This window comes from Bos grunniens, chromosome 6 (genome assembly GCF_055505025.1).
Source record: "Bos grunniens cultivar Pamir isolate PY7600 chromosome 6, Bosgru_T2T1.0, whole genome shotgun sequence".
Classification (NCBI taxonomy): Eukaryota; Metazoa; Chordata; class Mammalia; order Artiodactyla; family Bovidae; genus Bos; species Bos grunniens.
In genome coordinates this window covers 48,485,292-48,557,380 of record NC_141170.1, presented here as the reverse complement: position 1 = coordinate 48,557,380, position 72,089 = coordinate 48,485,292, and the positions used below count along the sequence as shown (strand labels likewise).

At 41.2% G+C, this 72,089-nt stretch overlaps 1 non-coding gene and 1 pseudogene across 1 annotated transcript; both read left to right on the top strand.

Moving 5' to 3' along the window:
- The first annotated feature begins 9,004 nt into the window (after positions 1–9,004).
- On the top strand, positions 9,005–9,399 carry LOC147370669 (mitochondrial pyruvate carrier 2 pseudogene; annotated as a pseudogene).
- Positions 9,400–50,989: 41,590 nt separating this feature from the next.
- LOC147370668 (U6 spliceosomal RNA) lies at positions 50,990–51,096 on the top strand. Its single transcript, XR_015166310.1, has one exon. It is a non-coding gene; the product is annotated as a U6 spliceosomal RNA (small nuclear RNA).
- Positions 51,097–72,089: the final 20,993 nt, after the last annotated feature.

Sequence of the window (72,089 nt, the reverse complement as noted above, 5' to 3'; positions counted from 1 at the left end):
ACTTGTATTTTAATAATCTTTGCACTATGAAATAACACTGTTTCTAAAATATGCCTGATAAAATAAAAAGCATGAATTTGTTTCTACAGCTTTGATGTGAAAGCTTTCAGGGGAAAAAAAAAGAAATGGAATATACATACTGTTTTCTATGATTTTTATTTTATCATTTTAGAGTACTCAGATGAAGATTTGGGAAATCTTCATGTCACTCTCTTAATAAAGCCACAGTGAACACTTAATGCTGCTTCCACTTCCCACACACAAACTTTGTAATTATAAAAGGACCTTTTCAGACTTATTCAGGGCATATAATCTTATTTGCAGCTCCTAATTGGAGGACTGTGTTTGTTGAAAAGAACAGAAGTCTTCAGTCATTTAGAATAAAGCTGGCTCATCAACCCCTGTGGGAAGAAAAGAACTATTTATTTTATCCGTTAATCCCAAATACAAACACAATAAAGCTGTCTTTTCTAATAGTGACCTATTTCATGTTAAATTGGGATAAAGCTAGCTTTGCTCAATAAGACTATTGTGGTCAACAAAAAAAGTCAATCTTATTAGGATTCCCATTGAATACCTTCCAATAACTTATCTTTTAAAATGCTGAACCCCAATCCCAATTGAATTCTTTATGTTGTCTGACACAAAATGCAAATCTGGAAAGAAAATAACCTCGACTAGTGAGCCCCATCTAGTGACAGGGAAGTAAATTGCTGTTCAAAAATCTGATCTGTAATTATCCCCTCTTTAATCTGATTTTAAAATTCTTCTATCTGTGCTCAAGCCATTATGTTTTAGTTTCTCTGTTTTTTATTTCATTTATACTTTTATTCCTGAGAATATATAGCTCTTTATAACAAGCAATTTTTTTCTCTTCTTTTTTTTATATTGAAGTATATTTGACTTACTTGTCTTTTCTTGATACCTTAAATTTAGTCTTTAAAAATTTAACATTGCTTAAAATTAGCCAGATTTCCCCATTTATATTTGAATTTTAAAATATGGGCAACTATATTCCTTGAATAGCGCTACATAGCCTTTATAGACTAAACTGTTTGATATAAATAGTATTATTCATTTATCAAAAGTATTTAATCAAAAGACTCTAAAGAGTACTCTTTTGTACACATAAGAACTTCAGAGGAAGAAGATTGGATCACAGAAAAAAATGCAATGAGACATCTAAGGACATTAAATCTTTCAAAGTTTACTTTCTTGGGTAATATCTACATCTGACGATTATAGTGGCTCAGAGGTCAGTTTCTTTCAGCTGACTATATTAGAAGTTAATTTTGGCCTGTCTGCATTCAAGGCTTCTGCATTTCTTGACTTTTACTATCACAATAATAAACATGTCAAAAGCAGAATAAAGCTACAACAGGGATCAACTCCAGTCATACATGGGAAATACCTCTGTTAATGATTTTGCCTTGTAAATGAAAACCTTCTAGTTCCCAGAAATGAAACAAGTTGATAATAGCCATGTCACTTTAAAATGAAGTGGAACATGTTGCTCAATTTATCTACACTTGTGTTACTTTCAAAATATCTTTCCACTAGCCTATGTGCCCAAACACCAGAAGCAGACCTAGGTATAGGAGGTTTCCGGGTCATGGAGGAAAGAACTAAGGGCTCAAGTTCAAGTCCTAACATCACCCCTGCATGGCCTTGGGCTAGTCATAACCTCCCATCAAGTTCCCATGAGCTCAGGCTATGAAGCAGACAATGCCAGCTCCTCTACCTCCCAGCTGCTGAACTTCAGATAAAATACTTCTTGAAGCCTTGATTTCCTTAATGTGTATCTTGATATTTACTTCATAGAGCTGTTATGAGGAACTGATTGAGTAAAGTGTGTGAAGTGCTGAGCTTAAGTCTGGCACATAATGGAGTGCCCAGTAGGTATTATCATTATTTACAAAATGGAAAGACAGGCAGCCACCTGTTAAGACTGTTGGGAAGACACAACTGGATGACATCTGGGAATGTGTTGGTCAACTCTGCAGCACTCTATAAATGTTATAGATTAGAACAAATCTAGTAGGACACTCAGAGAAGTCCTAAGAAAGAAGGAAGGAGGTTGTAGCTGGAGAACATGGGGCTTTTATAGATCATAGAAACGTATGGCCTGAACAGCATTTTTGTAGGTCTATTGATTTGTACTGTTGGCTTCCATTCTATCAGGGGATGTAAATTCCTGCAAAGAAAGCAACAATCGAGTCTGAAGGGAGATTATACAATTTGGTTTTCTCATTCTATTGAGGAAATTAATACCCCTTTCTTCCACAGAGCTCTTTGCACACTTGAAATTTTTTAGAAATTTTAAATGCTTTGCTTAATGCCTCCCTTTGCTTCTGGATGGTAAGGGTCATAAGAATAGTGGTTGTGGCTTTTTGATTCCCACTATACTCTCAGCTGGGCTTCCCTGGTGGCTCAGATGGTAAAACATCTGCCTGCAATGCAGGAGACCTAGGTTCAATCCCTAGATCGGGAAAATTTGCTGAAGAAGGGAATGGCTACCCATTCCAGTATTGGAATGGAGAATTCCAATACTCCAAGAGAATTCTTGAAGTTCTCTCATTCCAGTATTGGAATGGAGAATTCCAATACTCCAAGAGAATTCTCTCGCCTGGAGTATTCCATGGATAGAGATTCCATGGGATCACAAAGACATGACTGAGCACAGCACAGTGAATGACTGAAACCAAAGACCGTAAATGTGTAATGTGCAAAACCCATGAAGTCCTTTGATGTTCAGCCATGGCTCAGGGTCCAGCACAGCGTCTGGTTCATTGTCTACACTTGGTAATTGCTAACAAGCTCAGAGATGTAAAATAGCAAGGAAGTTGAGAGCATGGACTCTATGGGGAGGAAAAGCTGGGTCCTAATTTGATCTCTGTGGTTTACATACTCTGTGACCTTGGTCAAATTAATTAGAGATCTCTCTGATCCCCAGTTTCCTTACCTGTAAAATAGGGCTAATAATGGTAGAACCTATTTCATAGGGCTGTTGCAGAGATGAATGAGCTAATTCACGTAAAGTGCCTGAAACAATGTAACTATTAATTTTTCTAAATGACCAAGATGAAGTCCATCAGAGGGAGTTCTGGAACTACAGTCCTGCCTAGGTCTTGCTCTTTATTCTTACTCCTCCAATATTCCTCAACCGCTCTGCCCAGACCCCTTTCTAAAACCATTCAATCTAATCAGACAAAAATAGCAACACAAAATATTCCACGATTTACTTAGAGGTGCTGCCATCTCTCAAAGCACTAGTAGCAAGTTTCAGGAACTCATCTCAATGATGATAAAGGGCTTATTATTGCTAATAACCTCCCAGAGTCTAAGGCACAGAGCTGAAGAGAGCATTTCATATTTTGCTCCAACAGTTGGACCTTAAGGGTTTGACGATCAGATGCAGGCATGGCTGGATTATGAAAATGGCATGTTTAAAAATATCTCTGTAACTTACTCCTAGATGACTTTTAGCAAGTGAACTAACTGTTAGCCTCCTGGAAGATTAGATGTCAAGATAATTAGCTCTCTGCCACATGGACTCTCTATTATTTTTCAAATCTCATTTTCCTTTCTTCCTTATGTCTCTTAGTTGACACAACTCATTATTACTTTATGGCTGAGTTCTTCAGTGTTTTGTCAGCACACCCATAAGTCGTCTCCTTTTCATGACTTATCACACCTAACACTCAATTCACATTCTTAATTTTAATGTTATATTTTATAAGTCACTGTGTATCTAAATATCACAGAAAACAAAGATCTAGTTTGACAAGTAAACCAGATATAGAAGCATTACCTATGATAACCCATCCTCCTAGCTCTCCTTGCTCTTTAAAAGCCCATGTGCCATGGAGGAAGTGAAATGCATTTTCTAATTTCATTTCATGACCAGAGGACTGTGAATTTCTTCTTTCATTGTCTAATGTTGGAGTCTGTGAGATTTTCCATTTCATTGTTCTATACAACCTGGACTTGGCCTTATGAAATTGGGGAATAACTTTCTCTTTTGTATCATAAATGAAGTCAATGAAAAGCTAGGCTAAAAAAGAAAAAGATGGAATGGGGAATTATCCAAAGGAATCATACAGCTACAGAAATTTTTGGCTGGAAAAACTTTGGAAACTGCCTGTCCACCCACCTGCACCTTATTCTGCTCCACACCAATCCAGCAGGTAAATTTTGACTCCTGTTTCAAAAGAATCTATAGAATAACATGCCTCTGCCCACCATTTAAGAAAATTCATCATATATGCAGTTTAATACCTTTTGCCCTTCTAGTTCAGGCTCTTTCCTTTCTATTGTTAGGAAGAAGAGTTGGTTAGACTCATGTCACTTAGAAACATAGATCTTCCTTGACTTATGATGGGGTTACATCTCAGTAAACCCATCATAAGTTGAAAATATTGTAAGTCAAAATGCATTTAATACACCTAACCTATAGAACATTGTAGCTGAGCCTAGTCCACCTTAAATGTGCCTGTGGTTGAGCAAAATCATCTAACACAAAGCCTATTTTGTAATTATAATTGTGTTGAATATTTCATGTAATTTATTGATTAGTGTGCTGAAAGTGAAAAACTGAAGGAGCATCCATGTTGAGAACAGTTGAAATAATACCAGTTCTTTGCTCTCATGATTGCAGAGCTGACTGGGAGCTGCAGTGGCTGCCACTGCCCAGCATCACAAGGGAGTGTCCTACCATATATCACTTGCTAGGGAGAAAGAGGAAAAATCAAAATTCTGATGTACAATTTCTACTGAATGGGTCTCACTTTCAAACCACTGTAAAGTTGAAAAATTGTGGAGTTGAACCATCCAAAGTTGGGACGTTCTGTGTAGATATCCCTCAGGCAGAAAGGCGAGATTGCTTTACTGCCCAGACCCTTCCCTGCCCATGACCTTCTGAGTTTGCTTTCCAGCTTCCCTACTGTTGCCACGAGTTGATTAATTGTGGAAATTCCAGAATTTCCTGAAAATAGTCTTGAACTGAATCAGTGTTTGAGGTAGAAGAAAAGAGGATGGGAAGTGTTTTCCTTCTTTCCTTTGCCAGAATCACAGCACCATTCCTTAGATGCTGACAACTTCTTCACTCACACCCACCTTCACAGCTCAGAAAAGGGACAAAATCAAAGGCTTATCCAACAGCCTTTAGTTTCATGCTTGGCTCCATCCCAAATCCAGCTCTTCTCAAACATCTAAGAAAAGGCCTGGTTCCTAAGAGTTTTCTAAGATTTATTCAGACCTAGGAATTGTTCCCTAGAGACCTAAAACGTGCAGGGAATTTCCTCTACCCCCACTCCTACCTGCAATCTTACGCATAGGTCCTTAATTTTAATTTCTAATGCTAAGCACAACTTGTTAGACAGTGACTTGCTGAGCTATTTCCAGTGCATCTGTCTTAGTTTTTGTACCCCAGTGATCAACCTGTTGAACTCTAGGTGATCTGGCATCACATGTAATGAAAGGAGTGTGAGTTTTGGGGTCAGATAGATCTTGGTCTAATGCTCCACTCTTTCATTTCTGTAGCAGGGCTTTGGTCAAGTAGATCAACTTTTGAGCTTCAGGTTTTTTGTGTGTAAAATGGAGCTAATATCAACTTCAGAGTTTGATATGAAGATTAAAAAAAGAGTTAATACAGGTTGGAAGTTTAGGGTTGGAAGATGCAAACTATTATATATTGTGTGTGCTAGTCACTTAGTCATGTCCGACTCTTTGCAACCCCATGGACTATAGCCCGTCAGGCTCCTCTATCCGTGGAATTCTCCAGGCAAGAATACTGGAGTGGTTTGCCATTTCCTTCTCCAGGGGGCCTTCCTGACCCAGGGATCAAACCCTGGTCTTCTGCATTGTAGGCAGATTCTCTACCATCTGAGCTAGCAGGGAAACCCTAGTTGGTTCAGGTTTTTCATAAGATCATACAGAAAAACCAGAATGAACATTCTGGTCAACTCAATATACAGAATAGATAAATAACAAAGTCCTACTGTATAGCATTTCTATACTGGGCTTCCCTGATAGCTCAGATGGTAAAGAATCTGTCTGCAATGCAGAAGACCAGGGTTCAACCCTGAGGTCAGGAAGATCCCCTGGAAAAGGGAATGGCAACCTACTCCAGTATTCTTGCCTGGAGAATTCCATGGACAGAGGAGCCTGGCAGGCTACTGTCTATGGGGTCACAAAGAGTTGGAGATGACTGAGCAACTAACACACACACCCACACTATATAGCACAGGGAATTATACAATGTCTTGTGATAAATCATAACAGAAAAGAATATAAAAAGAATGTATAACTAAGTCACTTTACTGTACAGCAGAAATTAACACAACAGTGTCAATCAGCTATACTTCAATTTTTAAAAAATTTTTAAAAAGAACGAAAGAAAGCAACCAGCACAGTGCCCAGCATAAGCTAACTTTTTCAAGCCTGTTTCTCTCCTCCACCAGTTGTAGGGAGAGAGCTGTGTCCAAGTGAGCATTCATCAGCTTCGTCACTGAAACTGAGCTGCCTTAATAGCACCCCTTGGTGGAACTGTTAATATTAGAGACAGTGAGTATAATTATAAGGGTCTTCATTGTGCACTTACATTATGCCCAGTATCATGCTGTGATCTGAGAACAGAAAGGCAGGACTCACGGTCCCATCTCATGGCTCCTACAACGTAGAAGTGGTGGTAGCACATGTGAGGCCCTTTCATGAACATCTCAGCCTGGAGTTCTATCCTTACTCAATCCCTATCAGGATTGAGTAAGACTTTAGAAGGCCTAAGAGCTAAGAAGACTATGGTGCCACCACCCCTGTATATAATTAAAATATAATTAAAAATAAAAATAATACTAAACCATAATTAAGTGTAAAGAAGTAGAACAGCATTCCAATATTTTTCCTACCGTGATGACAGTCCTAGTACTTCTTTTGAAATATCAATTTTCACTTTTTTTTTTTATAGAAAAGATGGTTTGGGGATGCCCTCATTTTGTAGGTAACTAGTATGCTGGTAGCACAGCTCCACAGGGCCCCAAGGCTCTCCCAGTGTTCAGTGACTGCATCAGAAGGCAGGCCAAGAGCAGAGAAGCCAGGGGTCTCAATAATTCGCAAACTACTTGACAGATCCCACAAAGAATGGAAAAGTGACTGTATATTTTGAGACAAGAGCAAATTAACGTTTTAAAGAGTCGCCAGTCCAGGTTCAATGCACGATAATGGATGCTTGGGGCTGGTGCACTGGGACGACCCAGAGGGATGGTATGGGGAGGAAGGAGGGAGGAGGGTTCAGGATGGGGAACGCATGTATACCTGTGGCGGATTCATTTCGATATTTGGCAAAACTAATACAATATTGTAAAGTTTAAAAATAAAATAAAACTAAACAAACAAAAAAAAAAAGTAAATTGAAACCCTTTCCAAACATATGGGTGAACTGGGATGGACTTTTCACAAATGGGACTATAGAAAGGTCATATTTAGATAAGCAAGTTGTAGAGTCAATTACATATTATGTTTTAAGAGATGACCTCACCACTGAACTGCACCATCTGGGTCTATTACAATAGAGACAAATTGCTGGGAACAATGGTGACATGAGGCATTCAGGATGCAAAGGCACTGTTTCTTCTTAGTTTTTTCCTGTCTTTAATGGAAGACGCTCTCTCTGAAGGACACAGTCCCTCTCTAAGGCAAGGTTTGCAGTAACCTAGTGAGGCTTATCTGGAGATCTCGCTGACAACTCTCACATTTGGAGCCACTCATCTTTACACCACAAATCAGAGAAGCACCAAGGAAGGCTCAGAAACCCTAACAGGGAACTCTCTCAAGCAGAGATGAAAACAATTTACATAGCCACTGTAAATAGTTAATAAAATCCATTTTACAGTCCATCTACTTAGATTTCCATTACATCCTGTTCTGTTTCAAACACGCATTTTTCTTTTGGATTGTTAGGCAATAAAGAGGCAAGCCATTTATCAAGCAGTGTCTTAGGACTCCTTTCAAATGTTTTACCATTTTCAGGAAATACCGTGGCTTCTATAATTAATCTCCTGGTAGAAAGCTGTTTCAGAAAGACTCTAGTCCAACGGAGAGAAAAGTAGTTTCTTCTTGGGAGTTTTTTTGGTTCTTATGAGTAGAAATGTTCAGAAACAGATGCTGGTGGTATTATCATGTATTGCAAACTGTCCATTTGAGACAGAAGGCAAAAAAAACAAAACAGTAGAGTATGGTCTCCTCCCAAAACTGTCCTGTGACAGAGCTGATGTTCCTCAGGCTCCACAGGCAACTCAGTGTGAGGCTAAGATGAGAGTCACCCTTTAGAGTAAGGCTGGGTTTCCACAGTTCTCACACCTGATGGAAACATAAGTCGTGTGAGGGGTCCCCCTCACCTCACACCTGCTTGCCTTTAGTACTACCAGCTACCGCTTGGCATTTTCCATGTCTCAGGACTTGTTCTTATTGTATACATGTGCGCTCACTTCATCCTCACAACAACTCTGAGAAAGGTACCATATGATACCCAATTTTCAGATTAGAACGTTGATGCCAGGGCCAACTCATGAGGCCAAGAGCCAAACCCAGGCAGCCTGCCTGAGTCCAGCCCCTGCAACAGTGGGTGCCCATTTTCAATTCTCACCACCTCCTTTGTGCTGGCACACAGTACGACCGTTCAGCCATCTCATTCTACAGATGGAAACAGAGGCATACAGATGCCAAGTGGCTTGCCAAAAGTCAAGTAGGAGACAGAAGCTCAGGGTCCTTGACTGTCAGGCCAACTTTTGCTACTTTATAGCCTTCTTCCTCTTCATGGAAAAAAATAAACAATCTCTGGGACGGGCCACTAGGTTCACAGGGAAGCAGGCTGAGCTACAGAAAGAGCTCCCTGGAGGAGAGGAGGGTGCAAGGCAGTGGGAAATGACAAGCTGCTCTCCATGGCCAGCCAGGGACGAGCACGCGGCCACTCTCCCACCTGGTGGCCCACAGTCACTCATCTGCAGAGATGTCAGTGCCCGGCACCTGGGGACTGCAGGCCACCTACCATCAGGTCCTTGATAAGCTGGAGCTCCTGGTTCCTGAGAAATCGAGGCTGATGTGCAACTCCCGGCAGGTTCTGGAAGAGTATTTTTCTGGGCTTCAGTTAGTGAAAACACATAGGTGTGTGCTGGACTGGCTGACATGGCCAGACCTGCAGAAAATTTCAGCACAGTCCAATCTTCTGTTTTGATGACTACAGGGTTTATTTGGGTTTGACTGCAGGGTTTACTGACTTATAATTGTTTCCCCAAACTGGAGTCTGTTTGCTGCTGAATTCTTTGTCATGACAGCAAGAACCTCTCACCTCTTTCGAATTTGGAGATATAACCAAGAAAGCTAAAAGCTAAAGCAAACAAATGAGTTCCTGACCATATAAATCCCTAACAATCTAGATGTGGACATAACCACTGAGACCTAGTAACAGTTTGATTTATTATTTCAGTTATTGATGAGGTGATGCTAACTGTGCTGATATTTGTAAAGCATGATAATCTAACTGTAATTGGGAGATGGCACTTGATTCAATAGGAAAAAAAAAGCAAGTTTTAATAATAAACAGATAAGTAAGTAAAACCAACAAAACCAAAGCTGTGGCTTTACTTCTTTCTATGACATTCCCTCTTGGGGTCTCAGGAAAGGGCAGAAGAGCTTGTTGGTCTCCAACACTGAGCAGAGCAAACCCCACTCTGGGCCCAGGTTCTGTCCAAAGCAGCTGTGGCTCTCCTCCTCAAAGGCAGAGACCTGGTTTGATTGGCCTCCCAACCTGAAGTGAAGGTTTTGAAAGGACTTAATCTCATCCTCGGGCATATTAACAATACATATTAGGACGTGTTCTCAACTGTAGGGTACACAAGGGATCTAGAAAACAACTTGGAAAACCGGAGTCTGGATGATCTCCAGGAGAAAGTTCTGGTTTCCTCTAAGAAACTTGATGAGATGATCATCTTTACTTCTTCATGCCAAGTCTCCATTTTTGTGTGTTTCATTTTGGCCTTTTTTTAAATTTAATTTTTATTTTGTGTTGGGGTATAGTTGATTTATAATATTGTTAGTTGCTGTTGTACAGCAAAGTGGTTCAGTTATGCGTATACATATATCCATTCCTTTTCAGATTCTTTTCCATATAGGTTATTACAGAATATTGGGTCGATTCCCTGTGTTATACAGTAAGTCCTTGTTGATTATCTACTTTACATATAGTAGGGCATACATATGTGTGTGCTAAGTTGCTTCAGTGGTGTCCGACTCTTTGTGATCCTATGGACTGTAGCCCGCCAGACTCCTCTGTCCATGGGATTCTCCAGACAAGAATACTTGAGTGGGTTGCCATGCCCTCCTCCAGGGGATCTTCCTGACCCAGGGATCGAATCCCCATCTTGTGCTACTCCTGCATTGCAGGCAGATTCTTTACCTCTGAGCCACCGGGAAAGCCCACATATAGTAGGGTGTATATGTTAGTCCCAAACCTCTATTTTATCCCTCCCCTCCTCATTTTGGCTTACTGAGGACTCAGGTGGACTTTGTGGGCCAGTCTGATCCCTAGACTAACCTCTGTCAGAAGACATTTAGGCGTCATTTCATCTGCATGACACCCTGATGATACACTTACCATAGTGTTTCCTTCCCACACAAGGGAAAGCTTGGTTGTAGTGAAATCACAGCCATGCAGCGCACAGGTAGATTCAGCCTCTAATGACGTCACTTGATGAAACAGGCAGTCATCACACATGGAAAATCTCAAGTCACATGAATGCCATCTGTATTTATCAGAGTGCGGGAGACAGGAAGAGAGTGTTCATGCCAAATGGGTATTTGGGGGAGTTTAATAAAGGGAGCATTTTACAAAAGTGGGGGCAGGGTAAGCTAGGGTCGGGGTTAAGAGGTACAAACTACTATGTACAAAATAAGCTAGGAGGATATATTGGACAGCACAGGGAATACAGCCAATATTTTATAGTAACTGCAAGTGGAGCATAATCTATAAAAATTTTGAATCACCATGTGCTACACCTGAAAATAATATAATGTCGTAAATCAACAATACTGCAATTTAGAAAGTCATAAACTTTCAAAATATATGGGAAAATGTGAATAATGGCAGGTTAAGTGAAGAAGCAGGATATGAAATTATTCATATGTCATGTTTATGACTGTTAAAAATGTTGACTATTAACAGGGAGTTAACAAAAATTATGAGTTGCATTTAGGTTATGAGTATTTTTCTTTCTTTGCTAAACTTGTAATGGTGTTATCAAATTTTTAATGCAAATATAAATAAAAGACTTTTTAAAGACAAAAAAAAAAGAGAGATGAGGACAGAGTTTAGGGAGACAACACAAGAGATGGTGCAGGAGCCCAAGGCTAGCACACACAGGGAGCCGTCACCCCTGGATATAAAGAGGACGGTTGATGGAAATCAGAGAGAGAGATGTTTGGGGAGGGTCACATGACAGGAGCTGTGGCTTCTTTGAGGGACACAGAAAACCACAGTGAACCCACACACAGAGGGAGACGGGACACGAGTTACTCCAGCTGCGGCTCTCCTGCCCAGTGTCCAAACTGTACCCGAGGACAAGGCAGCCTACAGATGAGGTCTGTGGGGCAGGACCTGCCAGGCCCGTGCAGGGAGGAGGGCAGAGGGAAGACCCCCGGCTCCCCATCTCATTAAGTTTCTGAGGTACAGTAACATCAGCGTGCCCTCTTGCTGTGACATGAGTAGTTTAATAAAGAAGTAATTAGGAAAAAAATCCTCTGCATACATGGAATTAGGTGGCTAATTTTATGCCAATGGCAAAAATCAGTGTTGCAAATTCCTCATTGTGTTTTATGAGTCAGAACTGGGTGGTACACTGAAGAATCTTAGGAATATGAACCTTGAAATAGGACCTCTGATACCTGGCAAAGGAGAGCCAGTGGAAATCCGCTCCCACCATGATGATGGTCACAATTAAACAGGAACATGGGTTCAAGAAAGGGGGTCACTGGGAGTTGAAATTATTGGCATAAAATCTTTTGGAGTTACGCAATGCACTGAGAGGCACATGTTTTAATGTAGTTAATAGAGCCTGGCTTTGGTCTGTCCTACATTGTTTTGTCTGGTTTCCTTTAGCAGTTTAGGCAGAAGACCAACTAGAAGGAGGGGAGATGGGGAAATCTGGAGAGGCATTCGGAGCACTTTGCTGTTGTTTTAGTTGCTCAGTCGTGTCGGACACCTTGCAACCCCATGGACTGTAGTCCACCAGGTTCCTCTGTCCATGGAATTTCCCAGGCAAGAATACTGGAGTGGGTTGCCATTTCCTTCTCCAGGGGAGCTTCCCGACCCAGGCATTGAACCCACGTCTTCTACATTGGCAGGCGGATTCTTTATCGTTGAGCCACCAGGGAAGCCCCAGGGCACTTTAGTGATTTTCTAAAGTCACAAAAGTCAATTTGTGATTTTCTTTTTTTTTTTCTGTCATGCTGCATGGCATGTGGAAAACTTAGTTCCCCTGTCAGGGATGGAACCCACACCCCCTGCATTGGAAGCAGAGAGTCTTCACCGCTGGATGTGCAGGGAAGTCCCCCAAAGTCAATTAGGACATCCAGGGTGGTCCTAATGAACCTAGTGAACCTAGCTCCCAATCACTTGGTTGGAGCCTCTTTTCTCAAAGAGGGAGGCCATTGGTGGTTGGATAAACAGCATGCTGTGGTACAAGCAAAGACTTCAGAGTGCAGTTATTAGCTGGGTCATTTTGAGCAAGTTACATAACCTATAGAAGCCTGGGTTTTTGCTCAATAAATGGGGAAAATACCTCTTTCTTCTATGGCTGTTTCATGAATTAAATGAGATCATGTATTAAAAATGCTTGAAAGAGTATCTAGCACATAATTGGTGTTCAATAAATATTTTAATGGCATATATATGTCTAGAGACATATTCATACATATAAACACATATTTGCCCATCTATTTATGACTAGAACCATTTGGCCTTCATAAGAGGTGGGAGTGGTCATGCTGGTCACTGGGGACCTTTAGCCATGAGAATACAGTGTGACAAGAGGCTCTTCATTTTTCTTCCTCTTTCTAGCAACCCCTCTCCAAAAACATGCATACTTAAGTTAGCTCTCTCCTTTTAGCTATGTCCCCAAATTCTTCCTGAACCAAATCCTGACGCACAGATATCCATGTATGAACCTTAGAGATTTTTCTCTTTTAAAAATTCTGATTGATAATTACCATACACTTGTTAATTTAATTAAAATTTTATCAATGTTTAGGATATCATAACAAAGTCTTAGATGCTCCCTCTCTTCCACTCTTTTCTCTCATCTCACAAATTGCTTTATGGTGAAAGAGATGGTTTTTCCAAAGGTCCGGTATGACTTGGGAGCAGAGGTCAGAAAATTGTTTGCTACACTTTAATTTGACCAGAATGGAACTAAAGATTTCAATTTAGTGGATATATTTGTTTGTTTCACTTACTACTGACTCCAGAATGTACCTGATGGTTTTAAAATGTTATGTGTTTTTAATATTTTAAGGGATTTAAAAAATGTATTGCCTTAGGTGGTTAAAGCCAATGCAAAAGTTTCCACAATTCTAACAGCTCCTTAGAAATTTCATTCTTGGGCCCATATCCTTGAAAGGTATTGACCCCTACAAACAGCTAATACTGTAAAAGTTGACAGGCCATTTTAACCTCCTAATTGTATTCTACACATCATGCACTTGACCTTACAGAGACAACTTGATGGGTTTCTGCCATATTAATTATTCCTCGCTGTTTTGCAGTGATCCTGTAACAGTCCAAACCTAGTGGATGAATGCAGGAATGTTTCTAGGCTCCAGGGAAGAAGCTGGAATGGTGATTTAAAAACATCCAATGAATTTTCCACTACCAGCCTTATTTTCTTTCCTGAAACTGTGAAAAAAGACCTCCAAGGTGATTTTGCATTTGTTGTCTTCTGTAAGTTCTTGCAAATTTTTAACACTTTCTAAAACATCTTTGAAATTGAGACATCTTATTTTGAATACCCTCCTTCAATTATTATGCATCTTAAAATCAAAACATTTATTACTAGGCAATATGATTTTGTTTTCATTTTCATTTTATTTTTCACTATAGATGCTTTCATCAGCCGTGGTATTTTTTAGTATATAATTTTTAATGGTTACACTCCATTTACAGTGATTGCAAAACATTGGCTGTATTTCCTGTGTTGTACAGTATATCCTTGTAGCCTACTGTACACACAATAGTTTGTACCTCGCAATGTCCTGACCCTGGATTGCACCCATCTCCCCAATGGTAATCATTAGTGTGTTCTATGTTTCTGCGAATCTGCTTCTTTTTTGTTATATTCACTAGTGTGTTGTATTTTCTGGATTCTGAGTCTTTGTCTCAAGTGTTTAATGTGACACTTAAGAGACCTAATGTGCAAAGTTTCATTTAATGTTCCGCCCCTAATATTCCTTTTCTGAGGCTGAGTTTGTCTTCCTAATGAACTAGACAATATTCGGGGTTGCCTAATAGTCTTCTTCCCTCCTTGTTTGTTACACCATGTGCAGCTGACATGTTCCCTCTTCTCCTTTGTTTGGAGCAGGACTTCACCTGTGTGGGTCCTTTTCCTCTCCCTGCACTCAGCCATCTCAGAATAAGACCTGAACATTGCCAATGGCTGCATTTGGAAGGCTGATTCTCAGCCTGTTCTCCCAGGCCCTGTGAGTGTATTAAATGGAAGTCCCCTGTGAAAACTGGATTCTAGAATCCAATTTTTTCCTGCTCCCTGTCTCCCTTTATTACTTAGGTCTTTTGATTCAACAACTCTCTCTAGCCATATTTTCTTTAATGGCAAAATGTGATTGAATAGAAACTGAATAATTTGAATGGAGTCTCAAGCCTCCCATCTACATCCCTGTGTCTATTTATGCACGTGCATCTCCAGTAGGTGCTTTGTGCCAGGCACTGTGTAAAGCAATTTACACTTAATCTACATAGCAATCTTACGAGACACACGCTAGGACGGAGATGATGTCGATGAGAGAGCGCTTAGAGGGCTTAAATGATTCGGTGAATTAGGCTTAAATAATTTACCCAGGTTAGTACTAACGGACATGAAATTAAAACACAGCTTTACCTGACTCTAGAGTGTGTGCTTTTAACCACTATACCATACTGAGAATGTAAAAACTTAAGGACTTGGATTTTTGGTGTCTGTCCTGAGTTCCTTGAGAAGCAATGATTGGGAGTCTGGAGTCTGGAGCCTAGTTTGAGGTCTGTCTCCTTTACTTATTAGTTCTGTGACATTGGAGAAGTTACTTGACATGAGTCCCCTACGTATGAACCTACGCGTTGAGAACCTTCAAAGATGTGAGCGTGCCCTTGTATGCCAGCTGTTGTACTGTACTACTGTGCTTTTCAAGGTACTGTACTGTAGGATCAAAAATATTTTCATTTTTTGTGTTTTTTTAAACATATGATTTGTGTAAAAAGTTATTGTTGTTCAGTCACTAAGTCATGTCTGACTCTTTGTGACCCCATGGACTGCAGCTGCTGGGCTTCCCTGTCCTTCACTATCTCCCAGAGTTTGCTCAAACTCATGTCCATTAAGTCCATGATGAGATCCAACCATCTCGTCCTCTGTTGCCCCCTTCTCCTCCTGTCCTCGGTCTTTCCCAGCATCGGGGTCTTTTAATGAGTCAGCTCTTTGCATCAGGTGGCCAAATTATAGGAACTTCAGCTTCAACATCAGTCCTTCCAATAAATATTCAGGGTTGAAAAATATTATAAACCTTTTACAGCACCATATTATATAGCCAAATGTGTTAGTTGAGTACCTAGGTTAACTCTGTTGGACTTTACAAACAAATTGGACTTATGAATGCACTCGTATATATGACGGGAACTTACTGCACTGTGCTTTGGTTTCCTCATCTATGAAATGGGGAGAAAAATATCGCCAATAAATTTCCTCAGGCCACATGAAGGATCGGTGATGGTGCTTTAGTTGCTAAATTGTGTCCAACTCTTTGCAACTCAGGGGACTGTAGCCTGCCAGGCTCCTTTGTTTATGGGATTCCCTAGGCAAGAATACCAGAGTGGGTTGCCATTTCCTTCTCTAGGGGATTTTCCTGACCCAGGGATCAACTTAGTTTTATGTATTAATAAAATATTTAGTTCAGGCCTGAAATATAGTAGGTGCTCTTTAGAAGAAAAAATTATTCCTTATTTGCCCCAAATAGAGCTGATGTAGTGTCTAAGTGATTGCTGTAAGGATTCTTGTTGAGCCCTTGAAAGTCTGAAGTTCTCTAGTTGTATATTATTGATAAAATCCACTTCTTATTTCTCAGCCTAGAACACAATGGTAGAAGGCTTGGGGAATCCTGCTTGGTATTGAAATGACAATGATAAGTCTTGTCCTTCATCCCCTGCAAAAAGTGTGTTGTTAAGTGGATAAAGCCAGGACAGAGAACTAAGAAATTTGGTTTTCTGTCAACCTGCACTGCAGGCTTGTTATCAACACTTGGGAAATTAACATATCTAAAGTTCAAGCTCGTTATCCTGTCTACAAAGAGTAGGGTACCACATCTATGCAACCTAATTTCAGAGAAAGATTAGGAAGCAGAAAAAGAAGTTAAAAAATGAAAGGAGAATAATAGCTTTTTATCACCAATGGACTCTCCTCTGCGGAGCAGTAAATAGATAGGGCCAAGCCAGACAGATAGTTAATAGGGAATGATTAAACTGGATATCTGGCAATCAGCAGGATACTCACTATTGGCAAGGAGTTGCCCTTGACATCATGCAAAGATAAAGAACAAAGTCCTACCTTAAAGGAGATGTGATTTACTTAGTGAGCAAGATATAAAACAATAACTAATAATAGAGAAGTTTACATACTGGGTGAGTGGTGCAATCCAAAAGCCTAGAGGGCAAACTTCCCCATTTATAAACACCTGTTGCACCATTTAATTATACGCATTATATTACAGGACTTGGTTGGACTAATTTTCTCTCAATTTTCAACAGTGTGTAAACATTTAAGTAGAATTCATAAGATTTAACCTAAACTCATTTTTTTAAATGTATTTATTTTTTATTGAAAGATAATTGCTTTACAGAATTTTGTTGTTTTTCGTCAAACCTCAACATGGTTCAGCCATAGGTATACATTTATCCCCTCCTTTTTGAACTTCCCTCCCATCTCCCTCCCCACCCCACCCCTCTAGGTTGATACAGAGCCCCTGTTTGAGTTTCCTGAGCCATATAGCAAATTCCCATTGGCTATCTATTTTATATCTGGCAATGTAAGTTTCCATGTTACCCTTTCCATACATCTCACCCTCTCCTCCTCTCTCCCCATGTCCATAAGTTTATTCTCTATGTCTGTTTCTCCATTGCTGTCCTGTAAATAAATTCTTCAGTACCATTTTTCCAGATTCCGTATATATGCATTAGAGTACAATATTTATCTTTCTCTTTCTGACTTACTTCACTCTGTATAATAGGTTCTATGTTCATCCAACTCATTAGAACTGACTCAAAGGCATTCCTTTTTATGGTTGAGTAATAATCCATTGTGTGTATGTACCACGACTTCTTTATCCATTCATCTGTTGATGGACATCTACGTTGCTTCCATGTTCTAGCTATTGTAAATAGTGCTGCCATGAACAATGGGATATATGTGTTTTTTCAATTTTGGTTTCCTCAGGGTATATGCCTAGGAGCAGGATTGCTGGGTCATATGGTGGTTTTATTCCTAGTTTTTTAAGGAATCTCCATACCACCTTCCATAGTGGCTGTATCAATTTACATTCCCACTAACAGCGCAAGAGCGTTCCCTTTTCTCCACACCTTCTCCAGCATTTGTTGTTTGTAGACTTTTTGTTGATGGCCATTCTGACTGGCGTGAGGTGATATACCATTGTAGCTTTGATTTGCATTTCTTTAATAATGAGTGTTGTTGAGCATCTTTTCATGTGTTTGTTAGCCATCTATATGTCTTCTTTGAAGATTAACCTAAATTCATTTTTAAACGTTAATTTTAACTTCTCTGGGAAGTGGGATCATAAACACCTCTGAAAACCTATCAGAAGCTCTGAAGCGTCTCCCAGGACTCTGCACAAATGCCTCCAAATCTGCATATAATTGTAGAAGGTTAACAGATCCCCTAAAATTCATCCATGAAGGCCCAGCATGAACCACGGTATCATAGACACTCAGTTATTCATAGTTTCCCAAATCTTACCAGATCTCAGTGACCTTTTTGTTAGCTTTGGCTGTTTTAAACAATGCTACAGTCATGATTCTTGGAATTAAAATATCTTTCTTTAAAAAACAAACAAACAAAAAAACACCCAAAAACCTTCAAATTGATTTTATACACAGTAAAGCAGGAATTGCTATTTGTCCTCCAGTGTCTATCATAGGCTTCCTCCATAAAAATTGAATTTTTAACTGGATGAAACAAAATGAAGACCACCTTGTCTATCCTCTCCGGGTGTTACCATGTCCCTAAGGTCTAGCCAGTGGCTGTAGATGGGAGTGTTGTAAAGTCTGCTCTGAACCGTCTTCACCAAATAATATAATCCTTTTCTTCCTTTTTATCCTTTCATCCATCCAGCTTCTTGGAACATGGATCTGATGATTGAAATATATTCTTGGGCTTTGAGACAAGGGACAACTCTGGGTGATGAAAGATCTGAAAGTTGGAAGGAGCCTGGATCTTCAAGGAGGAGAGAGGAAAACCATCATAATGGTCTTGAATATTCTCTTCTGAACTTTGAGGTAAGTAGTAATTAAACTGAACTGAACTGAGGAATTAAACTACCCCATTTAAGTTGATGCTGTTTTTTAATTTTTTCTATTCAGTTCAGTTCAGTCACTCAGTTGTGTCCGAATCTTTGCAACCCCATGAACTGCAGCATGCCAGCCTTCTCTGTCCATCACCAACTCCCAGAGCTTGCTCAATTTCATATCCATCAAGTCGGTGATGCCATCCAACCATCTCATTCTCGGTAGTTCCATTCTTGTTTTGCCTTCAGTCTTTCTCATCATCAGGGTCTTTTCCAATGAGTCAGTTCTTTGAATCAGGTAGCCAAAGTATTGGAGTTTCAGCTTCAGCTTCCATCCTTCCAATGAATATTCAGGACTGATTTTCTTTAGGATTGGCTGGTTGGAGCTCCTTGCAGTCCAAGGGACTGTCAAGAGTCTTATCCAACACCACAGTTTAAAAGCATCAGTCCTTTAGCACTCAGCTTTCTTTATAGTCCAACTCTCACATCCATACATGACTACTGGAAAAACCATAGCTTTGACTAGATAGACATTTGTTGGCAAAGTAATGTCTCTGCTTTTTAATATGCTGTCTAAGTTGGTCATAACTTTTCTTCAAAGGAGCAACCGTCTTTTAATTTCATGGCTGCAGTCATCATCTGCAGTGATTTTGGAGCTCCCCTCCAAAAATAGTCTGTCACTGTTTCCATTGTTTCCCCATCTATTTCCCATGAAGTGATGGGACCAGATGCCATGATCTTTGTTTTCTGAATGTTGAGCTTTAAGTCAACATTTTCACTCTCCTCTTTCGCTTTCATCAAGAGGCTCTTTAGTTCTTCTTTGTTTTCTGCCATAAGGGTGGTGTCATCTGCATATCTGAGGTTATTGATATTTCTCCTGGTAATCTTTTTCTATTACTTGTTCAGTTCAGTTCAGTTCAGTTGCTCAGTCGTTTCTGACTCTTTGCAACCCCACGAATTGCAGCACAATGGACAGGCCTCCCTGTCCATCACCATCTCCTGGAGTCTACCCAAACATATGTCCATCGAGTTGGTGATGCTATCCAGCCATCTCATCCTCTGTCGTCCCCTTCTCCTCCTGCCCCCAATCCCTCCCAGCATCAGAGTCTTTTCCAATGAGTCAACTCTTCACATGAGGTGGCCAAAGTATTGGAGTTTCAGCTTCAGCATCAGTATTCCAATGAACACCCAGGACTGATCTCCTTTAGGATGGACTGGTTGGATCTCCTTGCAGTCCAAGGGACTCTCAAGAGTCTTCTCCAACACCACAGTTCAAAACCATCAATTCTTCGGCGCTCAGCTTTCTTCACAGTCCAACTCTCACATCCATACATGACCACTGGAAAAACCATAGCCTTGACTAGATGGACCTTTGTTGGCAAAGTAATGTCTCTGCTTTTTAATATGCTATCTAGGTTGATCATAACTTTCCTTCCAAGAAGTAAGCGTCTTTTAATTTCATGGCTGCAATCACCATCTGCGGTGATTTTGGAGCCCACAAAAATAAAGTCTGACACTGTTTCCACTGTTTCCCCATCTATTTCCCATGAAGTGATGGGACCAGATGCCATGATCTTAGTTTTCTGAATGTTGAGCTTCAAGCCAACTTTTTCAGTCTCCTCTTTCACTTTCAAGAGGCTTTTTAGTTCCTCTTCACTTTCTGCCATAAGGGTGGTGTCATCTGCACATCTGAGGTTATTGATATTTCTCCCAGCAATCTTGATTCCAGCTTGTGCTTCTTCCAGCCCAGCGTTTCTCATAATGTACTCTGCATAAAAGTTAAATGAACAGGATGACAATATACAGCCTTGACATACTCCTTTTCCAATTTGGAACCAGTCTGTTGTTCCATGTCCAGTTTTAACTGTTGCTTCCTGACCTGCATACAGATTTCTCAAGAGACAGGTCAGATGGTCTGGTATTCCCATATCTTTAAGAATTATCCACAGTTTATTGTGATCCACAGAGTGCAAGTCTTTGGCGTAGTCAATAAAGCAGAAATAGATGTTTTTCTGGAACTCTCGCTTTTTCTATGACCCAGCAGAGGTTGGTAATTTGATATCTGTTTCCTCTGCCTTTTCTAAAACCAGCTTGAACATCAGGAAGTTCACGGTTCACATATTGCTGAAGCCTGGCTTGGAGAATTTTGAATATTACTTTACTAGCGTGTGAGACTGCAATTGTGTGGTAGTTCGAGCATTCTTTGGCATTGCCTTTCTTTGGGATTGGGATGAAAACTGACCTTTTCCAGTCCTGTGGCCACTGCTGAGTTTTCCAAATTTGCTGGCATATTGAATGCAGCACTTTCACAGCACCATCTTTCAGGATTTGAAATAGCTCAACTGGAATTCCATCACCTCCACTAGCTTTGTTTGTAGTGATGGTTTCTAAGGCCCACTAGACTTCACATTCCAGGATGTCTGGCTCTAGGTGAGTGATCACACCATCATGATTATCTTGGTCATGAAGATCTTTTTTGTACAGTTCTTCTGTGTATTCTTGCCCTCTTCTTAATATCTTCTGCTTCTGTTAGGTCCATACCATTTCTGTCCTTTATCAAGCCCATCTTTGCATGAAATGTTCCCTTGGTATCTCTGATTTTCTTGAAGAGATCTCTAGTCTTTCCTATTCTATTGTTTTCCTCTATCTTTGCTTTGATCGCTGAGAAAGGCTTTTTTATCTCTCCTTGCTATTCTTTGGAACTCTGCATTCAGATGCTTATATCTTTCCTTTTTTCCTTTACTTTTCGCTTCTCTTCTCTTCACAGCTATTTGTAAGGCCTCCCAAAACAGCCATTTTGCTTTTTTGCTTTTCTTTTCCATGGGGATGGTCTAATCCTTGTCTCCTGTACAATGTCACAAACCTCTGTCCATAGTTCATCAGGCAGTCTGTCTATCAGATCTAGTCTCTTAAATCTATTTCTCACTTCCACTGTATAATCATAAGGGATTTGATTTAGGTCATACCTGAGTGGTCTAGCAGTTTTCCCTACTTTCTTCAATTTAAGTCTGAATTTGGCAATGAGGAGTTCATGATCTGAGCCACAGTCAGCTCCCAGTCTTGTTTTTGCTGACTGTATAGAGCTTCTTCGTCTTTGGCTGCAAAGAGTATAATCAACCTGATTTCAGTGTTGAACATCTTGTGATGTCCATGTGTAGAGTCTTCTCTTGTGTTGTTGGAAGAGGGTGTTTGCTATGAGCAGTGCGTTCTCTTGGCAAAACTCTATTAGCCTTTGCCCTGCTTCATTCTGTACTCCAAGGCCAAATTTGCCTGTTACTCCAGGTATCTCTTCACTACCTACTTTTGCATTCCAGTCCCCTATAATGAAAAGGACATCTTTTTTGGGTGTTAGTTCTAAAAAGTCCAAGGAGTGGTGGCTGCACGGATGCAGGAGGGCCAAGAGGAGCTACTCTATGTTCAAGGTCAGGAGGGGCGGCCATGAGGAGATACCCCTGGCCCAAGGTAAGGAGCAGCGGGTATGCTTTGCTGGAGCAGCCGTGAAGAGATACCCCACCTCCAAGGTAAGAGAAACGCAAGTAAGATGGTAGGTGTTGTGTGAGGGCATCAGAGAGCAGACACACTGAAACCATAATCATAGAAAATTAGCCAATCTGATCACACAGACCACAGCCTTGTCTAAGTCAATGAAACTAAGCCATGCTGTGTGGGGCCACCCGAGACAGACAGGTCATGGTGGAGAGGTCTGACAGAATGTGGTCCACTGGAGAAGGGAATGGAAAACCACTTCAGTATTCTTGCCTTGAGAACCCCATGAAAAGTATGAAAAGGCAAAAAGATAGAACTGAAAGATGAACTGCCCAGGTCGGTAGGTGCCCAATATGCTGCTGGAGATCAGTGGAGAAATAACTCCAGAAAGAATAAAGGGATGGAGTCAAAGCAAAAACAATACCCAGTTGTGGATGTGACTGGTGATAGAAGTAAGGTCCGATGCTGTAAAGAGCAATATTGCCTAGGAACCTGGAATGTTAGGTCCATGAATCAAGGCAAATTGGAAGTGGTCAAACAGGAGATGGCAAGAGTGAACATTGACATTCTAGGAATCAGCGAACTAAGATGGACTGGAATGGGTGAATTTAACTCTGATGACCATTATATCTACTACTGTGGGCAGGAATCCCTTAGAAGAAATGGAGTAGCCATCATGGTCAACAAAAGAGTCTGAAATGCAGTACTTGGATGCAATCTCAAAAACGACAGAATGATCTCTGTTCATTTCCAAGACAAACCATTCAATATCACAGTAATCCAAGTCTATGCCCCAACCAGTAATGCTGAAGAAGCTGAAGTTGAACGGTTCTATGAAGACCTACAAGACCTTTTAGAACTAACACCCAAAAAAGTTGTCTATTACTTGTAGGTAAACCTAATTCTAACTTACAGATACAATCCTCAGAACTTTAAAGCTGTTGTCATCTTGCCTCCTGACATCTTCTGATGCTAATGAGAAGAATTATCTGTCTTCTCTGTTAGCTTTTAAGACCACCTTTGTATGTTGCGCAGTTTGTCTTCAGTGTATACAGGTGCAGATTTGTTTTCATCTATCTTGTTATGCCCTTGGTGTTTCTGATCACCCGTATCCTTTTATTCAGTCCTGAGAAATTCTCAGTCTACACCTCTTTAAATACCATGCCTCCATGTTTCCTCTAGCTCCTATTCAAAATTCGCTGGCACCTCCCAATCAAGATTTCTTGCTTTACAACTACACTTTTAATCTTTTAAACATCTCTTCATTGGATGCCATTCTTTATCCTCTAAATATCTTTTTTGATGGCGAACAAACATGTTTATTCCATCCTTTAAATTTTTCATTGCATTTCCCCCCCTGGAATTTCTTATAGACAACATATAGTCAAATTCTGTTGTTTTTTTAATCCATTCTGATAATCTCTATAATTAGTGTATTTAGACCATTCACATTTAAAGTGATTATTGATATAGTTGGATTAATACCAACCATGTTTGTAACTTTTAAATTTATTGCATTGTCCTTTGTTCTTTTCCTCCTCTTTTTTCTGCCTTCTTTGGTTTTAAATAAGTTCATATGATTCAATTTATCCCCTCTCTTAGCCTATCAATTCTGATGATTGCATTGTCTCTTTAGATTTTGATTTTTCATATATTTTACTGTGTCTTACAATTTTTTGCTGAAAGATAAACACGATGTATCTGGTAGTAACAACTAAGGTAAATAAGGCTTTGATGTGAAGTTTTATATTAATCCGGTTAAAAGTTGAGCTCTGTTGAATGTTTCCTGTAGTTACAGAGTTCAGAGGTTTCAAATTACTCTAGTATCCTTGTTTTTGTCTTCTCTCTTGGTTTCTCTAAGAAATCCTTCTCAGAGGACTTCTCAGTCCTTCTCAGATAGCTTTTGTCTCATAGTTCTATCAGCTGTAATCCACCATTATTATCCCCTTGGGTATGGTGGGAACATGAAGGAGAGAGAAAGTGTTGCATAATTTTATTTGATCAAACTCTATTTTACTGGGCTGTGTCCCTGAGCTGAGACCTTCACAACTATTTTTCAGCTTTTTTTCCTCTCTTAGAAGACACAAGAGGGTTAGAAGGGTGGAAGAGGAGAGATGTTCTTTCCCCAGCTGGGATAAGGCTCTGACACATTCTTTTCCCTGGAAAATAGGTAATTGTTGTGGAAAAACGCTCTGGGAGTATTTCATTAAGCTTACACTTTCCTTCCTTCTGCTCATGCAACAAAGAGATATTTCTCAGATCATGACTATAAGAATGTGGTGGCGTTCCTGGAGGAAAATTTCATGAAATTGTGGTGGATCCTCCTGAGACTAGATTCCCCAGGAGTTTCCCACTCTCATGCTAGTCCATAGCCTGTTTCCAGCAATTCACCAGAATTACTATTTGAATATTCCTACCAGGTTTATGGCTCCAGTATCTTCTGCTTAGGCTTTCCCAGTGGCCCAGTGGTAAAGAATCCACCTGAAATGCAAGAGACGTGGAGACACAGGTTTAATCCCTGGGTTGGAAATGATCCTCTGGAATAGGAAATGACAACCCATTCCAGTATTCTTGTCTAGGAAAGTCCATGAACATAGAAGCCTGGCAGGCTACAGTCCATGGGATCGCAAAGAGTCAGACACGACTGAGCACGCATGCATCATATATCATCTTCTGCTCCAGATAATCAGATGTCTGCGGAGACTCTCTGAATTCACCTCTCTAGTTCATGAAAAATTGTTTTGTTGACTTTCAATTTGTTCAGCTTCTTGTTGTAAGGACAAGAGTGATGACTTCCAAGCTCTGTACATGTCAGAACTGAAACAGGAAATCATTTGAGGGAAATCTATTAATCCATGTATTCTGTTTATTTTTATTATTGTCATTGTATTATTGTTATTGTTGTTGTTATTTCTTCCTTTTGGTCTCATGACTTTTGGTTCTTTTTTATGGATGCCAGTGCTTTATTTCTTTTAAATATCCTTAAGTATGCTTACATAATCATTTTCAGACAGGTCCATTTGAACAATAGTCGTCAGTGAAAGAATAGTGAACTAATTTTTAGGACTGAACTGTTCTCTTGATTTTTATGTTGTTAGCTAACTTCCTTAGATTTCTTTTTCCTTCTATGTTTTAGAATTTTGATTTATAGGTGCATCTTGAGCAGAAGGGTTGTTTCTCTTTCTGTATTTTGTGGATGTCTCAATTAGACCCCTTGGGTTCTTGATTAAGAACTCTGCATTCTGTTGGGAATTCAGGGCACCTGCTCTATGGTGAGGCTGAAGAGAGTATCTATCTACTCACCCACTCTATCAGGCAGCAGCAATAAAGCTCCAGAATACTGGAGTGGGTTGCCATTTCCTACTCTAGCTGGCAGCAGGCAGTTTCATGTTGTTGACAGAGGTCTGCTTCTTCTCTTCTCCCTCAGTATGGAGTTTTATACTAGTTCCATGTCTATTTCAGCTCCATATATAATGCAGTCTGGGGAGAGCACACCTTCTGCTTTGCTTCCTGCTTTGAGCTTCTGATTCATGCAGAAGTTTATCTTGTTTTGAAATGAGGGATGTGTCTGTTCTGTTTTTCTGTCTTCAAATTTGATCTAACATTTGTTTGGAGTCTATCAGGGGCTAAGAGCGTGAATTTACAATGCCCTATGGCCCAGAAGACACGTTTCATGTATCTTAGCAACAACTCTATGAAATACACGAAGTCAAGTTTTATGTACCCATTTTACAAGTACAAAGAGAGCATAACAGGTGCTTAGCAGCAGGGCTAGAATTGGTGAATAGGCTTCACAATTCTGTCTCCAGCAGGTTATATTCATAATTATATCACAGCTGCCATTTTCATAGCTCAGCCTCTAACATTTTTCTTGCTTACAACACTTGGATTCTGGGCTGTAATGGAGCAGTGCTAGGGTGGGTAGGCCAAATGTCCCATTTACAACTTAACCAGAAGGTGTTTCAACTTTAGGACCTGTGGTTTCTGCCTAAAGATTTCTGAGCCATTGGCTGCGCCTCTTGCCATTCCTTCATTGTATCCATTCTTTTATGTTCTCTATGCAGAAATACCTATGAGGATTTCATTTCCTTCTCCTCAATCTTCAATCACACAGAGCTTCTAATGACTTCAGATCCACTCCACTCAGGCTCTCCCTCTCCCTCTAATCTTATATCTTTGTCAGATTTCATCACCTCGAGATTGGAGTCCCTGTGTATTCATGGGGGAGGGTGGGGAGAGGGCAGTGTTTATGTTTATACTTTTCTTGATTTTTATGATTGTCATTACCCAAAGCTGTGTGAAATTGAGGAAAACACAGTTGGCCTGAACCCTGGAGCCATCTGTTCAACCTGCTCAAGATATTGGTGGTTGACTGTTTACTAAACAGACTACCCTGAGTGGCAGCCCGAAGGCTGAGGCTGGGGCTTCTGTTAATCGTTAAGCATTTAACAAACAGTTGGGGCTCTTGCTGGTTTTGCTATCACTGCTTTCAGAAGCAACGTTCTGTACCCTGCCATCAGCCACAAAACAAGGGATGGGCTTGCTGTGTGTTGTCCATGAGGATTTCTTGCAGGCTTGGGCCACCACGCCCAAGCAGTGGTGGTCATGTCATTCAGCAGGAGATGTGACATGTGTGCTTTTTTGTTGACTTTATCTTTGCCAACACACGTGGGTGTCTAACGTTGGCAAGGAAGCTGGGCTCTAGGGTGGAGTGAAGATTTCATGTTGTTGACAATTTAATGCTTGGAGAGACATGTGCTTTGGCGAGGTCTCTCCCTTGAGACTTTTGTCCTTTCACTAATCCTTTGCACAAACACTGCCTTGAAAGCTGTTTATGAGATATCTGCAAAGGCATGTGAAACTGTTGGTAAACAGTTGTGGTGAATAACATTTACTCATGGTCAGATTTCTGGGCCTGCTTTTTGATGGGATTTACTGTCTGGTGCAAATCTTTGTGAAGCTGCCAACACAGGCTGAACCTCTCTGCCCAATTTTCGTGACAGATTAGAGTTCATGACAGAAGTGGCAATTTAGCCTTGGGAATAACTTGGATATGAAAAACTTCTCCCCAAGTCTCTGTATTCTAAATAGCAATCTAGTAGTTGAAGGTATAAAAAAAGAGAAAAATGATCATGAAGTCACAGAATGCTGGACAGAGCCAAGGGCAGTCCATATTTTTGGTTAAAGAGAGACAAGGAAAATTTGGAGGCAAGTGAACCTCAGATCTAGCAGTGTGTGGAGCTGGCTGGTATGGCTCTTAAGGGCAGTTTGTATTTCTTTCTTTCCAACTCTGTTTTTGGGGAGATGAGGTTGAGGGCTTCAAACAGCTATGATCACAGTACTTATTACAGTGAAATCGTCAAATGCTACCAGTCAGGGCTTTTCCCCAGAGGATCAACTGTTAAATGTTTACTAGTGCTTCACTGGATATGGAAGACTAGTTCTTAATTTCATTTCCAAGGAGGGAGAGAGGTTATATCATTTCACAAATAAGGACATGTCACAGTTGAAGACGTGTTCACAGAAAAGTAATAAAACTTTGACTCCTTGACATGCCTGAATCAAGACATAGCCTCTGAACTTAAACTCAGCCCTTCTCTTTGGGTGAAAACACATTATATGGGAAATGAAGCCATTTTAGAGATCTGGGGTGGTGGTGGGGTGATGGTAGGGGAATACAGGGTAAGCAATTGCCAGATCTTAGCCATTGTATTCTGCTTAGTTTCGTTGGTTTGTTCATTCATTTATTTATTTATCTTACAATATTTATTGAGTACCTCCTGTATGCTGTGTTAGCTCGTAGATGAACAAAAGCAGTCATGGCACTACAGTCTAGTAGAAAAGACAGATATTAATCAAATTGCCATACATAAGCATATAATTCCAACCTATAGAAGATTTTATGGGATTCCTAGATGGCTCAATGGTAAAGAATCCACCTGCCAATGCCAAAGACACAGGAGACCCGAGTTTGATCCCTGGGTCAGGAAGATCCTCAGGAGGAGGAAATGCCAACCCACTCCAATATTCTTGCCTGGAGAACTCCATGGACAGCTGAGCCTGGCAGGCTCCAGCCCATGAGGTCACAAAGAGTCGGACATGACTGAGCATGCACGAAAGCAGAGTAGATTTTATAAAAGGAAAGTTGAGAATGCTAAGAAAGCATATAAGCTGATTTGATCTACACTGATGATGGGTGGGGGTGGTCTCCATGAGAAAGTGCCGACTGAGCTGAGATCTGAAGGATTGGTTGAGTAGAAGTGAGTGATGAAGGAGGTTTAAGTAGAGAGAAAAAATATGTGGTAGCCTTGTATTGAGCTTCCCTTGTGGCTCAGCTGATAAAGAATCTGCCTCCAATGTGGGAGAGCTGGGTTTGATCCCTGGATTGCGAAGATACCCTGGAGAAGGGAAAGGCTACCCACTCCAGTATTCTGGCCTGGAGAAGTCCATAAACTGTATAGTCCATGGGGTGGCAAAGAGTTGGACACAACTGAGTGACTTTCACTTCACTTCAGCCTTGTATTGGGTAGAAGCATGTATACTTTTAAGAAAATTAAAGATGGGCTGTACAGCTATGGAGCAAGAGACAGGGGTAGAGATAGGCAATAAGTTGTGTTAATATATTTATATTAACCTAAGAGTAACTGGAAAAGACCCTGATGCTGGGAGGGATTGGGGGCAGGAGGAGAAGGGGACAACAGAGGATGAGATGGCTGGATGGCATCACCGACTCGATGGACATGAGTTTGAGTAGACTCTGGGAGTTGGTGATGGACAGGGAGGCCTGGTGTGCTGCGATTCATGGGGTCGCAAAGAGTCGGACACGACTGAGCGACTGAACTGACTGACTGACTGAAGAGCAACAGACAGCTATTGGATCAGATTTGTTCTTTCTTTAAAAAAATTGGCTACAACATGGAGAATTGATTAGAAGGGAAGAGGGAAGATAAGAACACAAATTAGAGGCTATTATTAAATATTCCAGGTGGGAGATAATGGAATCCTGGACAAGGCTAAGGGAAGAAGTGATGAGGATAAGGAGATGTACTTAAGAGATGTTTTGGACAGAAAGTTAAAAAGACCTGATGATGTATTAAACATAGGGCTAGCAAGACAGCTTGTCAAGAATGACCCCAAGATTTTGGCTTTGGAGATTGAATTGACAGTTGCTCTGGTACAAAAGCCAGGACTTTGGATTTGGATACGTGGAGTTAAGTACTTTTTCAACATGTATGATGTAGGTCTCTAGTGGATCCTTTGGATAAGCAGATTTGGAGCAACATGAAGAGGCCTAGCACATCTGCATCTAGGTGGTAACTGAAGCCACAGTCATAATGGGTTTCCTTCAAAGGAGTGTAGAGGGAGACGAGGAGAGAGTCTATGCTGCACCTTGAGAAATGGAAACATTTAATGACTCAGTAGAGAATGAGCCTGCAAAGGAGGGAGGGAGGAAAACCAAGAAAGATGAGACTGGGGGTGAGAGAGGGGATCTTGTTAGGGGAATGAAAATGTTCTGAAATGGATTTATGGTGATGGTTACATCACTTGGTAAAGTTACTAAAAAGCATTAAACTTAACACTTAATATAAATGATCTTTATGATATATAATATATACCTGCTGCTGCTGCTAAGTCGCTTCAGTCGTGTCTGACTGTGTGACCCCATAGACGGCAGCCCACCAGGCTCCCCTGTCCCTGGGATTCTCCAGGCAAGAACACTGGGATGGGTTGCCATTTCCTTCTCCAATGCATGAAAGTGAAAAGTGAAAGTGAAGTCGCTCAGTTGTGTCAGACTCTTCGAAACCCTACCAGGCTCCTCCATCCATGGAGGACACAATCAGATATATACCTATAAAGATACAATCAGATATATACCTGAATAACACCATTAAACAACAACAAGAGAGTGTGGAATGAAAGAAAAGAAAGGAGGAGTCTTTCAAGAAGAAAGGTATGGTCATGTGTGCTCAATGTTGATAGCTTTAATAACATAAAAACTGATGGCCACTAACAAATTGAGAACTTTAAACAGGCATGTAATGCTAAAACAATGGTTCAAATATTGGGTAATGTAATACTGTAAAAATACTGACCTATATTTTAAAATGATATCTTCAAAATTGGTGAGAAGATGCACATGACTTGGTCCCTTCTTGTTCTCAAATAAACCTAAATAGAGGTGCTTGTTATGCCCTCTGCATGATATGGCATCTAGGAAATGGATCCTGATAAGGAAATTCTATTATAATTGGAATATTTGTGCTAAGAATTATGTCCAATATGTGATCAAACAATATATCTGCTCTAGAAGTCTGAGACATTCAGAGAATACTATAAAACTTTTCTTAAATGATCTGATGGTTACAAAGGAATTATGTGTCAAGTAAAATTATCTTCATAAACGTACGATCAGTACCTCATCCAGCAAACGGCACAGAGTAGGTGTTCAGTAAATATTTGCTGTGACCCAAACTCAGAAGTTAGAAAAACGAGTCTTCATGAGTCATTGTTTAGATCTATAATGCAAGTTACTACAGTAGCAAAACTCAGAAGAGCACAATATCATATCAAAAGAAAAGACCAAATTACCATATGTGGGTAATTTACATACTTCTGCATTTAGAAAGAGTTCGCTAACTCTTCACTAGTTTGTACTCATTTTTCACTTGATTACCCAAATCAGTTTAAACTACTTAGCCAAACTACATATTTAAGTAAATCCTTCTTTTACCTTAGTTATCTCTTGGGATTTATTTTTGCAATATATGTTGTCTTATTTCATTTATGATCTTTTGTTCGAGCCATTAATCTGAAAATGATATTTATTCCATTTTGATTTCCTGTCCTAACCAATAAATGCCTCTGCCTTCTAAATTAAGCCAGTCTAAGGTGCATTCAAGAAAATATGCACCGGGGCTTTTTTCAGGGGAGCTTCTTAATGTAGGTGGCTGTGGAAGGCTGTTGACATGTGATTGCCAATCCAAACTGTTAATGAAGCACAACTGAATTTAAATAACTTTTCTAAATTGGTTTTTAGGAAATGCTTAACTCAGGTCATTTGACATTTACTTGATTTCCTGAACTCATAATAGCAACCTAGTTATTCTCTGAAACAGGATATCAGGGAGCAGAACCACAATTGATGGAGATGTTTCTGAAGGAGGAAGTCAGTGAGGACAGAGATGACCCAGAAATGACCAGTTTTTGACAGAATTTTAGATAAGAATCCATCTGTGTGGAGTGATTGTGGCGTTCTGTTAGATCTGACATCTTTAATATATCCACCCTACAAATGCTTCTGTTTCTGGTAGTTGGAATTCATGTTAGAATAATCTACAGTATCAGAGAAGTATTTGGGCTATGCGGTAGTCATGCAAAATTAGGACCTTTGCTCTTCCTCCTATTGACCAAAACCCTCCATTCAGCAGCACTAGAGAAGTTTGGTAGCTCTCTCATGGGTTCATAATCTTCTGTTCGTACAAGTCAAGTTGCTTGTTTACCAGGAGTCCACTGTCTCTTTACTTGTCATGGCCATTATGTAATTAATTTATATATATAAATAATTACACAATCAAATGCCATATCAAAGAGAAAACAATATTTCTATGAAAACTAGGTTGATTGCTTTGGAAAGACTTACTAAGATGTGTTGCCCTAAAATGGTTTTCAATTAGGTGTGAACAAGGCAATTGTTAAAGATTGGGTGGGAGAACATTATAAAAGCATAATTTCTATTTAAGGTTGTTTTGTAAGTCTTTTTAAATTCTCACTTCACTTAAAAAATCAAAACTGGAAAGAGTGTACAATGCAATATGAATCCATTTACATAAGGAATTTAACATGGAACACTAATCAAAAGACAAGGTCTAGGACTAAAATCCAAAGGTTAATGAAGTAACACCCATTTATGTGTTTTAGATTCAAATAAAATGCTTAAAGGCATGTAAAATTTTTCCGTAACTGTTCACTTTTGCCAATGTTTTTGATGGATCAATTAACAGAGGGTAGGAGGACTTCAACTGTTCTTGTGATTTTCCCAAGACACTATTTCCTTTAAAATATCCACCCTCACTTGTCACATGTATTTCCCCATAGTCCTTTCTCTCTCTCTCTCTCTCTGTTTCTCTGTTTTACTTAACTCTTATTTATCTTTCAAGTCCTAAGACTCTAACTCCAGCTCAAACAGTAACTTTTTTTAAATTTTATTTTATTTAACTTTACAATATTGTATTGGTTTTGCCATATACCAAAATGAATCTGCCACAGGTATACACGTGTTCCCCATCCTGAACCCTCCTCCCTCCTCCCTCCCCATACCATCCCTCTGGGTCGTCCCAGTGCACCAGCCCCAAGCATCCAATATCGTGCATCGAACCTGGACTGGCGACTCATTTCATATATGATATTATACATATTTCAATGTCATTCTCCCAAATCATCCCACCCTCTCCCTCTCCCACAGAGTCCAAAAGACTGTTCTGTACATCAGTGTCTCTTTTGCTGTCTCGTATACAGGGTTATTGTTACCATCTTTCTAAATTCCATATATATGCGTTAGTATACTGTATTGGTGTCTTTCTTTCGGGCTTACTTCACTCTGTATAAAAGGCTCCAGTTTCATCCACCTCATTAGAACTGATTCAAATGTATTCTTTTTAATGGCTGAGTAATACTCCATTGTATATATGTACCACTGCTTTCTTATCCATTCATCTGCTGATGGACATCTAGGTTGCTTCCATGTCCTGGCTATTATAAACAGTGCTGCGATGAACACTGGGGTACACGTGTCTCTTTCAAATCTGGTTTCCTCAGTGTGTATGCCCAGCAGTGGGATTGCTGGATCATAAGGCAGTTCTATTTCCATTTTTTTAAGGAATCTCCACACTGTTCTCCATAGTGGCTGTACTAGTTTGCATTCCCACCAACAGTGTAAGAGGGTTCCTTTTTATCCACACCCTCTCCAGCATTTATTACTTGTAGACTTTTGGATCGCAGCCATTCTGACTGGTGTGAAATGGTACCTCATAGTGGTTTTGATTTGCATTTCTCTGATAATGAGGGATGTTGAGCATCTTTTCATGTGTTTGTTAGCCATCTGTATGTCTTCTTTGGAGAAATGTCTATTTAGTTCTTTGGCCCATTTTTTGATTGGGTCATTTATTTTTCTGGAATTGAGCTGTAGGAGTTGCTTGTATATTTTTGAGATTAGTTGTTTGTCTGTTGCTTCATTTGCTATTATTTTCTCCCTTTCTGAAAGCTGTCTTTTTACCTTGCTTATAGTTTCCTTTGTTGTACAGAAGCTTTTAAGTTTAATTATGTCCCATTTGTTTATTTTTGCTTTTATTACCAGTATTCTGGGAGGTGGGTCATAGAGAATCCTGCTGTAATGTATGTCGGAGAATGTTTTGCCTATGTTCTCCTCTAGGAGTTTTATGGTTTCTGGTCTTACGTTTAGATCTTTAATCCATTTTGAGTTTATTTTTGTGTATGGTGTTAGAAAGTGCTCTAGTTTCATTCTTTTACAAGTGGTTGACCAGTTGTCCCAGCACCACTTGTTAAAGAGATTGTCTTTAATCCATTGTATATTCTTGCCTCCTTTCTCAAAGATAAGGTGTCCATATGTGCGTGGATTTATCTCTGGGCTTTCTATTTTGTTCCATTGATCTATATTTCTGTCTTTATGCCAGCCCATACTGTCTTGATGACTGTGGCTTTGTAGTAGAGCCTGAAGTAAGGCAGGTTGATTCCTCCAGTTCCATTCTTCTTTCTCAAGATAGCTTTGGCTATTCGAGGTTCTTTGTATTTCCATACAAATTATGAAATTATTTGTTCTAGCTCTGTGAAGAATACCGTTGGTAGCTTGATAGGGATTGCATTGAATCTATAAATTGCTTTGGGTACTCATTTTCACTATATTGATTCTTCCAATCCATGAACATGGTATATTTCTCCATCTATTAGTGTCCTCTTTGATTTCTTTCACCAGTGTTTTATAGTTTTCTATATATAGGTCTTTAGTTTCTTTAGGTAGATATATTCCTAAGTATTTTATTCTTTTCGTTGCAATGGTGAATGGAATTGTTTCCGTAATTTCTATTTTCTCATTATTACTGTATAGGAATGCAAGGGATTTCTGTGTGTTGATTTTATATCCTGCAACATTACTATATTCACTGATTAGTTCTAGTAATTTTCTGGTGGAGTCTTTAGGGTTTTCTATGTAGAGGATCATGTCATCTGCAAACAGTGAGAGTTTTACTTCTTCTTTTCCAATTTGGATTCCTTTTATTTCTTTTTCTGCTCTGATTGCTGTGGCCAAAACTTCCAAAACTATGTTGAATAGTAATGGTGAAAGTGGGCACCCTTGTCTTGTTCCTGACTTTAGAGGAAATGCTTTCAATTTTTCACCACTGAGGATAATGTTTGCTGTGAGTTTGTCATATATTGCTTTTATTGTGTTGAGGTATGTTCCTTCTATTCCTGCTTTCTGGAGAGTTTTTATCATAAATGGATGTTGAATTTTGTCAAAGGCTTTCTCTGCATCTATTGAGATAATCATATGGTTTTTATTTTTCAATTTGTTAATGTGGTGTATTACATTGATTGATTTGCAGATATTGAAGAATCCTTGCATCCCTGGGATAAAGCCCACTTGGTCATGGGGTATGATCTTTTTAATGTGTTGTTGGATTCTGATTGCTAAAATTTTGTTAAGGATTTTTGCATCTATGTTCATCAGTGATATTGGCCTGTAGTTTTCTTTTTTTGTGGCATCTTTGTCAGGTTTTGGTATTAGGGTGATGGTGGCCTCATAGAATGAGTTTGGAAGTTTACCTTCTTCTGCAATTTTCTGGAAGAGTTTGGGCAGGATAGGTGTTAGCTCTTCTCTAAATTTTTGGTAGAATTCAGCTGTGAAGCCATCTGGACCTGGGCTTCTGTTTGCTGGAAGATTTTTGATTACAGTTTCAATTTCCGTGCTTGTGATGGGTCTCTTAAGATTTTCTATTTCTTCCTGGTCCAGTTTTGGAAACTTGTACTTTTCTAAGAATTTGTCCATTTCTTCCACGTTGCCCATTTTATTGCCATATAATTGCTGAAAGTAGTCTCTTATGATCCTTTGTATTTCTGTGTTGTCTGTTGTGATCTCTCCATTTTCATTTCTAATTTTATTGATTTGACTTTTCTTCCTTTGTTTCTTGATGAGTCTGGCTAATGGTTTGTCAATTTTATTTATCCTTTCAAAGAACCAGCTTTTGGCTTTGTTGATTTTTGCTATGGTTTCTTTTGTTTCTTTTGCATTTATTTCTGCTCTAATTTTTAAGATTTCTTTCCTTCTACTAACCCTGGGGTTCTTCATTTCTTCCTTTTCTAGTTGCTTTAGGTGTAGAGTTAGGTTATTTATTTGACTTTTTTCTTGTTTCTTGATGTATGCCTGTATTGCTATGAACTTTCCCCTTAGGACTGCTTTTACAGTGTCCCACAGGTTTTGGGTTGTTGTGTTTTCATTTTCATTCGTTTCTATGCAAATTTTGATTTCTTTTTTGATTTCTTCTGTGATGTGTTGGTTGTTCAGCAGAGTGTTGTTCAGCCTCCATATGTTGGAATTTTTAATAGGTTTTCTCCTGTAATTGAGATCTAATCTTACTGCATTGTGGTCAGAAAAGATGCTTGGAATGATTTCAATTTTTCTGAATTTACCAAGGCTAGATTTATGGCCCAGGATGTGATCTATCCTGGAGAAGGTTCCGTGTGCACTTGAGAAAAAGGTGAAATCCATTGTTTTGGGATGAAATGTCCTATAGATATCAATTACGTCTAACTGGTCTATTGTATCATTTAAAGTTTGTGTTTCCTTGTTAATTTTCTGTTTAGTTGATCTATCCATAGGTGTGAGTGGGGTATTAAAGTCTCCCACTATTATTGTGTTATTGTTAATTTCTCCTTTCATACTTGTTAGTATTTGTCTTACATATTGCGGTGCTCCTATGTTGGGTACATATATATTTATAATTGTTATATCTTCTTCTTGGATTGATCCTTTAATCATTATGTAGTGACCTTCTTTGTCTCTTTTCACAGCCTTTGTTTTAAAGTATATTTTATCTGATATGAGTATTACTACTCCTGCTTTCTTTTGGTCCCTATTTGCATGGAAAATCTTTTTCCAGCCCTTCACTTTCATTCTGTATGTGTCCCCTGTTTTGAGGTGGGTCTCTTGTAGACAACATATGTAGGGGTCTTGTTTTTGTATCCATTCAGCCAGTCTTTGTCTTTTGGTTGGGGCATTCAACCCATTTACGTTTAAGGTAATTATTGATAAGTATGATCCCATTGCCATTTACTTTATTGTTTTGGGTTTGAATTTGTACACCCTTTTTGTGTTTCCTGTCTAGAGAATATCCTTTAGTATTTGTTGGAGAGCTGGTTTGGTGGTGCTGAATTCTCTCAGCTTTTGCTTGTCTGAGAAGCTTTTGATTTCTCCTTCATATTTGAATGAGATCCTTGCTGGGTACAATAATCTGGGCTGTAGGTTATTTTCTTTCATCACTTTAAGTATGTCTTGCCATCCCCTCCTGGCTTGAAGAGTTTCTATTGAAAGATCAGCTGTTATCCTTATGGGAATTCCCTTGTGTGTTATTTGTTGTTTTTCCCTTGCTGCTTTTAATATTTGTTCTTTGTGTTTGATCTTTGTTAATTTGATTACTATGTGTCTTGGGGTGTTTCGCCTTGGGTTTATCCTGTTTGGCACTCTCTGGGTTTCTTGGATTTGAGTGATTATTTCCTTCCCCATTTTAGGGAAGTTTTCAACTATTATCTCCTCAAGTATTTTCTCATGGTCTTTCTTTTTGTCTTCTTCTTCTGGGACCCCTATGATTCGAATGTTGTAGTGTTTAATATTGTCCTGGAGGTCTCTGAGATTGTCCTCATTTCTTTTAATTTGTTTTTCTTTTTTCCTCTCTGATTCATTTATTTCTACCATTCTATCTTCTAATTCACTAATCCTATCTTCTGCCTCTGTTATTCTACTATTTGTTGCCTCCAGAGTGTTTTTGACCTCATTTATTGCATTATTCATTATATATTGACTCATTTTTATTTCTTCTAGGTCCTTATTAAACCTTTCTTGCATCTTCTCAGTCCTTGTCTCCAGGCTATTTATCTGTGATTCCAATTTGATGTCAAGATTTTGGATCAATTTCACTATCATTATTTGGAATTCTTTATCAGGTAGATTCCCTATCTCTTCCTCTTTTGTTTGGTTTGGTGGGCATTTATCCTGTTGCTTTACCTGCTGGGTATTCCGCTGTCTCTTCATCTTGTTTAAATTGCTGAGTTTGGGGTGTCCTTTCTGTATTCTGGCAGTTTGTGGAGTTCTCTTTATTGTGGCATTTCCTCACTGTGTGTGGGTTTGTACAAGTGGCTTGTCAAGGTTTCTTGGTTAGGGAAGCTTGTGTCAGTGTTCTGGTGGGTGGAGCTGGATTTCTTCTATCTGGAGTGCAATGAAGTGTCCAGTAATAAGTTATGAAATGTCTATGGTTTTGGGGTGACTTTGGGCAGCCTGTATATTGGAGCTCAGGGCTGTGTTCCTGTGTTGCTGGAGAATTTGCTTGGTATGTCTTGCCCTGGAACTTGTTGGCCCTTGTGTGGTGCTTGGTTTCAGTGTAGGTATAGAGGCATTTGATGAGCTCCTGTCAATTAATGTTCCTTGGAGTCAGGGTTTGGACTTAAGCCTCCTGCTTCCAGTTATCAGTCTTATTTTTACAGTAGTCTCAAAACTTCTCCTTCTATACAGCACCATTGATAAAACATCTAGGTTAAAGATGAAAAGTTTCTCCACCGTGAGGGTCACCCAGAGAGGTTCACAGTGTTACATGGAGAAGAGAAGAGGGAGGAGGGAGTTAGAGATGACCCGAATGAGGTGAGGTGGAATCAATAGAGGAGAGAGCGGGCTAGCCAGTAATCACTTCCTTATGTGCACTCCACAACTGGACCACTCAGAGATGTTCACGGAGTTATACAGAGAAGAGAAGAGGGAGGAAGGAGACAGAGGTGGCCAGGAGGATAAAAGGAGGGAATGAAAAGGAGAGAGACAGATCCAGCCAGTAATCAGTTCCCTAAGTGTTCTCCACCGTCTGGAACACACAGAAATTCACAGAGTTGGGTAGAGTAGAGAAGGGTTAGGGAGGAGACACAGGCGACCTGGTGGAAAAAAAGGAGAGTCCGAAGGGGGAGAGAGCAGTCAAGCCAGTAATCTCACTCCCTAGTAAAAAAATGGGTACTGAAGACTGGGTTCTTAAAGGTGCAAAATTGGTAACAAATACCTAAAAGCAAAAATTAAAAATCTAGAGTAGAGTTTGGAATTTCAAAAATACAATGTTAAAGAAAAGAAGAAGGAAAAGAAAGAGAGAAAAAGAAAAAAAAAAAAGTCACAAAAATTATAAAGAAAATATAGGTACAAAATTGATAACAAATACCAAAAAGCAAAAGTTAAAAAATCTAGAGTAGAGTTTGGAACTTCAAAAATACAATATTAAAGAAAAGAAGAAGAAAAAGAAAGAGAAAAAAACAAAAACAAAAACAAAGTCACAAAAATTATAAAGAAGATATAGGTACAAAATTGATAACAAATACCAAAATGCATAAATTAAAAATCTAGAGTAGAGTTTGGAATTTCAGGAATACAATGTTAAAGAAAAGATGAAGAGAAAGAAAGAGAGAAAAAAAAAAAAGTCACAAAAGTTATTTAAAAAATATAGGTATAAAATTGATAACAAATACCAAAAAGCTAAAATTAAAAATCTAGAGCAGAGTTTGGAATTTCAAAAATACAATGTTAAAGAAAAGAAGAAAAAAAAAAAAAAAAGGTCACAAAAGTTATAAAAAATATATATATGAAGTTTGCTTTTTTTTAAAAAAAGGGTCTTTTTTTTTTTTTGCAAAGTAATAGGTTATAAAAGTGAAAATTAAAGGAGTAATATAGGACTTAAAATTTTTTTTAAATTAAAAAAAAAGAAAGAATTATCGTAAAAATAGTAAAAATATATATAGGACTTTCTCTGATGTTGTTGTGGGTATTGTGGGTTCAGTCCATTTTCGGCTAGTTCCTTGTTCCGGCTTATATTTCTCAAGATCTATAGGCCCCTTCCTATGTAGTTGGTACTAACCATGGGGTTTTAATCTATTGCCTGTCGCTTCCAAGGCGGTTCCCTCTGTTATAGCGTCTTCTGTTTGCTGGTCTCTTCAGTGTCTGATTTCCGCCCTGATACAAAGGGGGCAGTGGTGGACACCTTTTTTTTTTTTTTTAAGGCTCACTTGTTCAGTCGTGCTGTAGGGAGGGAGGGACGCTGCAAATAAATAAGACTGGCGTGTGCTCACAGCGCCTCAGCCACACTGGGCCTGCCCCGGCTCACGGCACATGTAGCCTCCCTGCCCACACTGCTCAGGCTCTAGATTGCTCTGCCAGGAACCATCCGCAACTGGCGCTGGGCTGCTTGCACCTCCCAGGTCTAAGCCGCTCAGGTTCAGGCACTCGGGTAGTCCTCAGAGGCACAGACTCAGTTGGGCCTGAGTTTTGTACCCTTCCCAGGTCCGAGCAGCTCAGACAAGAAAGACAAGACACATACTTGTCTTTCAATGATGAGGTGTTTGGCGAGCGTGGTTGCTGCGACTTATCGCCTCCCCGCCGCTCGGTTATCTGGGTGTACAACCGGTGCACCTTCTCAGGCAGATGTAGACTGTCCAGACCCCCAAGAAGTTTTAGTTAGCAAAGAAGCCTGCTTACAGTTTTGTAGATAATGTCTCTCTGGGGCTGCGATTGCCCTCTTCCGGCTCTGGCTGCCTGTCACCGGAGGGGGACGGTCTGCAGCCGGATATCTCTGTTCAGTCCTTTGTTCCGTGCACAGGCCTGGCGGTGTTTTAGGTTAGGGCTGGCTTTTCGCGTGGTAGATATCCCACAGTCTGGTTTGCTAGCCCAAATTATTTCGCTCAGGTAGCGCTTGGGGTATTCAGGCCAGATCCTTAGTCTAAGTGATGCAGCCCGCGCCGTGCCTCCTTGCCCAGCCCCAGCTTGCTAATGGCGGATGCAGGTGTCTGTGCTGCTTCTCTGCTGGGGGAATTACCGTAGGGCTCGTAATCTGCAGGTTTTAATTGTTTATTTATTTTTCCTCCCTGTTATGTTGCCCTCTGTGCTTCCAAGGCTCAGCACAGACTCGGCAGTGAGAATGTTTCCTGGTGTTTGGAAACTTCTCTCTTTTTAAGACTCCCTTCCCGGGACAGAGCTCCGTCCCTCCCTCTTTTGTCTCTTTTTTTGTCTTTTATATTTTTTCCTACCTCCTTTCGAAGACAATGGGTTGCTTTTCTGGGTGCCTGATGTCCTCTGCCAGCATTCAGAAGTTGTTTTGTGGAATTTACTCGGCGTTTAAATGTTCTTTTGATGAAATTGTGGGGGATAAAGTGTTCTCCCCCTCCTATTCCTCTGCCATCTTAGCTCCTCCCTCCAAACAGTAACTTTTAAGAGGAACCTTTCCTATCTCTTTTTTTCTTATTTAAAATTTTATTTTACTGCTAAATTTTTAAAATTTTATTTCCATCTGTAGTACTGTTGTCAATTTGAATTGCTGACATAAGTCTATTCCATCCAAAAGAGAAATATAAAGTGGTTCTTAGCAGTGCAAGCACAGTTGGAATGGTCTATTCAAAGGTTTCCCATTAGAATCTGTAGAAAATGTAAATGTGATAAAATCACAAACAAGATGTTCCTATTTTTCAGACCATAAGAGATTTTCAAAATCACTTTGATTTTTATAATAAAACTTATCAGATGCTTTTTGGCATATTATTCTCATCTCATCATTGCTGTGCTGAGTCTGTCACTTTAGGACTATACTTAAGGCAGAGTTTGTATTGTATTCTATTAGTTTATTTAACATAATTTATTATCTTTGGATCCCTCTGGGTTGTTCTTTTCTCTTGAGAGTGCTTCACATTTTCCTGTTTCTTCATATGTCAAGTAATTTTGTTGGATCATACATATCCCTGACATTGTGAATACTATATTGTGGTGACTCTGGATTATGCTATATTCCTCTAAAGTGTGTTTACTTTGTTTTAGCAGATATTTTAATTAATTGGATTCAACATGCATTAAAGTAGATACTTTAATACTGAGATTTGGGTAGCAACTCAAATCTAAGTTCAGTTCATTCATCCTTAGCTGGTCTGCCTGCAATCTACATGACACATGCATTGTTCAATGTCAGATAAAGATTCAGGCATAGTTTACACACAGAATTTGGATTATCTCTCTCTCTGATTCTTTCATTTTCACGATCTCCCTCTCACTAACCAGTGATTTTTAAAAAAATAAATAGCAAGGAGAGATAATAAAAAGCCTTCTTCAGTGATTAATGCAAAGAAATAGAGGAAAACAGTAGAATGGGAAAGACTAGAGATCTCTTGAAGAAAATTAGAGATACCAAGGGAACATTTCATGCGAAGATGGGCACAATAAAGGACAGAAACAGTATGGACCTAACAGAAGCAGATATTAAGAAGAGGTGGCAAGAATACACAGAACTATACAAAAACAACTCAGATAACCACGATGGTGTGATCACTCACCTAGAGCCAGATATCCTGGAGTCCGAAGTCAAGTGGGCCTTAGAAAGCATCACTACGAACAAAGTTAGTGGAGGTGATGGAATTCCAGTTGAGCTATTTCAAGTCCTAAAAGATGGTACTCTTAAAGTGCTGCACTAAATATGCCAGAAAATTTGGAAAACTCAGCAGTGGCCATAGGACTTTGGGAAAGGTCAGTTTTCACTCCAATCCCAAAGAAAGGCAATGCCAAAGGATGTTCAAACTAATTCACAGTTGCACTCATCTCACACATTAGCAAGGTAATGGTCAAAATTCTCCAAGCGAGTCTTCAACAGTATGTGAACTGAGAACTTCCAAATGTTCAAGCTGGATTTAGAAAAGGCAGAGGAACCAGAGATCAAATTGCCAACATCCATAAGGTCACAGAAAAAGTAAGAGAATTCCAGAAAAACATCTATTTCTGCTTTTTTGACTCCACCAAAGCCTTTGACTGTGTGGATCACAACAAACTGTGGAAAATTCTTCAAGAGATGGGAATACCAGACCACCTGACCTGCCTCCTGAGAGATCTGTATACAAGTCAAGAAGCAACAGTTAGAATGGGACGTGGATCAATGGACTGGTTCCAAATTGGGAAAGGAGTACATCAATGCTGTATATTGACACCCTGATTATTTAACTTATACACAGAGTACATTATGCAAAATGCCTAGATGAAGCACAAGCTGGAATCAAGATTGCTGGGAGAAATATTAGTAACCTGTGATGTGCACATGACACCATCCTTATGGCAGAAAGCAAAGAGGAACTAAAGAGTCTCTTGATGAAAGTGAAAGAGGAGAGTGAAAAAATCTGGTTTAAAACTCAACATTCAGAAAACAAAGATCATGGCATCCAGTCCCATCACTTCATGGCAAATACATGGGGAAACAATGGAAACAGTGACAGGCTTTATTTTCTTGGGCTCCAAAATCACTGCAGATGGTGACTGCAGCCATGAAATTAAAAGACTCTTGCTCCTTGGAAGAAAAGTTATGACCAACCTAGACAGCATATTAAAAAGCAGAAACATAACTTTGCTGACGAAGGTCTGCTAGTCAAAGCTATGGTTTTCCCAGTAGTCATGTATGGATGTGAGAGGTGGACCATAAAGAAAGCTGAGTGCTGAAGAATTGATGCTTTTGAACTGTGATGTTGGAGAAGACTCTTGAGAGTTCCTTGGTCTGCAAGGAGATCAAACCAGTAAATCCTAAAGAAAATCAGTCCTGAATATTCATTGGAAGGACTAATGCTGAAGCTCGAATTCTTTGGCCACCTGATGCAAAGAACTGACTCATTTGAAAAGACCCTGATGCTGGGAAAGATTGAAGGTGAGAGGAGAAGGGGATGACAGAGGATGAGATGGTTGGACAGCATCACCAACTCGATGGACTTGAGTTTGAGCAAGCCATGGGAGTTGGTGATGGACAGGGAAGCCTGGTGTGCTGCAGTCCATGGGATCACAGAGTCAGACACGACTGAGAGACTGAACTGAATTGAACTAGCCATCCCACCCTTCATGGCACCACGAGTCTAAAATCCACTAACATAGGAAACTCACCCAGTGCTATTTCCTTCTCCCAAGTGTCAGTTTCTTTCTAGAACAAATTACTCTTATTCACTCTCCGATTCTTTCAAGTAGCTGGTTTTTTGTTCTTTAATTTTATCTAAGTTTATAGCTGTTATTTGTGAACGAATTGGTTTGCTAGAAGCTTATGCATACTACCAGAAGCAGAAGCATCTTATTATCTTTGTACTTCTATGTCTAAATAATATCTCATACATTATGTCATCCCCCAAGGAAATATTTTGTGCTGGACAGAATTAAATAAAAGTGCATTGCTAAATGAATAAATACGTTAAAGGCAAGTGAGGATGAAAGCTTGTTCTCATTAGTTCACGTTGATTTTTTAAAAAATAATAACTAGACTTTAGAAGGCATAAAGATCTTAATCAAGGGGACTTGAAACATAGGAACAGCGATTTCCCAGCATGAGCCAGGAAGCCTCTAAAGCCAGGCTCAGGGTAGTGGCATTCATGGGGTCAAGAAGCATCTGGGGGAGTTTTAAATTGTCCAACCCTAGACACTGATTCCTGGAGAAGGCAATGGCACCCCACTCCAGTACTCTTGCCTGGAAAATCCCATGGACGGAGGAGCTTGGTAGGCTGCAGTCCATGGGGTCGCTGAGAGTCGGACACGACTGAGCGACTTCACTTTCACTTTTCACTTTCCTGCATTGGAGAAGGAAATGGCAACCCATTCCAGTGTTCTTGCCTGAAGAATCCCAGGGACGGGGGGAGCCCCGTGGGCTGCTGTCTATGGGGTCACACAGAGTCGGACATGACTGAAGTGACTTAGCAGCAGCAGCAGACACTGATTCCACCAACAAGACTTTCCCCAGCTCTTGGAGCTATTAAGCCTCAGAATGAACATCTGCCTCATGAGAAATCCCCTTGAAAAATCTGTTAAAGTTCAGTTCAGTTCAGTTGCTCAGTCGTGTCCGACTCTTTGTGACCCCATGGACTGCTGCTCGTCAGGCCTCCCTGTCCATCATCTACCCCCAGAGTTTACTCAAACTCATGTCCTAACTCATGAACTAACTGGTAAAGTTAGTTCAGAGAATAACAGTATCACAACTGGCTAAAAGATGATAAACAGAGCAGCACAATAAATAGTAATTATTCACGAGGAAGGTGTCTGCAGGGGTTCGAGGGGCAGGGGCTGGGCCTTCCCTCATTTACTATCTTTATTAATGACTTGCAAGGTATGTAAGCAGCTTGCTAATGAAGTGGCAGCCAGGCCTGCAGTGGGAGCCACCATGGCTGTGAAGAGAAGAATACCAACCAAGCAAAATAACAAGGTTAGGACACCAGGCAGAAAAATCAAAGGCAAGAGATTCAGCAGGCAGGGAATATTGCAACTGTCATGAAAAGAATAATCAGAAGTGTAGCTTTCTGATGGCAGGGAGTAGAAGCAAATGCCAAGAAACAAATACCTGGAAAGAATCTGAAAATGTTAGACTGAAAGTCGGGAACTGACAGATGGTAGTCCTGGGGTGAAATTCCATAACAATCACTGCCCTCCTTCTGACTCTGCAGGCTGTAAATGTTACTGAGTTGTGAAAGGCCCAGGGAGGTCCCCAAGACCCCAGGCAGAAGGAAAGCTGTGCTCCCTGTGATGCCATCATGGTTCCCATGGTTCTCTGCACTGGTGGTTTCCCAATGTGAGACTGGTCCCCGCCTAGCGTGGCGGCCCCTTTCTATTCTTCGTCGACAGGGAGAGACATCACAGGCAGGTGAATACAGGAACCCGAATATAGAACATTAGGATTTTTGGCTATCCCATTCAAAGAACTGCCTTTAACCCACAGTCATTGTGTATTAAATGAACTTCACAACTCTTAGGTCTATCAAAGAGACTGTTGTTATGTGGCAACCTGGATGGGAGGGGACGTTTGGGGGAGAATGGATACATGTATATATATATACACATGGTTGAGTTGCTCTGCTGTGCACCTTAAACTATGACAACGTGGTTAATCAGCTATATCCCAAGCAAAAAGTTTAAAAAATGATATTTTTTCTTCATTCATTTACTTGCCTTCCCCACAAGAATATGAGGTCCCAATGAAGACAGAGGCTTCATTTGTCATATTCACCTCTGCAGTGTTTATGTTGAGGGCTGTACCTGGCTCAGAATAATCAGGAAATAAATATTGGGTTGGCCGAAAAGTTCACTTGGGTTTTTCAGTAAGATGACCCAAATGAACTTTTCGGCCAACCCAGTATTTGCTGAATGAACGACTGAAGAAATGAATCCTGTCCTAAGTGCTCATTTTGCAAAGAATGAAACAGTCACAGAGGGACATGGTGACTTGACTAGTCACACAGAGGGAGGGTGAACCTGGACTGGCACCCTCTTCTTCTGACTCGCAGCCCCACTCTTAGTCCTCACCTCCTTCAGGGCTTTAATCAAAAGTCACCTTCTCAGGAGGGCATCCATGGCCACTCTGTGGAAAGAAAACTCCACCCCCTCTACCAGCCAACACTCTACATTTTTCTTCTGGCTCTATTTCATTCTCCCTGCAACCCACAGCACTTATAATGATTCTTTACGTTTTATCTTATTGTTGCAGGCTGTGTGAGAACAGGCATTTTGGTCTGTTGTGCTCACTGCTATATCCCCAGTATCCAGCACAATCCCCAATGCAGAGTGGATGCTGAGTATTTGCTGCTGAGCATTGAACAGGCAGGACAATGGCCCTCAGCCCTTAGGGACACATTAGGACCCACTTCCACAAGTTAGATGCAACTCAGATGAGGGGCTAGTAGAGCTAGAACTTCAAAACTAAATTTGTATTCTCAGGACCCTTGGCCAAGTTTTCCTGAGCCTCCATTCTCCCATCTACGGAATGGGATTACATGATGATTGCAAGATGCCATTTCTGTGGACCTTTCAGCATGCATCTGTTACAGCCCAGGTATTCAATAAACATGATTTCTCCCCTGCTCCTAAACTGTCTCTATGAAGATCCACAATAAGGTCCTTGAACCTAAGAATCCAAAGAAAAAGTGGAAAGTCCCTGGAAATGAGTGCTGAGGAGGTAGAGACACCAGCAGTGTGGAGCATGTTGGGGACCAGTGAGAAGGCACCTTCCTGCTTGCCTTCATTCTCTGCCCAGGCCTTGACATCTGCACCTTGCATGCTTCTCTCGGGGCAGAAGACAAGCTGTTACTGAAAGCAAAGGAAAAGCGCTGAGAGGCTGGGACCTTCCCACCGTTTTCCAAGCCCGTACAAAGGTGCTGTAGGTCAGGTACGTCTAAGAAAGTGAGGGACCGAGGCGGAGGAAGTTAAGGACTGGCTGCCTCCTGTCTTCCTGTTGAGAGGCCGATTGTGTCACGTGTCCAGGTGAAATGCCCGCTGCAGGGGCCAGTCGGGGAGCTTCAAGGGACTTCTGTGTACGCTATTTTCTGCCCAGGGCTCTGCCCATCACCCTATTTGCAGCTTTATTGGATTCCTCTGGATGCAGCCAAATCATAGGAAGAGAGCAGCTGCCTATGAGGCACAAAGCGGTTGGAACACACCCCTGTCCCCCACCCCGCTCTTCAGGCTCCAGCTCTTCACCAGCTGCTCCCATTAGGGCCACTGTGGAGGGCAGTATATGCACAGTGATTAAGGCAGTGGCTTCTTGTTGTTCCATCTCTGTCACTTGCTAGTTGGGGCAGATCACTTATCTTATCTAAGCTCCGTTTTCCCATCTGTAAAATGGGCATACTAACAGCAGCACCTTCATGGAGTTACTGGGAATTTTATTTTATTATTTAAATATTTATTCATTTATGTATTTATTTTTGGCTGCACTGAATCTTAGTTGAGGCACTCCGGCTCTTCCTTGTAAGGGTGGGCTTCTTTCTAGTTGGGTGAGAGGGGCTTAGTTGCCTGGGGGCATGTGGGATCTTAGTTCCCCAACCAGAGATGGAACCAGCTACCCAGCTACCCTGCCTTGGAAGGTGGATTGTTAACCACTGGTCTGCCAGGAAACTCCCTGCTAGGGATTTTAAACGAGATGATTCCCCTTAAGTGTCTGACACATGGTAAGTACTCAATCAGTATTAGCTATTGCCTTTGTTATTGTTCACTGCAGTGAACAACCCAGATGAAATGCCTGCCCTCACGCAGCCTACATTCTACAGGGAATGACAAACCAAGATAAAAACAGAGCATGGTAGTCAGGGTAAGAGCTCAAGAAGGAAATGGTTCATAGAACCAGGAAGGAAATGTGGAATGTTGGCTGGTGGAGGGGGTATAGTTTTCTTTCCACAGGGTGGCGGGGGAAGGGGGTACCTTTGGGGTAAAGCCCTGAAGGAGGTGAGGACGGACAGTGGGACTGAGTGTCAGAAGAACTGGGTACCAGCCCATGTCCGCCCTTCCCCTCGGTGACTGCAGTCACTGTGATCCTTCGTGACTCCAAGTCCTCCTTTGTTAAAGTGAACGCATAGGGCAGGATTCATCGACTGTTCATTCAGCAAGTGTTTGTTTCCTGATTGCTGTGAGTCAGGGCCAGCCCTGGACATGGGTGTTACAGAGATACGCATAACACAGCGGGCCCCTGTTGTCATAAGCCCTCACGTTCTTGTAGGGAAAGCAGACAATATACACATGAAGAAGTAAACACCATCACTTTTGATAGCCCTAAGAGGTATGAAGTGAATAGCCAACAAGCAGTGACTCTGGCTGGGAAGTCTTTCTGAGCAGCAGTCAGGGATCCTAATGTCCCATGTCCCCGGTCCTGCTATACCCTCCTGCCTGTGACCTCTCCTCCAGACGGGTTCTGTCCTGTCAGACCATGTCGTCTCCAGAGTCAGAGAAAATCCTCAACAGCTAACAAGTCCCAACCACCCCATGCGGGAGATGAGACGTAGGCACGTGGTTTCTTTCCAAAGGTGTCCTAATTGAGAGTGAGGCCTGATGAACTTGGCCCACGGACAGTCTGCAGGTGCACACAGTCTGCTGGCACACTGAGAACCCTCAGCTGGCAGGAGAGCAAGCTGTAGCTTGCAGGAGGCTCCAGGCATATACTTTCCCCAATCTCTTACCTCTGCAAACAAATTATTAGCAGTTTTTACATTTCCCTTTAGGGGAATCAATGCTTATTGACCTTGACACCTTTCTGGCACTCAGCCCATCTAGCCCTGTTTACATCTCCTTAGTTAAAAAAGGAGGAAAGGAAGGAAGGGAGGAAGGGATGGGAGGGAGGAAGGAAAGAAAGAAAAAGAATAAAAATGCTACCTCAAAGACTTGTTAAAAAATAGACTGAAACTCACCTTAATGATTCTCAGCTGTGAGTGGGTTCTTTGGAGTCACGTCTCCAAAGGCTTCAGATCCATTTGTTTAAACTTCTACTTCCTGTAGAGATTCAGAAGAAAAAGGGCAATGGGTGCATTAGCACGGTAAGGAAGAGGTCTAAACTTCTCTTCACTGTAATAATCTGCACTTTTCTTTCACTTCCTTCAGGGTTAATGGAAATCAAGTTCCAAGCAGTTCAAGGCTTTCATGTCGCAGGTGGAGAAACTATTCTGTAACCTAGATAATAATGGCAGGTTGGATGTTTCGTGGGCTTCCCAGGTGCCACTGCCAAAGAATCTACCTGCCAGTGCAGGAGACACAAGAGACGGGTTTGATCCCCGGGTTACAGAAATCCCCTGGAGGAGGGTATGACAACCCCCTCCAGTATTCTTGCCTGGAGAATCCCATGGACAGAGGAGCCTGGCAGGCTTCCATCCATAGAGTTGCAAAGAGTCGGACACGACTGAAGTGATGTAGCACGCATGCGAGCATGTATGTTGTGTTCATTGTTAAGCTCCCTCATTTTAATCTGGTATATCAAATTTCTTGATGATAACAATAGTAGCTCACATAAATTGAGGCACCAACCTGTACCCTTACAGGCATCCTCTCTTTTAACTTGAATAACCTTGATCTCTGTAGGGACTCATGTTTCCAGTGCCTGCTTTGACTGAGTAGGTTGGTTTGCCTAACTCTGGAATTTAGTATCAAGTAGCCTGCCCATGTGAACTGCATTCTCCAATAGCAGCTTTCTTTAAAAAAGTGATACTTTGGTTTCCAGTTATATATCTCAATGGATCCTGCACTTGGTCAGGGAAGAGGAGTGCTGGTTGCTAGGCTGTCCCAAACCCCCAAACATTCCATTTCATGCAGCTGCCTTCTGCGCCCACGTCACACATAGCCTGTAGGTGTGTCACATCCTTTTCTCCATCACAGCAAAGTTTGTGTGTACCATTATGACCTCTCTGAATATAGATGCTGGGTAGGCATTGGCCTCCCTTATAAGACAGAAAGTGAGGCCCACCAGCAGTCAGAGTTCACCATGGATGAGAGTCCAGACCTTATACTTAGGAGAAAACAGAGCTCAGAACCCACAAAGACCATGATTCTGTCACACGGGGGCCATCATCCCTGCTGCAGCTTACTGGAGCTGGGGGTGGGGTACCCAACCTAGGAGGAGCCTGTCTATAGATAAGTGTGAAACCTGTCTATAGATGTGTGCAAAGCCTGCAAAGATGTCAACAGGGGCAGCGCCATTATTAAAGACAAGGACAATTACTACTGTTAATCACCCTTTTTCTACCTTTCAGGCATGGTGCTAAGTGCTTAAGACTGATTATCTTAATCACCTCCACTGCATCAAGTATTAGTATCACTATTATAGGGCTTCCTAGGTGGCACAGTGGTGCCTGCCTGGCAATGCAGGAGACCTGGGTTTGATCCCTGTGTCAGGAAGATCCCTTGGAAAAGGAAATGGCAACTCACCCCAGTGTTCTTGCCTGGGAAATCCCATGAACAGAGGAGCCTAGTGGGCTATGGTCCATAAAGTCAAAAAGAGTCAGATGCGAGTGAGCAACTGAGCACACACACACTGATCACCAATGTGTAGATGTGGAGACTAAATCATGCAGGGGTTAAGAAAACCTGACCAGAAGAGAGAGGAAGGTATATTTCCAAAGTACAGTTGAGCTTTGAACAACATTTAGGGACGCTGACACCCCCAGTTGAAAATCCTTGTATAACTTTATGGTCACCCTTCCATATCCGTGGTTCCTCTATATCTGCAGATTTAACCAACATGGATCATGTAGTACTGGAGTATGTATTTATTGAAAAAAATCCGCATTAAGAGAACCCACGTAGTTCTGACCTGTGTCATTCAAGGGTCAACTGTAAAATGCAAACATTATGACTTATAGCATGAGTTTAGGAATTAAAATGCCTGCATTTGAATTTTCTATACTTGACTCTGATCTTCGGCACACACATAACATAGGCCAATAATGGTACCCACATCAAAGGATTGCTACGAAGTTTAGGAGGGTTAATACTTGTAAAGAGCTTAGAAAAGTTCCAGCACCTAATATACATGTCTAATAAATATTAGCACTGAGAATGACATTCTTTTTTCCTTACCCACAAATAACACTATGATATCATGTAATGGCAGAGTTGTCAAATCAAAACTAATTTTCTGTGCTCGCTTCGGCAGCACATATACTAAAATTGGAACCATACAGAGAAGATTAGCATGGCCCCTGCGCAAGGATGACACGCAAATTCGTGAAGCGTTCCATATTTAAAACAAAACAAAACAAAACAAAACTAATTTTCCTAAGATGGCTATCATCATCATCATCATTATATCTCATAAGCACATGGCAGATAAACAGTATTTCTTTCCATGAAGAAGGAGCTCCAGGTATGTTACACTAGTGTTGCCTCTCTGCCTACTCACTTACTCCTATTAATTCATTCAATGAACACCTTATTTGTGGCAGGTAATTTTCCTAAGCATTGGCAATACAGCAGTGAACAAACTGCTGCAGAGAAAGAATTTGTAGGAAAAAACTCTGCCTTCTTGAAGCCTATATTCAAATGGATGTTGTATTTCCTGCATGTTCTGATTATATTTAGTATTTTGATGACCTTCTGCTGTCCTTCTCTTGAATCTGGATCTAGGCAGTGACCCTTGTCACAACTTCACAGCCATCAGGGGCTACACTAGAAAAGAGGTTCAAGAAGTGACTTCATTTGATTGGTCAGTCTGGAAGATGATGCTGGAGCCCAGCTCCCATCTCTTCTGCAGGGGTACACATGCCTCTCTGACCCCCATGTCTGTAAGCTTTAGAGGCTGCATCTGTGGTCCTTCAGGCTGGTCTATGACTAGGTAGGCTGATTTGCCAAATTCTGGGTCGAGAACCAATAGTTCAGTTCAGTCGCTCAGTCATGTCTGACTCTTTGCGACCCCATGGACTGCAGCACGCCAGGCCTCCCTGTCCATCACCAACTCCAAGAGTTTACTCAAACTCATGTCCACTGAGTCGGTGATGCCATCCAACCATCTCATCCTCTGTCGTCCCCTTCTCCTGCCTTCAATCTTTTCCAGCATCAGGGTCTTTTCCAATGAGTCAGTTCTTTGCATCAGGTGGCCAAAGTTTTTGGAGTTTCAGCTTCAGCATCGGTCCTTCGAGTAAATATTCAGGACTGATTTCCTTTAGGATGGACTGGCTGGATCTCCTTGCCGTTCAAAGGACTCTCAAGAGTCTTCTCCAACATCACATTTCAAAAGCATCAATTCTTCAACGCTCAGCTTTCTTTATAGTCCAACTTTCACATCCATACATGACTACTGGAAAAACCATAGCTTTGACTAGATGGATCTTTGTTAGCAAAGTAATGTCTCTGCTTTTTAATATGCTGTCTAGGTTGGTCATAACTTTTCTCCCAAGGAGCAAGCGTCTTTTAATTTCATGGCTGCAGTCACCATCTGCAGTGATTTTGGAGCCCAAGAAAATAAAGTCTGTCACTGTTTCCCCATCTAACAGTTGTGCATATAAGCCACATTCTCCAATATCAGCTTTGTCAGTGAAAAAAAGATGACTTCGTTTCCTGGCTGCCTTATCCTTTTGTTTGACTTTCACATGGCTCAGAAGTTGATCATGGAAGAGAAACATTGCTTACTGGGCTCTCTCAAGTGCCCACCGAGGTTTCCTTTGTACTACTGACTGCATTCTGTACACACAGCAGGTGCTATTTAATACACAGCTAATGTGCAACTTCATATCCAACATCAGTCAAGGATTGGCGAATGTTCATTACAGAACAACTGGCAAGAAAAATCTCTCTTCGCTAGAGGAGAACCCTAAAGGATTTAATTTACTGCGTCTGGCATAAAAGCGTCAGGGAATCAAAGGCATGCTTAGCAACTTGAGTGGGTGTTTTCTGTTGCCTGTTTACAGCGAGTGAAGAACATTACTCTGCAGTTAATGGCAGACATTAAATTGTAATTATACATTAATTATCATGCATATGTAGCAAAGCATACTTGTTTTATATGTCTGCATACCTCTCACAGTCATTCCTAGTTCAAGTTTTATAACACCCAAGGAATGTGGCTTAGCTCAAGAGAGCGTGAGCAGTGTTTCAATTTCTAAAACTCAGTGAGTGTTAGTTCACTTCAGTTTGAAAAAGACAACTTTGTCTACATGGCACATTGGTGGTGGGATTATGGGATAGACTAGAAAAATGAAAATTGTGTCTAAAAATCAAAGAGAAATAATTTCTAATCTTCAAAATTGAAAGTTTTGACTCCTTGATCTGATCTTCAAGATCTTTTCCATCTGTATTTCTACAAATGCCTAAATTTCATAGTTGTCTTCCTGGCCACACCAAATGAGGTGAGTTTTTCTTACAAACTAGCTGTTTTCATCCAGCACAGAATCACACATTCATAGGTTGCAAAAATGAACACAGAAAGTTACCCTTAAAATTCTTGACTTTTACAGTCACAGAAATACTTTTGCCTCTGTGCTACCCAACATTTTTTTTTTAAATACTGGTTTAAAAGCACATAAAGTACTCCTTTATATAATGCAGAGAGCTAAGTACAGTCACTTTGGTTAGCTGTGACTTGTAGGTTGCCAGACTTTGGTTTGTGTCCCACAAATCCTACCACTGGCTTTCCCTATCTCCTCCTCCTCTGCTCTTCAGTCTCATCTTTCTCCACAGCCCTCCTTCAACAGTCCCTTCTTCAACTTGAGGTACCTGCTCAGACCTGCTGGTCCCACTCTGAAGCCCTCTATGCAGCATTCTATGATCAGACTGTTTTTTAGAAAACAATGCTTTTCTTCAAGCTAATGGAGGTGATGGTAATGACGAGACAGAGCCATTTGTTTATGTATTCCCTTTATTCAACAAACCAGGTCTGACCCCTAGTCTGTGGTAGAAACGGTGATAAGGACTGGTGATGTAAGGATGATCAAGGCACTCACCAGGTCCTGAAGGTGCACAGAAATGAGATAAGGATCAGTAGTGTCTGGGAGGCTTGCTACCATTCCCTCCCCTTACGCCCATGACAGACGTTCACAATTGATCATTCACTGCACTCTTCCCCTCTTTGAACTTACATTCAATGTCACAGTCCATTTCAATTCAGTGCTCTAAGAAGCCACCATCAATGAATTGTATCCAACATCTGAGCCCCAGTGAAGTATATCTACCATTTCCAAAGTCAGACCTGAAATTGAGGTGGAAATGGATTGGGGGACAACAGAGGATGAGATGGTTGGATGGCATCACCAACTCAATGGACATGAGTCTGAGTAAACTCCAGGAGTTGGTGATGGACAGGGAAGCCTGGTGTGCTACAGTCCATGGGGTCGCAAAGAGTCGGACATGACTGAGCAACTGAAATGAACTGAACTGAATAGACTGTCTCAGATGGATGATTTTTGAGCAAGAGCTGTTTAAAGCATGCTTCTTGATCTGTGGAACCTGATGTGCAAGTACTGGTGTGGCCAGTTCCATCACACCAGGCACCATGCTTAGTGATTTCATGCAACATGTCATGTGACCCTCTTAACAAGACAATGAGGTCAGTGCTGCCAGTATCTCAAGTCTGGAGAAAAGCTGTGCACAGCAAGGCTACATAAAGCACCTCAAGTCTCACAACTAGAGTTATGAAGTTGTTTAGTTGCCAAAGTAGGTCAATACAGAATCAATCTAACTCAAGAGCAACACAAGTTTCCATAGTGGAATGGGAGCCACAGGGACAACTCAAGCTTCTCTATCTATACGTTTATTTTTAATCTAGAAGAAACACAGAAAATGTATTATGTGGGTTGTCATTGGCACCCCAAGTCAAATACTTACTTGTCACACACAGCGTGGGAGACACCCTGCACATGGAAAGCAGATCTCCAAGGCAGAGGGTTAGCCATGGTGTCCCCTTTCTTCCTCGCTCTTCAGTTATAGAGAGCTACTGCTGTTCATACATGACTGGTTACTGTGTTACTCTAGACAGTAGAATCAGCAGTTTCTTCTATTGAGATGGATGAAACTATTTTTGAAACACCCTGAGTTTCACAAGTTGTCCTTTGGAAAAGTTCTGAATAGACTTGTCAAACTTAAAGATGAGTTCCCCATTTTTCTTCTATAAGGATGAAGTGTTTCATATTTCAGACCTTTACTCTGATGACAAATAGTATCTCGCAGATATTTTTGAAAAAATAAACACACTTCATCTGTCCCCTCAAGGTAAAGGTAACATTTTAACAAGTAGGAAAGTCTTTCTAAAGAAACTCATATATGAGAAGAGCATTTTGGAAATGATTAGAATGTCTCGTCTCTTGGTACAAACAGTGTAAATATGCCGCGTGTCAACACTCTTTTAAAAATTGGAAATAAAATGTTTAACCTGTTAAAAGGTCTCCCAAAGAATTTCAGTGGTTTTTGATCCACTGGTTAAAAATCCTAACAATATGAGAACAATGCAAGGCTATTTTGTAAGAACAATTGATAGACATCAAGGAATACAAAATTTCTAGCCAAATTCCAACCAAATTTGCATAATTTACAAATAAGACTAAGCAAACAAACAAAAAACACCTGTCATTTATTAATTCCAGCCAGGAGTGCATTTCTTCTTTTAGCCACTGTGTCACTTGGTAAGGAAACTTTTTCAGTTCTCACAGTCTTGCAAACCAAGGTTTGAACTCATCTGTGTTAGCTTAGAACCATGTCAAACTGTTTCATCATAATGGATTAAACAAAGATTTACTAAACTGCTGCTCTTGCTAAAATGTATTGATTCTGTTCGATAAAAGCAAAATATTTTTTCACTGTTAAAAACTAAAATTAAAATCTGTAAGAATATTATTCCTCTCTTTTTTTTTCAAATGTTCCTTTTGTTTTTGTTTTCACTACACAGAATACACTGGCAGGGTAGTCCATATATATAATTTAAAAACAGATATGTGTAATTGGGGGTTTCCCTGCCTCTATTCCCAGGCATAAAGAATATGCCTGCAATACATGAGACCCAGGTTTGATCCCCGTGTCAGGAAGATTCCCTGGAGAAGGGAATGACAACCCACTCCATTATTCTTGCCTGGACAATTCCATGGACAGAGGAGCCTGGTGGGCTACAGTCCATGGGGTCGCAAAGTTTCAGACATGACTGAGTGACTTAACACTTTCACACTTTCATACATAATTGGGAGGTGCTTAAAATTTGTTTTATTAAAGATATACAGCCAGGAAAGAATGTTGGGAGCTGCAATATTCTCTACAGCTTTGAGAAGTGTAGTCAGTGGAAAGGAGGTGAAGGCACTAAAGGATATCAGTCAACACAGAGCCTGACATCTTTACCTGTATTAAGGGTGACTCTATTTTATAGATGGCTTCTAATTGTGTTCAGCTACCTGATTAGATGCCAGAACCTTACATCCTTTACCATCTGAAGCACCAGGGAAGCCCACATCCCTGTCCCGTGCACTACAAGTTGGCCCAGGGCAATCCCATGGATGGACTGGACTGTATCCAGCTCCTTCTCAATGAGCGTTGAGCTTGGGAAGAAAAACACAGAAGGGGAGCCCTGTTTTCTGATGGACTCGCACAACGCCTCCCTGACCTGGCTGGGTTGACCCTAACACTGCACCGTGTGGTCCCTGATTACATTCTCCCCCTGCCACCTAGGCTAAAAGGCTGCCCTGCCCTTCCATCAGCACAGCTAATCCAAGTGTCAACAGAGGAATCAGGAATAGTTAATATAATCCCCTCACAGTCTCATAAACCAAGGGAAAGATTATCTAGAGGCTCAAGGATTGCACGAGCTGTTTGAACATGAACAGCTACAGGCACACCTTCTGGAATTGGAATTGTCTGCCCCCTCCCTCTTCTTTCCCCTCGTTCTGGGTGGAATTTGGGCACCTCCTCCTCCTAGGAGTTCATGTGCCACCCCTGAGTCTTGTTTCCAAGCCTGATGACAGCAAGTGCTCATCTCTGCAGGTAACTGGCAAAACTGACCTTCTACCTGGAAGGCTTTCTTCAATCCATCCTCTCTGATGTCATTTTGGATGGCCTTTGCATCTTTGAGTGTCTTTGTGCAGTGAATGGGGGTTCCCAGGTGCTGCAGTGGTAAAGAATCAGGAGACATGGATTTGATCCTTGGGTTGGAAAGATCCCCTGGAGAAGGAAATGGCAACTCACTCCAGTATTCTTGCCTGAAAAATCCCATGGACAGTGGAGCCTGGCGGGCTACAGTCCATGGGGTCACAAAGAGTCAGACATGACTGACTGAGCATGCACACTTGCTGTCAATGACAGAGAGCCTGAGTGTTCAGGGCTCCTCAGAGGCACTGATTAATCTTTCAGTCTGTAAACACCTCCTCTGTTACATCAATTGTTTTCCCAGGATTTGTCCTCACATTACAGGACAAAGCCTATCCCAAGGCCTGGCCTCTCCTGACTTCATCTTCCTCACCAATCTGGTTTTTTTCTTCCCACTTCTTTCTCCAATCTCAGAAGAACCTTAGGCTAAAACAGAATTGTTCTTGAGGATGGTGGCAGGTGACTTAAAAAGCAGGAAGGGCTTTTTCTGTTTCTCTTTTAAAGACAAGTTCTAAGAGAAAAAGCAAACCAAATCTGAGGGAATGCAATCGAGAAGAGTTGTTATGACTGGGAGTGGAGGTGTACGGTCTGTAGTGGGCAGGGGGAAACTTCAAGGATAATAGAAATATTCTTTCACTTGATCTGGGTCATCACAACACAGCCATACCCACGCTAAAACCTCATGGAGCTGTGCACTTGAGATTTGTGTGCCTTAAGGTTTAAAGATTACATCAAATTCTAAAAGGAAAGTAAAATTACAATTAGCTACATTCTTCAGGGTGTGGGTGTTGAGAAGTTGCTAAGAGGTGACCTGAAGTCATGTGGAGCCATCAGCAGCTGAGCAGACATTCTACTCCCTCCCAGACACAATCCCACCCAGGTTTGCTGGTCTATGTGGAAATCACTGGATGGACTGAGCCAAGACCAATTTTAAATAGAACCTAGGATTTAAAAAATCTATCTTGAACGCTGTTGTTAACCAGATCCAATGCCCAGTGATCCGAGGGCATTATCTCATTTAATCCCCACAGTAATCCTGTGGTGGGGGTATTATCCCCGTCACATAGAAAAGGAACCTGAGCCCCCAGGCTGGGGAGGTTGTTCAGGGTCACACAGCACATCATGAAACAAGCCTGAAGCCCTCTCCACAGTCCCACATTCCATTGGAATGTTCTGGTGGACAGTTTTTTTCATTCCAAAATGTGACTGTTTTTCTTTGCCAATTGGGCATTTCATTCCTTGCTCTATATTGTGGCAAAAGAAAAGTGACATATTGATTGATCCCGGGGATGGGCTTCCTGAGAAACGTTGCTCTGGAGACTTTGCCCTCCTTCCCCTCACCAGTGAGGAAAAACGGAATTTTTAAAGTTTCTAATTTAGTACCTTAGTTCTCTGAAGTGGTTGGCAAGCCAGCACCTGAGGTATTTCCTCAGCAGCTTCTGATTTCTCAGGAGGGGACATTTTACTTTTTCAAAGGTATATGTGATAGGGGAGAAGGCAAATCTTCTCAGAGAATGTCACACTGGCGTCTTTACATAGTTGCTTTTTAAGACCCCAGTGCTTTTGGTGTTTTGGATCCTTGCATACACATTGGCAATGCCCATCCTGGTCTCCCAGTGAGTAGAGTGAGATGCTTTGAATCGTCAGGGGCCCTATGATATGTTGCGTATGGCACAGCTGTGGCAACTTAGAGCCTGTTCTATATCCTGTTCTGCTTCTTAGTTTAACAAATCCATAGGCAAATTACTTCACCTTTCCCTGCTTTGTAAAGTGAAGATGGTTACTGCATCAAACAATAGCAACAATAACAAGACAATCATCCTTAGCCTTGGGGGATTGGTCCCAGGCACCCCTGCATATACCCAAATTCTCAGATGCTCAAGTCCCATGTCGGCCCTCCACAGCTGCTATCCCACATCCAAAGAGGATCCACCCAATGTGATTCATGTAGTACTGCGCGTATTTATGGAAAAAAATCTACCTCTAAGTGGACCAGCACAGCTCAAACCCGTGTTGTTCAAGAGTCAACAGTACTCTTAACTGGGCCTGTTCTATATGCCGGGCACTTTTCACACCTGGACTCATTCACAACATTCTTACAACAACCATTTGAACTCAGAACCACTGTCTTCCCCTGTTCAGAGATTAATAAACCGAGACACCAGTCCATATCAAGTTACAGAGTCAGGATTTAATTCAGTCTACCTGATTCAGAGCCTAATGTCTTAACTGTGATACTTCTATTCCCACCTCACAATGTCACTGGGAGACATTTTTAATATTCGTGACAGCACTTTGTAAACAATTAGGCAAAATACAAATATTTATATCATTATTATTATTCTAACTATAGGCAAGGAGAGTTAGAAATGGGACACTGTCCATGCCTTTGAGAAATGTATAGTCTTGAAGATTCTAAATCACACACACGTACACACCAAAATATAAACCAAAAAAGCCCAACTGTGTCAAGCACACAATCAACAAAAACTGTATCGGGAAATAGTACATGTGCCCAGGGAATGCTGGACTTTCTAGACCATCTGGAGCCCAAGGGCACTCATGTGCATATACCTCCCAGGAGTATTCTGATGTCTGACAAGGTGGGTGAAGCCCTCCTGGTGGGGAATGGCCTATTACATTTCAGGGGGACCTGGGGTTGGAGGCAGATCATGTAAGCCCGGTGTAGTGCTTACCAAGAGGCAACAGAGAGGTGAGAGAGGTGCTTGCTTGCCAGGGGCCTATGAGACCTCATTATCTAACACTCTGATTATATTTGCAGCACTGTAATGAACCACCGTGGGTGTCTGACAAGAGACGTGATGGGATTCCAAACACATCAGAGGACGGCCGGCACATCACAAAGATGGGTGAAAACAGCCTAAGGTGAGGAGTGTGTTGCTAATAATTCAGGGACAAGATGGATGCACTTCCAGAGAGGAAGAATCTGCGATGGACTAGGGAACTATTAAAGAGGAAGAATTCCCCCAAGGGAGCCCAGCCCTTTGAGGATTGGACAGCACAGTGCTCCTGCTGCCTGCTGTAGTAGGCATGCCATGCATATTTGTGCCTAAGCAGATGTTCTGAAGGACAGAATGGGTACAGGATGCAAACGAAGAAGGAGTGGACGTTTAGATTCATGGTCACTACTACTGAGGGACCAGGACACTGGAGGTACCACTGACGATTATGTGACATTGAAGAGTTGACATTCAGGAAAGAAATGATCCTGGCTAAATTTGGAAGTGGCAGGTACAAACGGAGAAACAAGATGTGAGGTTCAGAAAATAGGAGAAGCCAGGAATAGATGCCTTTTGTGGACAGGTGGGTATCATTTACGATTCTGATTTTCCAGGCAACACCAGTCTGGCTAATTTATATAGAAATTAATTTACTGAAATGAGAGCTCTAATTCACAGAGTCCCTGGGGAGTTGGAGCACCAGGCAGAGAACATCTGTTGTCATCCCTCAGATCCCTAACCCTGTAGGTATGGGTGTTGGGCAGTCCTTTTTGCATCCCTGGAACAATTGCCACCTGCTTTACCCCATGAAGAATCCTTCACACTCTCTGACTTTTGTGTCAGAGAACCCCTGATGCTGCGTCTAATGGACAGAACCTAGGTCATTACCACATTCAGGCAGCGAGAGAGCCAAGAGAGCATCGGAACCTCTATCGCAGGGTGGGGCCTTGCTGCTGGCAGGATGACTGCTGTGGGGAAGGAGGTTCAGACACTTCAGGCCACAACACACACATTTATTTCAGAGAAAAGAGGTGAGAGAGATCAATTCAGAGCCTGCAGTGCTGGGGGTTCACCCATCAGACCTGGCTTCATCCACGGAGCGAGTAAATGGATGCCACTGTGGTATATCCAACCCTCGATGTGTGCAGACTGTCTCCCTTCAGCCCCAATTTAATGCCTGTAATTAAGAGTCATCCGTTTACAACAAGAAACTGTTCCAGTTTCAAATGTAAATATCCCCAGAGAGAAGCACACTTCACTTTGCTGTCACTATAGACTTTTCATGCATTCATTTTCAGGGCTGGGGGTTAAAAGCCAGCCCAGAAGGTCAGCAGCACCCTGGGCCAAATATAAATCCCTTGTAAAGATCTGTAACCAGTCTTCGCTTGCTTGGGGACCCCTGCCCCTCCGCCACCAAGTTTCTTTTCACTCATGTCTCCTAAGTCGTCAGATCAGGTTGTCATAAGACATCCAGTGTGGTCAGTGTTTTGATAAGAGAGAAATGGCAGAGTGGAGGGAGAGGAGACCCATTCGTGTGTGTGTTGTTCCTCCTATGTGTGGTGCTGTGAGGATGGGATTCGAATTCCTATTTCACTGATGCTGAAATGAACCTGGGGGATATGACTTGCCCAAGGCCACATAGCTGGGATGGTGCAGAGATAGGGTTCAAAAGTCAGCTCTTGTTGGTCTCTGACAGCTGGCAGCTCCCCTTGCACTATGATATCTCTCCATGGAAGGAGAAAGGACCTGAGTGCCAAAGAGTATGGAAAATGTATACCTTGGTCCAGCAGGTTAGAGGAATCGAATACATTCTGGGAATATCCCAAGACTGCCCTGGCATGACTGTGCTGAGTTTCTCTGGGGAAAGGTATGCAAGAATATCAGAGAGAAGCCACAGAAAACCAACTCTTACTTTACAACTTCACTGGCACTGAGATGCTATTTTTCAGGTGTCTTCTGGTTGCAAATAACAGAAACCCAACTCAACTTGCCTAGTAAAAATGGAAATCGTTGGGTACTGGGCATGGAAGACATTCCAGGAGTTCTCTCAGTCTCTATCCATTCCTCAGCTCAGTTCTCCTCTGTGTCCACTTCAGTACCAAGCAGGCTGTCCCTGTATAGTGGCAGAGGTGGCCAGTTACAGATCTAGACTTATATCTCTCCAGCTAATCACTCCTTGCCCCACCAGCTGAAATGGCAGGTCTCAAGGGGCTGCAGGTCTCAAGAGGCTGCGTGTCCCAATTGTGTGGGGCCTTGAGTTTACAGCTGCCTCTCCAGTCAAGGATTCATCAACCTCATCTCCATCACAGAGCTTGAGAATAGCTCCTCAAAGGAACACCGAAGGGCTGGCCTCACAGGAAGGGATGCTAGAGAGGCCAAGCCCCTGATATCCACTAGAATGTAAGCTTCATCGAGACAGGGAGTTGATTTTTGCCTTGTTTTCAATTCGTGCTCTTTACTGCTGTATCCCCAGGGCTTCAAACAGGGCTGAGCACATGCTCTGTGTGTGTTAGGTCACTTCAATCGTGTCCAGCTCTTTGCGGGCCCACAGATTGTAGCCTGCTAGGCTCCTCTGTCCATGGGATTTTCCAGGCAAGAATACTGGAGTGGGCTGCTGTGCCCCCGTCCAGTGGATCTTCCTGACCCAGGGATTGAACCCACGTCTCTTACATCTCCTGCATTGGCAGCCAAGTTCTTTACCACTAGCACCTCCTGGGAAGCCCAAGCACATGCTAGGCACACTCAAAAAACACTTGTTGAATCAGCGAGGAAATAAGTGAATAAATGTCCACATAGACCATGATGCCTGGGATGCCAGGAAATGGTGGGGTGGGTTTATGGATGAATAGAGAGACCAAAATCTCTTGTCCTTTAGATGAGTCATGCGCCACTGAATGGATGTGTCACTGCAACGCTGGTGTTTAGGGCATGTCAATCACTGGGTTGAATCGAGCCCTGGACCACCAGGCTCTGACAAGAGCAGCTTTCCAGTATGGTTGCCCCCAGTCCTCCTGATATGAAGGATGATGTGTCTCTTTTTCTTACAGGGCTGTGTCTCCAAGAGAGATGTGCCTTATGCATTGCTGCCATTTCTCCCCATATCCCCTCCAAGAGGGGGAAGGCCAGAGTGGTGATACCTGCTCCCCTTGGAACTCATGGCACTGGGCTGGTGGGAGACTGGGGGTGGCATTCCAGAATAACTACTCAGTTCCTGTTAATCCGGTTTTATATTCTCTCTCAGCATGCTGACATAATGCCCCATAGTGTGTTTTGGGAGCATATGCACCCCAAATCCCCCAAATTACACCCCCCTACTCTCAGTAGTACCTTTTGTTTTCCCTGGGACATGAGAACAATAGAACTTTTTTGCATTAATGAGAATGTGCTCAGTCCACTTGTCTCAGCCAAACTTGAATTTGTCCAAAAAAGGCTGCAAAGACATTGGATCTGGAAACAGTTTAAGAAACAGAAACAAAACATCCCTCAGAATAGTTACTGCAATAAACTGCCTGGTTAATATGCACTCCGTGTATTTTGTCATTGTGGAAACTGAGCTTAATTTGTTGCAACGCGATGCAGCTATTAGCATGTACTTCCCCTCCTCCTCCTAGTCCCCCACTTTCTAGTTAATTCAGTATAGAAATAAATCTTCAAAACAGACTTGGAGGGCACAGCGGGGGCTCTGCTAAGTCCTTTGGGTTTTGCTTCCACCTTGCCCCTTTGCTGTTTTCTGGGCAATTAGAACTGATGAAAGAAGATAAAGTGTTACCAATGTGACTGATAGAGGATCAGTATACATCCTGTATAGATCCTGGATGTGTGGAATATTTAGCTCCTGAAAGGGGTTTCTTGGACCCCTGTGGGGATCTAAAAAATCTCTGTTACCCCAGCAACTGTCCTGAATAAGACAGAAGGGTAGGTAAGAGACCCACACACAGAAAGCTGTCAACTCTTTAACTCTTAGAGCCTTCCAGAGGAGCAGACAGGCTTCTGAACTGTCAGCTCCTAAACTGGAAACAAAGGCTCTTGAGTTGAACAGTTTCCCTCAGGCAACTCATCTGAGTCGGTGACAGAAGCCGAGGTTCACTGGCTACAAAACCATGACAGTGTTCAACGGTGTTAACCTCCATATCCCTCCCTTAGTATTGAGGTTTTGATCCTTGGCATTTTTTTCCCTGATCCAGGCAGTCACGCCTACTGTTGCTTTTGTCTGCTGTTATTACTACTCTCCTTTTGACCTTCACATGCCTTCAGCCAGCCCATATTTCACTGACTCTAAGATGTCATCCATTATAAGATGAACCACTACTTTAGGTAATGTTAAAAAAGAAGAAATTCTGCCAATTAACTATGACATGACACTGATCATGATTTCAGAGATGTTAAAATGTGGGGAGAGAAAGTATCGCACCATCTGTAAAATGTAGTATGTTAATTGTCTGCTCTGATTCAGAACAGACAAGAAAATGGTTTGGGGAAGAAGTTCTTCCTCCCCTTCAATGTTGGGGGTCCTACTGTGCATTGCCCATCATGGATTCTGCTCCCCCGGCTATAGAACAAGAGCATGAGACCTAAATGGGGGCGAGCAGAGGACTTCACTGAGATTTAAAGGAAGACAGTGCTTCCTTTCTGGTAACAAAAAAGACAAGGGCCCTGACGTTTGGGCAGCCATCGTGCCAGTCTGGGAGAAACATGACTTGAGAAAATAAGTCACTCATCTGAGCAGCTGAGATGGAGATGAAAGAGTCTCAACAGGGACTCTTGAATGCATTTGTCTCTGAGATCCAATGCAGTGGCACCAATAAATTGCCCCTTTGCTCAATCCGGAGCGGGTTTTTGTACCTTGCTACAGGAAACCTCTTTTTCAAAGACACCTATAGGGAGCTAAACCAGCAGCATTCCTCTCTTCTCTAGGCTTACTCACCTTGAACCCACTGTGATGTGAATTCAGTGGACAGAAATGACAATGTCCCCTGCTTGTGCTTCGGGAGTCAAGCTACTGTCTCCCACTGCCAAGGGCTATGAACACTCGGGTCCTGCTAGTGTTCCACCTGCTTCTCTACCAAAGAACCAGAGGGTTTCCTGGTTTTGGTTTGTAACATGGATTTTCAATTTTTAAAGAACGAGAAAACCAAAATATCTCTGGTGGTGGGGGGTGGGGAGGGAGAGGTGAAGGCAAAGAGCAGCATTTCCTAAGAAAAAGCAAAGAGTAACAATCTGATTTGTTTCCTAAACCCCCTTCTGTTAATAGTGCATTCCTGACTCTTTTTCAGAACTTGGCTGCTGAGAGGTATAGATGGAGACTGAAAATTAAGAATTAACTTCTTGGGAATTGTAGAAATTAAAATGTGGACAGACAAAACCCAGTAGAACTTAAAGTTGTGCTAAGTGATGCTTCCAGTTTTCTGAGTTTGCTAATGAATACTTTTCAAAAACTTTTCTATATACACCTGCACAAGTCAACAGAGAACTATACTAATCCACTTACTCTGTTTTAACTCTTCAAATGTCCCAGAACCTCTGATTTTCTATTACAGAGAAAAGTAAGTGGAAAATTGCTTTTGAGGTTTCTTTTGTGCAATCATCATCTTGGGCAGTCCCCACCTTGCTGTGTCCTCGCATGCACCCTATAAATTGATTCCAAGCTTTTCCCTTAGTCAAAAACTCAATTCCCTTGGAAACCAGAAAGAAAATAAACAGTGATAAAAGCCCACTTTAATAGTATTAAGATCAAAACCTTCACTACACTAATATGTTTGTCTTTTGACGCCTTTTCAGTCAGAAATGTTCATTATGAATTGGTGTTAATCTCACATTTCTGCAATATTTTCCATCCAGATGGATCTCAAAATTGTAGTTCTCTAATCCTTAATGATGTAAAAAAGAAAAAAAACACTTCCTACTCCTGCACCCAGGAATTTCATTACCTTTTTCCCCCCTTTTTAATAGTAGCACTTCTTTATAGTTTTCTGGTTTGTTTACTTTTTGCATGAAAAATATTGAATGGAGGTAATATTATTACCTTATGGGCCTTTAATCAGAGCCTTTCCCTCAAAGAATACCTTTTGTTGGAAAATACTGAATGAGAGAAAAGTATAGCCTTCCACAAGGTGATCATTTAAGTATCTTGCTTACACTGAGTCTGTTGGGAAGAGAAGCACTGCCTGTTTTCTTTCCAGAGAGGAGGAAAAAGAAAAGAATTTTGAAATATAATCATTACATATCACAATATCACCAACTTTTGAAGATAGCTAAACAAGAACTGTCATATCTGATTCATTAGTGAAAATAACCTGTCCACTAGAATATAAGCAAGAATGCTCAGTGAGATTTCTGCGATATCCCCCTTTTCTCTCCCTGTCTCTTTACATCTGGAGTCACTGAAGCCCTCCACAGGCCACCTCAATCTAGCCCAGTTTCAGACCTAATTTACCCTCATTCCCTACTCGTTCCAGTTTATGCCTATGAGGTTGGGATGGAACTTATTCCAATGGACCTGTGAGTAGCTGAGAGTCCCAGGTCAACCTTTTGGATGTGGGTTAGAAGCTTGGCCTGCCTCCATTGTCCTCCAAGTCCCTGTTAGGATATTGTCCTCTATCCACTTGACTCTGATTCTCACCAGTCTCCCAGGGTAATCTCTTGAACATCTGCTTTTCTTGGCTTCATACCATCTTTTACCCTTCCTCTGATGTCAGACATTCATTTAAAATTTGGTAAGCTATCCCCTGCTGTGTTCATAGTTCATGTGGTCTGGGTAGGTGCGACATCTTAGCCCCAGCCCTGGCAGTTAACACACAGCTCAGACCTAGTCAGTTGGTGTGTTTAATGCTTCAGCCCTGGTGACTGGTTCAGAGATGAGCATGTGACACAAGTTGGTCCAATGAGAATCAGTGCTGGAATTGAATTAACATTGTTGGATAGGAAAAGAATTCCTACTACACCATTTCTCAGCCATGACTCTTTTGAGATATTAGTCCAGAGAACGCTTTATTGTGGTATGTGTGCTCAGTTGTGTCTGACTCTTGGGGACCCCATAGACTGTAGCCCACCAGGCTTCTCTGTCTATGGAATTCTTCAGGCGAGAACACTGGAGTGGATTGCCATTTCCTATTCCATGGGATCTTCCTGACCCAGGGATTAAAAACCCACATCTACTGTGTCTGCAGTGAAGTTGCTTCTGACTCATGGGAACCCCATGTACTGTAGCCTGCCAGGCTCCTACATCCATGGGAATCTCCAGGCCAGAACACTGGAGTGGGTTGCCATTCCCTTCTCCAGGGGATCTTCCCAACTCAGGGATCAAACTCGAGTCTCCAGCATCCCAGGCAGACTCTTTACCGTCTGAACCAAGGAATCAGTGAACTAAAGTGGACTGGAATGGGTGAATTTAACTCAGATGACCATTATATCTCTTACTCTGGGCAGGAATCCCTTAGAAGAAATGGAGTAGCCATCATGGTCAACAAAAGTGTCCAAAATGCAGTACTTGGATGCAATCTCAAAAATGACAGAATGATCTCTGTTCATTTCCAAAGCAAACCATTCAATATCACAGTAATCCAAGCCTATGCCCCAACCAGTAACACTGAAGAAGCTGAAGTTGAATGGTTCTATGAAGACCTACAAGACCTTTTAGAACTAACACCCAAAAAAAGATGTCCTTTTCATTATAGGGGACTGGAATGCAAAAGTAGGAAGTCAAGAAACACCTGGAGTAAAGGGCAAATTTGGCCTTGGAGTACGGAATGAAGCAGGGCAAAGGCTAATAGAGTTTTGCCAAGAGAACGCACTGCTCATAGCAAACACCCTCTTCCAACAACACAAGAGAAGACTCTACACATGAACATCACTAGATGTTCAACACCGAAATCAGATTGATTATAATTTTTGCAGCCAAAGATGGAGAAGCTCTATACAGTGAGCAAAAACAAGACCAGGAGCTGACTGTGGCTCAGATCATGAACTCCTTATTGCCAAATTCAGACTTAAATTGAAGAACGTAGGGAAAACCACTAGACCATTCAGGTATGACCTAAATCAAATCCCTTATGATTATACAGTGGAAGTGAGAAATAGATTTAAGGGACTAGATCTGATAGACAGAGTACCTGATGAACTATGGACAGAGGTTCGTGACATTGTACAGGAGACAGGGATCAAAACCATCCCCATGGAAAAGAAATGCAAAAAAGCAAAATGGCTGTCTGAGGAGGCCTTACAAATAGCTGTGAAAAGAAGAGAAGGGAAAAGCAAAGGAGAAAAGGAAAGATATAAGCATCTGAATGCAGAGTTCCAAAGAATAGCAAGAAGAGATAAGAAAGCCTTCCTCAGCAATCAATGCAAAGAAATAGAGGAAAACAACAGAATGGGAAAGACTAGAGATCTCTTCAAGAAAATTAGAGATACCAAGGGAACATTTCATGCAAAGATGGGCTCGATAAAGGACAGAAATGGTATGGACCTAACAGAAGCAGAAGATATTAAGAAGAGATGGCAAGAATACACGGAAGAACTGTAAAAAAAAGAGCTTCAAGACCCAGATAATCATAATAGTGTGATCACTCACCCAGAGCCAGACATCCTGGAATGTGAAGTCAAGTGGGCCTTAGAAAGTATCACTACGAACAAAGCTAGTGGAAGTGATGGAATTCCAGTTGAGCTCTTTCAAATCCTGAAAGATGATGCTGTGAAAGTGCTGCACTCAATATGCCAGCAAATGTGGAAAACTCAGCAGTGGCCACAGGACTGGAAAAGGTCAGTTTTCATTCCAATCCCAAAGAAAGGCAATGCCAAAGAGTGCTCAAACTGCCACACAATTGCACTCATCTCACACCCTAGTAAAGTAATGCTCAAGATTCTCCAAGCCAGGCTTCAGCAATACGTGAACCATGAACTTCCACGTGTTCAAGCTGGTTTTAGAAAAGGCAGAGGAACCAGAGATCAAATTTCCAACATCCGCTGGATCATCAAAAAAGCAAGAGAGTTCCAGAAACACATCTATTTCTGCTTTATTGACTATGCCAAAGCCTTTGACTATGTGGATCACAATAAACTGTGGAAAATTCTGAAAGAAATGGGAATACCAGACGACCTGCCTCTTGAGAAACCTATATGCAGGTCAGGACGCAACAGTTAGAACTGGACATAGAACAACAGGCTGGTTCCAAATAGGAAAAGGAGTACATCAAGGCTGTATATTGTCACCCTGCTTATTTAACTTATATGCAGAGTACATCATGAGAAACTCTGGGCTGGAAGAAGCACAAGCTGGAATCAAGATTGCCGGGAGAAATATCAATAACCTCAGATATGCAGATGACACCCTTATGGCAGAAAGTGAAGAGGAACAAAAAAGCCTCTTGATGAAAATGAAAGAAGACAGTGGAAAAAGTTGGCTTAAAGCTCAACATTCAGAAAACTAAGATCATGGCATCTGGTCCCATCACTTCATGGGAAATAGATGGGGAAACAGTGGAAACAGTGTCAGACTTTATTTTTGTGGGCTCCAAAATCACTGCAGATGGTGACTGCAGCCATGAAATTAAAAGAAGCTTACTCCTTAGAAGGAAGGTTATGACCAACCTTGATAGCATATTGAAAAGCAGAGATATTACCTTGACAACAAAGGTCTGTCTAATCAAGCCTATGGTTTTTCCTGTGGTCATGTATGGATGTGAGAGTTGGACTGTGAAGAAAGCTGAGTGCCGAATAATTGATGCTTTTGAACTGTGGTGTTGGAGAAGACTCCTGAAAGTCCCTTGGACTGCAAGGAGGTCCAACCAGTCCATCCTAAAGGAGATCAATCCTGGGTGTTCATTGGAAGGAGTAATGCTGAAGCTGAAACTCCAATACTTTGGCCCATGTGAACAGTTGACTCATTGGAAAAGACCCTGATGCTGGGAGAGATTGGGGGCAGGAGGAGAAGGGGACGACAGAGGATGAGATGGCTGGATGGCATCACCAACTCGATGGACATGAGTTTGAGTGAACTCTGGGAGTTGATGGTGGACAGGGAGGCCTGGCGTGCTGCGGTTCATGGGGTCACAAAGAGTCAGACATGACTGAGAGACTGAACTGAACTGAACTGAACTGTGTCTGCTGCATTGGCAGGTGGATTCTTTTCCACTGTGCGACTTGGGAAGCCTGAGGGGCTGTTCTATTCATTGTCAGATGTTTAACAGCATCCCTGGCCTGAACTCACTAGTTGCTAATAGCAACTCCCCCATCTCCAGTTGTGATAACCCAGAATGTCCTTTGATACTGCCATATGTCTCTGGGTAGAGAGGGGAGCAAAACTGTCCACAGTTGAGAACCACTGCACTAGGCTGAAACTGCGAGATGTGTGCCTGGAAGACCTGCGGAACTTTATGTGAAGAAAATTAGACTGATGGTGATGCTAATATATAGGAAAGTAAAACCAGGAGGATACACAGATCGAAACCAAATGATATTATTTATATCTAAGCTTTTTGTGCTTTTCTACATTAAGCCATTCTTGCTCATTTTTGGAACCGAGAACAGATGAAAATGTCTGCTCTCACCATTTCTATTCATCATCGTACTATGTAGGTCCTAGCCAAGGCCATCATGAAAGAACTACAAGTAAAAGACATAGAGATTGGAAAGAAGAAAAAAAAGCTATTCTCATTTGCGTACAATATAATCTTCTATATAGAAAATTCTAAGAAATCTATTTTTAAAAACCTTGTTAGAACTATAAGTTGATAGTAAGGCTGCTTGATAAAAATCAATACAGATTTCAATTGTATTTCTTTGACACTAGCAATGAATTGCAATTTAAATACATTTCAGTTTAATACACTGCAATTTAAAACCAGTACTATTTAAAGTAGCATCAAAAATATGAATTCGTAAAGATGAAGTTAACAAAACACATGCAAGATCTGTAACCTGAAAATTAAAGGGGAAATATGCCACAGTAATAGAAGATTAAAATTCATTAAAATGTCAAATTTTTCCAAGTTAGTCTATAGAGTCAATGCATCCTAATCAAAAGTCCAACAGGCTTTTAAAATAGAAATTCACAAGCCAAATTCTAAAATTTATATGAAAACGCAAATGACTCATAGTAGCCAAAACAATTTTACAAAAAAGACCCAAGTTCTTATACTAGATTACTTACACTACCTGATTCATACATATTTGAAGCTACAGTCATAAAGACTGTGTTGTATTAACATGTGAGCTTAGTGCACAGTCATGTCCAACTCTTTGAACATAAATATAGATAAACAAATGGAAGGTATAGTATGTAGAAAAGTACCCAAACCTATATGGCTAATTGATTATTATTTTACAGAGGTGTCCAGAAAATTCAAGGGGGAATGGCAATCTTTTCAACAAATGATGCAAGAACAATTGGTTATCCATATGTCCCTCTCCAAAATTATGGAATCTCATTCATCATCTAACCTTGTATACAAAAATTAAATCAAAATGTTATATAGGTCTATATGTAAAACATAACACTTTATTTCTGCAAGAAAAACATAGGAGGAAGGCTTGGTTATCTGGGATTAGGCAAATAACTTTTAAAGTGAAAGTGAAGTTGCTCAGTCATGTCCAACTCTTTGCAACCCCATGGACTGTAGCCCACGAGGCTCCTCCATCCATGAGAATTTCCAAGCAAGAATACTGGAGTGGGTTGCCATTTCTTTCTCTAGGGATCTTCCTGATCCAGGAATCAAACCCGAGTTCCCCCGTCTAAGCCACCAGGGGAGCCCAGCAATTTTTAAAGTAGGGCTCAAAGAGCAGGAAACATAAAAGAAAAAAATACTAAATTTTATTCATTAAAGATGTTATTCTTTAAAAGACACCATTAGTAAAATGAATATATTTGCAAATAAGATTTTGAGAGAATATATTGCAGAAACATATACACTGAAAGACTTGTATTCAGAATATATAAAAAATTATTTCAACTCAACAAACAGAACATAAACTACCAAATAAAATATTGGCAACAGATTTGAACAGATATTTCATCCAAAAAAAAAAAAAGATGGCAAACAAATACACGAAAAGATTCCCCAAACCATTAACCATTAAGGAAATACAACTTAAAACCAAATGATGTATCATCATATGGGCTTCCCTTATAGCTCAGTTGGTAAAGAATCCACCTGCAATGAAGGAGACCATGGTTTGATTCATGGGTTGGGAAGATCCCTTGGAGAAGGGAAAGGCTACCTACTCCAGTATTCTGGCCTGGAGAATTCCATGGACTATACAGTCCATGGGGTCACAAAGAGTCGGACATGACTGAGTGACTTTCACTTTCACTTTTCACTTCATCATCATATACCTACCAGAATGACTAAATTTAAGAGAGTGACAATATCAACTGAGTTGAATAGAGTATAGAGCAATCTCACTTATTGTTGCTGGGAATACAAAATGATATAGCCATATTGAAGAAAGAT